Source organism: Panthera leo, chromosome D2 (genome assembly GCF_018350215.1).
Source record: "Panthera leo isolate Ple1 chromosome D2, P.leo_Ple1_pat1.1, whole genome shotgun sequence".
Taxonomy (NCBI): Eukaryota; Metazoa; Chordata; class Mammalia; order Carnivora; family Felidae; genus Panthera; species Panthera leo.
Window position 1 is genome coordinate 45,102,907 of NC_056689.1, and position 63,208 is coordinate 45,166,114.

Below are 63,208 nucleotides of genomic sequence, written 5' to 3' on the forward strand. Positions count from 1 at the left end.
TCCTAAAGCAGCAGAATATACATTCTTCTCCAGTGCACATAGAATGTTCTCCAGAATAGACCACATACTGGGATACAAATCAGCCCTAAGCAAGTACAAAAAGATTGAGGTCATACCGTGCATATTTTCAGATCACAACGCTATGAAACTCGAAATCAACCACAAGAAAAAATCTGGAAAAGTAACAAATACTTGGAGACGAAAGAAAATCCTACTAAATAATGAATGGGCTAACCAAGAAGTTAAAGGAGAAATTAAAAAGTTCATGGAAGCCAATGAAAATGATAACACCACAACCCAAAACCTCTGGGATGCAGCAAAGACAATCGTAAGAGGAAAGTATATAGCAATCCAGGCCTTCCTAAAGAAGGAAGAAAGATCTCAGATACACAACCTAACCTTATTCCTTAAAGAGCTGGAAAAAGAACAGCAAATAAAACCCCAAACCAGCAGAAGACAGGAAATAATAAAGATTAGAGCAGAAATTAATGCTATCAAACCAAGAAAACAGTAGAACAGATCAGTGAAACCAGAAGCTGGTTCTTTGAAAGAATTGACCAAATTGATACCCCCTAGCCAGTTTGATCAACAAGAAAAAGGAAAGGATCCAAATAAATAAAATCAAGAATGGAAGAGGAGAGATCACAACCAACACAGCAAAAATAAAAACAATAATAAGAGAAAATTATGAGCAATTTTAGGCCAATAAAATGGGCAGTGTGGGAGAAATAGATAAATTCCTAGAAACATATACACTCCCAAAACTGAAACAGGAAGAAATAGGAAATTTGAACAGACCCATAACCAGTAAGGAAATTGAATTAGTAGTCAAAAATCTGCCAAAAAACAAGAGTCCAGGGCCAGATGGTTTTCCAGGGGAATTATACCAAACATTTAAGAAAGTGTTAACACCTATTTTCTTGAAGCTGTTCCAAAAAATAAAAATGGAAGGAAAACTTCCAAACTCTTTCTATGAGGCCAGCATTACTGACCAGCATTATCTGACCTGCCAATTACCTTGATTCCAAAACCAGACACAGACCTCACTAAAAAGGAGAACTATAGACTAATTTCTATGATGAACATGGATGCAAAATCCTCAACAAGGTACTAGCCAACCAGATCCAACAATACATTAAAAAAATTATTCACCACGACCAAGTGGGATTTATACCTGGGATTCAGGGCTCGTTCAATACCCGAAAAACAATCAATGTGATTCTTCACATCAATAAAAGAAAGGACAAGAACAATACGATCCTCTCAATAGATGCAGAGAAAGCATTTGACAAAATTCAGCATCCTTTCTTGACAAAAACCCTCAAGAAAGTAGGGATAGAAGGAGCATACCTCAAGATCATAAAAGCCATATATGACCCAACGCTAATATCATCCTCAATGGGGAAAAACTGAGAACTTTCCCCCTGAGGTCAGGAATAAGACAGGGATGTCCACTCTTGCCACTGTTATTCAACATAGTATTGGAAGTCTTAGCCTCTGCAATCAGACAACGCAAGGAAATAAAAGGCATCCAAATCGGCCAGGAGGGAGTCAAACTTTCACTCTTCGTAGATGACATGATACTCTATATGGAAAATCCAAAAGGTTCCACAAAAAAACTGCTATGACTGATTCATGAGTTCAGCAAAGTGGCAGGATGTAAAATCAATGCACAGAAATCAGTTGCATTCCTATACACCAACAATGAAGCGACAGACAGAGAAATCAAGGAATTGATCCCATTTACAATTGCGCCCAAAACCATAAAATACCTAGGATTAAATCTAACCAAAGAGGTGAAAAATCTATACACTGAAAACTATAGAAAGCTTATGAAAGAAATTGAATAAGACGCAAAAAAAAAAAAAAATGGAAAAAGATTCCACGCTCCTGCATAGGAAGAACAAATATTGCTAAAATGTCGATACTACCCAAAGCAATCTACATATTCAATGAAATTCCTATCAAAATAACACCAGCATTCTTCAGAGAGCTAGAACAAATAATCCTAAAATTTGTATGGAACCAGAAAGGACCCCGAATAGCCAAAGCCGTCTTGAGAAAGAAAACCAAAGCAGGAGGCATCACAATCCCACACTTCAAGCTGTACTACAAAGCTGCAATCATCAAGACAATATGGCACAAAAACAGACACTCAGTTCAATGGAACAGAATAGAGAACCCAGAAATGGATCCACAAACGTATGGCCAACTAATCTTTGACAAAGCAGGAAAGAATATCCAATGGAATAAAGATAGTCTCTTCAACAAGTGGTGCTGGGAAATCTGTACAGCGACATGCAGAAAAATGAACCTGGGCCACTTTCTTACACCATACAAAAAAATAAACTCAAAATTGATGAAAGACCTAAATGTAAGACAGGAAGCCATCAAAATCCTCAAGGAGGAATCAGGCAAAAACCTCTTTGATCTTGGCTGCAGCAACTTCTTACTCAACATGTCTCCGGAGGCAAGGGAAACAAAAGCAAAAATGAACTACTGGGACCTCATCAAAATAAGAAGCTTTTGCACAGCGAAGGAAACAATCAGCAAAACTAAAAGGCAACCGACAGAATGGGAGAAGATATTTGCAAACGAAATATCAGATAAAGGGTTAGTATCCAAAATCTATAAAGACCTTATCAAACTCAACACCCAAAAAACAAATAATCCAGTAAAGAAATGAGAAAAAGAAGGACTAGTTACTTCTCCAAAGAAGACATCCAACTGGCCAGCCGACACATGAAAAAATGCTCAACATCACTCATCAACAGAGAAATACAAATCAAAACCACAATGAGATACCACCTCACACCTGTCAGAATGGATAAGATTAACAACTCAGGCAACCACAGATGTTGGCGAGGATGCAGAGAAAGAGGATCTCTTTTGCACTGCTGGTGGGAATGCAAACTGGTGCAACCACTCTGGAAAACACTATGGACGTTCCTCAAAAAATTAAAAATAGAACTACTCTATGACCCAGCAATTGCACTACTAGGTATTTATCCAAGGGATATAGGTATGCTGTTTTGAAGGGACACATGCACCCACATGTTTATAGCAGTACTATCAACAATAGCAACAATAGCCAAAGTATGGAAAGAGCTCAAATATCCATCGATGGATGAATGGATAAAGAAGAAGTGGTATATATATACAATGGAGTATTACTAGGCAATCAAAAAATGAAATCTTGCCATTTGCAACTATGTGGATGGAACTAGAGGGTATTATGCTAAGCGAAATAAGTCAGTCAGAGAAAGACAAATACCATATGACTTCACTCATATGAGGAATTTAAGATACAAAACAGATGAACATATGGGAAGGGAAGCAAAAATAATATAAAAACAGGGAGGGGGACAAAACATAAGAGACTCTTAAATATGGAGAACAAAGAGAAGGTTACTGGAGGTGTTGTGGGAGAGGGGATGGGCTAAATGGGTAGGGGGCATTAAGGAACCTACTCCTGAAATCATTGTTGCACTATATGCTAACTAAATTGGATGTAAATTAAAAAAATAAAATTAAAAAAAGGAAAGTATATCAATTTTTAAAAGAAACAAAAAGTGAATACTTCTAATATATCACTATTAAGAATAATATTTATGGAAGGCTTTTGGTAGAAATTCTTTATTAAATTATGGAATTTCCTTGCTCTTCTTGGTTTTCTACAAATTATGAATAAGGGATGAATTTTATCCAGATTGTTTTTCTGCATATTTTGTATGAATATATATTTTCACCAGTAATCTATTAATATTTAATTACATCAATGCATGTAAAACTAATTTTAACATTTTACAAATAAAACCTAACATGGCCATAGTAATTTTTTTAAAAAATGTTTATTTATTTTGAGAGAGAGAAAGAAAGTGTGAGTGGGGGAGAGGCAGAGAGAGAGGCAGTGAGAATCCCGAGCAGGCTCGCAGAGCCTCACATAGGGTTGATCACATGAACTGTGAGATCATACCTGAGCTCTAAATCAAAAGTTGGATTTACTTAGCTGACTGAGCTACCCAGGTGTCCTGGGAATGGCAATTTTTTAAAACATTGCTGAATTGAGTTTCCCACTAGTTTAAATCACAATCATGAGAGAAGTTGGCTTATAATCTCCTTTTTTTGTCCTGTCCTTATCTGGTTTTGATATTATGTAATATTAGCCTCATAAAATGCACTTGGGAGTGTTTTTATTTTCTTTTCTCCTGGAAAAACTTTGAATATGAAAGATACAATTTATTTAGTATGTGCTGAATATCATGGACTGAATTCTGCCCCTTCCTCTGTTTATACTTTGAAGTCCTAACTGTAATTTGACTGTACTTGGAGATAGGGTCTTTAAGAAGGTGATTAAGGTTAAATGAGATCCTAAGTGTAGTCACCTAATCCCACAGGAGAGGGGTCCTTACAAGAAAAGAAACACCAGAATCTTTTCCTATGCACACACAGATAAAGGGGCCATGTGAGGGCACACCAAGAAAGTGGCTATATATAATCCAGGAAGACAATCCACACCAGAAGCTTAACATTGATGGCGCTTTGATCTTGGACTTCCAGCCTCTAGAACTGTGAGAAAATAAATTTCTGTTGTTGAAGCCACTCGCCTATGGTACTTTGTTATGACAGACCAAGCAGACTAACACTGGATTATTTAGTGCTTGTATTTCTTTTATAAGTCATTTTAGGTATCACAATTTCCAGGAATTTGAACATTTATTTGCATATATTGGTATAAAGTTGTTTGATTTTTATATTTCTGCTCTATCTGCAGTTATATCTTCTTTATAATTCCTACTGTAATTTACTTATGTCTTTTCTGAACGCTATACATTGACAACAGGGAAGATACTGCCCTCAAGGAGATGAAAATTAGTCTTACCTTTTAAAAGTATGAAGCACAGCACATAAAGAGATATAGACTATATCTGTGGTATTCCATTATTATTGTTGTTGTTGTTATTAGTTTGACCTTCTTTTATATCATCCAATTTATGTTAAAAATTTTTTTGTAGAATTTCCCACATTTCAGATTTGGTTGATTGTTTTCTAATAGTCTAATTAACTTTTATCCTATTGTCAAATTTCCTGTAAGCCAGTAGTTAGAAGCTAGAAGCTTGCTGAATTTCAGGTTCATTTTTGTTGTTGTTGATGGTGTTATTTTTCCTGCATTACATCAGGAGACACATATTGTTTAACAGTTGCACTTCTAGTGATGCTAAATGGGTCAGTGGGATCAGGTTTGTGAGTCTGCTACCACCATTAAACATGAAACAACATTTCTACTTATGGTTATATCCCCTGACATTAAAAAATTTTTTTAATGTTTATTTATTTTTGAGAGAGAGAGAGGAAGACACAGCATGAGCAGGGGAGGGGCAAAGAGAGAGAGAGAGAGGGAGACACAGAATCTGAAGCAGGCTCCAGGTTCCGAGCTGTCAGCACAGAGCCCGATGCGGGGGTCAAACCCACGTGCCCACAAGATCATGACTTGAGCGGCGTTGGACGCTTAACCAACTATAGCACCCCTATATCCCCTGACATTTTATCTGATGGTTAAAACAGTTATTGGTAGATGTCTGAACCTATTATTTTAATAGATTCAATAGCTGTCTGAATCTATTATTTCAATTGCAAAAATGGTGATTTCTAATTTTCTTATTTCTTCTGCATTTATTAACCGAGATTCCCCTTTTCCCAGTCTTATTTAGATATAATTGACATATAGCACTGTGTAAGTTTAAAGTGTGCAGCAAAATAATTTGGCATATATTGTGAAATTAATACCACAATAAATTTAGTTAGCATCCATCATCTCATACAGATGCAGAAAAAATTTTTTTTTCCTGTGATGAGAGTTCTTAGAATCTCCTCTCCTGACAGTGTTCGAATATACCATAAAGCAGTGTTAACTATATTCATCATGTGCATTACACCTCTATTCCTTATTTATCTTATAACAGGAAGTTTGTACCTTTTGACCAGCTTCATCCAATTCCTCCTCCCACCCCTGCCTCTGGTAACCACAAATATGATTTCTTTTCCTATGTTTCTAAAATTTGATGTAGATTTCACATATTAAGAGATATCATACAGTATTTTTCTTTTCCTGATTTATTTCATTTACCACAATGCTCTCAAGTTCCATCCATGTTGTTGCAAATGGCAGGATATCCTTTATTTATGGCTGAATAATATTCTTATTGTTTATATATGTTACAACTTCTTTATTCATTCATCAGGTAATGGCCACTTAGGTTGCTTGCATATCTTGGTTATTGTAAATAATGGAGCACTAAACATGGGGATGCAGATATATTTTTGACATAGTATTTTTGTTTCCTTCACATGTATTCCTAGACGTGGGAGTGCTGGATCATATTGTAGTCCTACTTTAAAATTTTTGAAGAACCTCCATACTGTTTTACATATTGGCTATACAAATTTCCAATCCCACCAATAGTGCACAAGGATTACCCTTTTTCCACATCGTTGCCAGGATTTGTTACCTCTTATTTTTTTTGATGATAGTTATTCTAACAGGCATGAGGTGAAATATCATTGTGGTTTTGATTGAATTTCCCTTTTGATTAGAGATGTTGAGCACCTATCCTGTATCTGTTGTTAATTTATATATCTTCTTTGGAAAAATGTCCTTCAGGTTCTTTGCTTATTTTTTAATAGGATTATTAATTTCTTTGCTATTGAGTCATATGTGTTCTTTATATATTTTGGACATTTTAACAATATTAATTCTTTCAATCCATGAACATGGGATACCTTTCCATTTATTTGTATCTTCTTCAATTTCTTTCATTAATGTCTTTAAATTTTCAGTGTAGAGATCTTTTGCCTCTTAGTTAAATTTATTCCTAAGTACTTTGTTTTGATGCTATTGCAAATAGGATTGCTTTCTTTATTTCTTTTTGGACTATGTGTTGTTAACTGCTTCTTATCATATATATGATTTGCAAAATTTTTTCCCATTCTGTAAGTTTTTTTCATTTTGTTTATTGTTTCTTTTGTTGTGTGGAAGCCTATTAGTCTGGTGTACTCTGACTTGTTTATTTCTGCTTTTGTTGCTTGTGCTTTAGGTGTTATATCCAAAAAATCCTCACCAAGACTGATGTCAAGGAGACTTTTCCTATGTTTTCTTCTAGGAGTTTTATGGTTTAAGGTCTTATATTTAAGTTTTTAATCCATTTTGAGTTAATTCTTGTGTTATAAGATAGGGGTGTACTTTCATCCTTTTACATGTGAATATCCAATTTTCCCAGCACCATTTATTGAAGAGACTGTCATTTCTGCATTGAGTATGCTTAGCTCTCTTGTCAAATATTATTTGACCCTAAATGCGTGGGTTTATTTCTGGACTCTTGATTCTGTTCCATTGGTCTATGTGCCTGTTTTCATGATAGCAACATACTATTTTGAATACTATAGCTTTTATAGTATACCTTGAATTCAGGAAGTGTGATGCCTCTCACTTTGTTCTTCTTTCTCAGGATTGTTTTGGCTACTTGGAGTCTTTTTGTGGTTCTGTATAAATTTTAGGATTGTGTTCTGTATTCTTGTAAAACTGCAATTGGAATATTAATAGGGATTGCCTTGAACTTATAGATGACTTTGGGGAGTATGGATATTTTAGCAATATTAATATTTCCAACCCATGAACGTAATACCTTTCCATTTATTTGTGCCTTCCATTTCTTTCATTAATGTCTTTAAGTTTTTAGTGTAGAGACCTTTCATTTCCTTGGTTAAATTTATGCCTAAGTATTTTATTGCTTTGATGTTATTATAAATGGGATTGCTTTTTTATTCCTTTTTGGATAATTTGTTGTTAAATGCTTGCATTCGTATAGAAATGTTACTAATTTTTATATGTTAATTTTGTATTCTGCAACTTTACTGGATTCATTGATTAGGTATAACTTTTTTTTTAGTGGAGTCATTAGGATTTCCTACATATAAATTCATGTCAACTGAAATGGGGCCAATTTAACTTCTTTTCCAATTCTGATGCTTTCCCCCTCCCCCCTTAGCTTATTGCTTTGTCTAGGACTTCCTACTATGTTGAGTAGGGGTGGTGGGAGTGGATACCCTCATTTGCTTCTGATCTTAAAGGAAAATATTTCGACCTTTCTTTCCTATTGCATCTGGTAGCTATGGGCTTGTCATATGTAGCCTTTATTATGTTGAGGTAGGTTCCTTCTATACTTAATTTGTTAAGAATTTTTATAATGAATAGGTGTTGAATTTTGTCAAATGCTTTTTTTCTTCATCTGCTGAGATGATCAGATGATTTGTTTCATTAATATGATGTATCACATATATTTATTTGTGTGTGGTGAAGCCATCCTTGCATTCTGTGGATAAATCCAACCTGATCATGGTTAATGACCCTTTTAATGTACTGCTCAATTTGGTTTGCTAGTGTTTTACTGAGAATTTTGCATCTATATTCTGTATTTGCATCAAGGATATTGACTTGTAGTTTTATTTATTGGTAGTATCCTTTCTGGCTTTGGTATCAGGGTAATTCTGACCTCATAAAATGAGTTTGTGAGTATTTTCTAATCTTTGATTTTTTGGAACATTTGGAGAAATATTGGTATGAAATCCTTTTTAAATATTTGGTAAAATCCACCAGAGAATTCATCTGGTTCTGGGCTTTTCTTTGCTGGGAGATTTTTGGTTACTGATTCAATCTGCTTATTAGTAATTGGTCTGTTCAGCTTTTCTAACTTTTCTGATTTAATCTGGGTAGCTTGTATGTTTATAAAAATTTTTGCATTTCTTCTAGGTTGTACAGTTTGTTGGTATATATTTATTCATAGTAGACTCTTAGGATCCTTTGTATTTCTGTGGTATCAGTTGCAATGTCTATTTTTTCATTTATAATTTTATTGATTTGGGTCCTTTATCTTTTTTTCCTTAGTTAGTCTAGTTATATGTTTGTCAGTTCATCTTTTCAAAGAACCAACTCCTAGGTATGTTAATTTTTCTATTGTTTTCCTCTTCTCTATTTCATTTATTTCTGTTCCAGTCTTTATTTATTTATTTTTCTTCTGCTAATTTTGGGCTCAATTTGTTCTTCTTTTTCTAGTTCCTTGAACTGAAGAGTTATGTTGTTTATTTGAGATCTTTCTTGTTTCTTAATGTAGATATTTATTGCTATAAAGTTCTCGTTTAGAGCTGCTTTTGCTGCATCCTATAAGTTTTGGCTTGTCGTGTTTCCATTTTCACTTGTCTCAACATACTCTTAAATTCTCCTTTTTTAAAAAAAATTGTTTATTTATTTATTTTGAGAGAGAAACAGAGAGAGCAAGCAGGGGAGGGGTAGAAAGAGAGGGAGAGAGAGAATACCAGTCAGGTTCTGTGCTGTCAGCATGGAGCCTGATGTGGGGCTCAAATTCACGGACGATTCCTTCTATACTTAACCTGAGCTGAAACCAAGATTCAGACACTTAACTAACTGAGCCACCCCAGGTACCCATTAAATTCTCCTTTTAATGTCTTCCTTCATCTATTGGATTATTCAGGACAGTAGTTAGTTTCTATGTATTTGTGAGTTTTCTAGTTTTCCTCCTGCCATTCTTTTTTAGTTTCTCACCATTGTGGTGAGAGAAGACACTTGGTATGACTACAGTCTTCTTGAATTTGCTAAGATTTACTTTGTGGCCTAAAATATGGTCTATCCTAGAAAATGTTCCAAGGGCTCTTGAGAAGAATTGTATTCTGTTGTTTTCAGATAGAATGCTCTGTATATATCTGTTAGGTCCATTTGGTCTATAGTCTTGTTCACATCCACTGTCTCCATATTGATTCTCTGTCTGGAGGATCTAGCCAGTGTTGAGAGTGGGGTATTAAAGTTCCAAAATATTATTGCATTGATATTTATTTTTCCTTTTAGTTCTGTTAATTTTTGCTTTATATATTTAGGTGTTTCAAAGTTGGGTGCCTAAATATTTACAATTATTATATTTTCTTGATTTATGACCCCTTTATCATTATGTAATGACCTTCTCCGTCCCTTTTTACCATTTTTAGGTTGAAGATTCTTTAATCTGATATAAGTATAGCTACCTCTGGTTTTTTTTGTTGTTTGTTACAATTTGGTTGAAATATCTTTTACCATCCCCTTCCTCTATCTATATGTGTGTCTTAAAGGCTAAAGTGAGTCTCTTGTCGGTAGTATATCATTGGATCTTGGGTATTTTTTTAAATCAGTTCAGTGATTCTATGTGTTTTGATTGGAAAATTCAATCAATTTATGTTTAAAGTAATTATTGATAAGTAAGGACTTATTAATGTCATTGTGTCAATTGTTTTCTGTTTTGTAGATACACTTTTCCTTGCTTCTTATCCTGCTGTATTTTAAAAAAAAATGCTTTGAGGGGTGCCTGGGTGGCTTAATCGGTTAAGCATCGGACTTTGGCTCAGGTCATGATCTCGCTGTTCATGATTTCAAGCTCCATGTCAGGCTCTGTGTTGACACCTCAGAGCCTGGAGCCTGCTTTGGATTCTGTGTGTGTTTCTCTCTTTCTCTGCTCCATCCTTGCTCATGCTCTATCTCTTTCTCTCTCAAAAATAAATAAACATTAAAAAAATTTTAAAAATGTTTTGATGTATTTTGATATCAGTATACTTTGACTTCTTTATCACATTATTTTGTGTAATTATTATAGGTTTTTCCCTTGTGGTTACCATGAAGCTTATTAAAATTGTAGCATCCTATTTTAAACTGGTAGCAACTTAACATTGACAACATTCCTAAACTTCACACTTTTGCTTCTCTTTTTCCTCACATTTTAGGTTCATGTTACATATATATTTAAATTTAAATTTATATTTGTAATTTATAATGTTGTGTATCCAATAACAGACTATTGTAGTTATGGTTACTTTTACTATGTTTACTTTTTAACTTTTAAAGTAGGAAGTGAATTATGCACCATCATTACTATATTACAGAATCTAACTTTGATTATATATTTACCATTATAAGAAGGAGTTTTACACTACTTTCTTATGTTTTTATAATATTAATTAACATCTTTTTACTTCTCAAAGAACTCTCTTTTGTATTTCTTGTAAGTCAAGTCTGTTAATGATGAACTCTCTCAGTTTTTATTTGCTTGGGAAAGTATTTCTCTTTTATTTCTGAAGGACAGCTTTGCCAGATACAAAATTCTTGGTTGACAGGTTTTTTTCCCTTACAATATTTTGAATATGTCACTCCTTTCTCTTCTGGCTTGAAATGTTTCTGTTGAAAAATCTCCCAAAAGTCTTATTAAGTTTCTGTTATATGTAACTTCTTTCCCCTCTGTAGCTGCTTTCAAAGTTTTCATTGTCTTTGACTTCTACAATTTAATTATAATGTATCTCAGTGTAGCCCTGCTGTGATTTAACCTGTTTAGAAGTCTTTTGGATTTTATGGATCTTGATGTCAATTTTTCCAAGATTTGGGAATCTTTCAGCCATTATTCTTTTAAATATATGTTCTCTCCCTTTCTGTTTCTCTTCTCATGTTGGAATTACCATAGTGTGGATATTGTTTCTTTTAATTGTGTCCCATAAGTCCCATAGGCTTTCTTTACTCTTTTCCATTCTTTGTAATTTTTGCTCCACTGGCTGGATAATTTCAAATATCTTGTCTTCTAGGTCATCGATTCTTTCTTCTGCATGGCTGAGTTTTCTTTCAAAGGTCCCTATTGAATTCTTCATTTCAGTCATCATATCTTTCAGCTCTAGGGTTTTTATTTTATCTCTTTTGATGGTTGCTATTTCTAATTGAATTTCTTACCTTGTTCATGTATTGTTGCCTTAAGTTTATTTAGTTGTCTGTGTGTTCTTGTAGTTCACTTCTTTAACAAGATTATTCTGAATTCTTTGTCTGACATTCATAGTTCCCAATTTCTTTAGTATCAGTTATTGAAGTTTTGTTAGTTACCTTTGGTAACTTTGATTTTTTGTGATTCTTGATTTTTTTATGTTGGTATCTTCATGCTGGAGTAAGTGATCTCCTCTTCCAGACTTTACCGGTTCACTTTGGCAGAGACAGTTCTTCACCAGCCAGCTCAGTTTGGGTTTCTGGATATATCTGCTGGTCATATCCTTGGGCAGGTAAAGCTTGCCACCAGTCCATTTTAGGGCAAGGCCACTGACTGAGCTCTGAGTTCAGGGTGTCAGTGCTAGTGGCTGAGAACAGTTGGATAAGACTGTTGGCTTAGTTATTTCCCCAAGTGAGACTGTGGGATGGGTCTGCAATTGCCTGGGTTCTCTGGTCAGGCTTACTCTGGTTAGAGCTGATACTATATGCAGTAGTAGGTGGGGCTCTAAATTAGTTTCCCTGCCCTGGTATGGCAGCAGAATGGGCCTCAGGGCCAGCATGGCTCACTGTTTAGGGACCTGAATTGAGAAAGACTATGCACTAAATTCCCTGTCCAGACAGGGTCACTGGTTTTGCTACACAGATGGGGAAAGGCATGGGCTGTGTTCTCTGTTCAAGTGCCACTATAATGAGGGCTGGTAGATGGCATACGAAGTCTCCTGTGTGCTCTGGTTAGGTTCCCTGCTAGGGAAGGCTGAAAGTTATATTCAGCAATTTGTGGGGCTATGGATGAATTTCCTTGTCTGGGTAGAGCAGTGGAACCAGCCCCAAGACCTATAAGGCTTTATTTGTGCTTTTTATTTGTGCTCTTTATATGTGCTCGTGACTCAATCCAACTCAACCCTAAGTTCCCTGGCAAATCATGTCTGTAGCTTTGCTCTGCAGATGATCGGCTTTGCATGCCAGAATATTTGCTCAAGTGTTGCTGGGCTAGGACGTTTTCTGGTGTTCTAGCTAGGCTTTCTGGTTAGGTGGGCAAGGAGCTATGCTCAGCAGTGGGTGGGGCTATGAATTAACTCCCCTGCCTGGACAGAATAGGAGGGCCAGCTCCAAACCGTCTTCCAGGTGTTCCTGGTCAGGCTTTCCGGTCAGAGGGGCTGGGAGCTATGCTCAGCAGAGTGTGTTGGGTGGGACGTGGGGAGGGACTATGGATTAGTTCCTAAGAAGAGTATGGAAAGGATATAGCTCCAAGGCCAGAAGAGATCTTTGTGGTATTGAAACAAGCCAACTTGCTCTCCAAGTTTTCTGGTTGAATGGTGCCTCTGGCTTTGCTCTGCAGATGACCAGCTCTGCCTGTTTTACTCTCTGCTCAAGTGTTGTTGGGCTGTGCAGCTGCCAGGTGTTTTGGACAGGCTTTCTGGCCAAGTGAGTCTAGGAGCTACACTCAGCACTGTCCTGGGCTATGACTCAGCTCCCATGCCTGGGTAGGAGCAGACCTGGCTCCAGGGCCACCCAGAACATTTATTGAATGATTATAGAAGGAGCAGGGACTCAGGGCTGGTTTCCCTTTAAGTTCCTCCAGAATTTTCTCTTGCTTAATTCTCATCTGCTCTGCATCCCTGGCTCAGCTCAAACAATAACCCAATTGGTGCAATTGCACCAACAATTTCAGTTATGTGAGACTCTACTTCCATTTTCTTTTCATTCACTATAGGGGACAATTCTAGGTTTTTCAAGCCTGGCACAAAGGTTGCATACTCAGAAGCCATTCTGTTTAATCTCTAGGATCTCTATCTTTGCTAGTCGAACCCTCCATGGGGAGTTAAGTTCCCTGAAGTCTTTGAATTCTGTGAGGTCACAGACCTCATCAGTATCTGGAACAGTGCTGCCATTTCACAACTGAGGAGGCTTGGAAAAGGCATAGAGGCAGGACAGCTCTAGAGCCTTGTAATGGGTAATAAACAACGACGACAACAACAACAACAACAACAACAAACCACGTGCTTTTCATATCATGGGGTGTGTGATGGTTCATTCTTCACAATGAAGCACTTCCTAAGTTGGTTAGTAGAACCCTGGTTGGCAGCCCAAGAAGGGTGGGACCTGAGGGAGAAGTATCCCCTTTGATAGGGAAGGGTGGAAATGGTCAAAGGTCCTGTCAACATGGGGAGTTCAGTTTCAGAGTTTCAAAAATCATTACTTCATGATCCCATGCCCTAGGGCTCATAAAAGGTTGGACAGTCTGGGATTATTTTGTAGTTTATTTCATTGTAAAACATGGTGTAGTACTGAAATATGTCTGTGTGGCTCAGGGGGTTGTCTTGCCAAGCTCAGACTGAAAAGAACCAAAGACAAGAAAAGCCTTTTTCAGGACACATAACAGAGACACGAAGATGAGTAAATAGTGTCAGGGGGTGACAGTCCAGAATGAACTGAGGCTATTGAGGACAGTGGAGGGACAGCAAAGGGCCCCTTAAGATTGCATAGGAACAAGGAGAACAAGGGCTGCATACATCCACTGGAATGTCTGGCTGGGAACCGTCTCTAGTGGCAAAGGGCATGGGTAGGTCCACGTAGGAAGAAGGAGCAAGGCAGCACCAAGCTGCTGTGCCTGTGATCTCCTGACTCAGAACTCACTGGCCAGGGCATGATGTGATCCCAGAGGTGACATCATGCATCTGCACAGGTCACCTGAGTGCTGGATCACAGGTCATCTGAGTGCTGGATCACAGGGGAGGTGCATGGAGCCTGGAGCTGGATGAGACCCAGAGTCTGATGCTGACCCTGGGAAAGGGCCTGTGAGTCCTTCAACAAGAAGAGACGAGCATCAGGAGCTAGCACAGGCTCACTGGGGACAGGCCACGCCAGGCACATGTCATTTTCGGCTGTGAGAGGTTTCAATCTGTTAATGTCATAGACAGTGGACCAGTTAAAATTTTTTTAATGTTTATTTATTTTTGAGAGAGACTGAGACAGAATGAGAGTGGGTTAGGGGCAGAGAGAGAGGGAGACACAGAATCAGCACACTCCAGGCTCTGAGCTGTCAGCACAAAGCCCAACAAGGGGCTCAAACTCACGAGCTGTGGGATCATGACCTGACCTGAAGTCAGACGCTCAACCGACTGAGCTACCCGGGTGCCCCAAGAGTGGACCAGTAAGAGGGAGCCCCAGACAGAGTTTTGTAGGACATTGTTTGCACTTGCCTGAGTGACCTTACCTCAGCAGTGCTGATGCATGAGACAGAGGTGACCCTCCGGGAGCTTGGTCATGTCAAAGGTCTCCAGCCAGTTCAGTACTCTCCTCCTTTTCATCTTCTTCTTCCTCCTTGTTCTTCTATTTTCATATCTTTTTCCTCCTCCTCCTTGTATAATAGTTGTTGTTATTATTATTATTATTATTATTATTATAACATCATCTCATTTTCATCTCCCCCTTCTTATTATTGTTATTATATATTCATCATATGATTTCTTCCTCCTCCTCTTGTTCCCATTAGTAAGACTTGGGTGATACCATAGATGGAGCTAGAAGTATGGATATCTAACACTGCAATTGGCAGAATCTAGACACACAATGGTCTCAAGAATCTGGCAGGCTGTGTTTAAGAACATGGCATTTGGTGGGTTGGAGATGATGCACATGTGGCTTCCTATGTGTGGTTGTTAGGAAAATTACATGCAATAAAGAGAATTAAGCCTTCAGCATGTAGACACTTATGTAGTCAATAAATGGTGACTTCTGTAAAGGAGACACCATTATTTCCATCTTTTCAATGAGGAAATTAAAGCAGAGATAAGTAACAGCCAGTGAATGGAGAAACAGGTTGCATTCACATTTCAAAGATATTTTGGGCTTTTTACAAAGAACAAAATTTGACTCAGACCCCATGCATCCAAGCCCTTCATGACAGATGAAGACCAAGCTGTGGGGAGTGGGGCACATCCACGTCTGCATCCATACATACCAAGGTGCTTTATCCTGGCAGAAAGAGTATAGATACATTTCCTACAGTGGCACAATGCTCAAAAAGTAACAAAGCCTCTTGTTGATAAGCAACAATTTTAACTCCTTTAGACCGTAAACCAAGACTCAATTTCTATGTCCAATTTGGTACACAAAGAGCTCTTAACATTCTTGGGTCTTGGGGGTTTTAGAGGCTGGGCTATGGGGCTAGGAGTGGTAAAGTAGTTCTGGAGAGCACGTGGGCAGGGGAGGCAGCAGTGGCAGCATCCTGGAGGGTGGCCGGGAGCATATGGGAGAGGGGTGTTGGCACCATGAGCAGCAGTTATGGAGAGAGAAGCATTCCTGGCTGGCTGTAAGGCAGATGTTTGAGTCACAGGGCAACTGCCTGCAGAGGGGATTCACTAAGGTAAAGTTGAGGCATCGACCCTGCAGGGAAGAGAAGAGAGAAGTCACGGAGAATACATTGGAGCTAGAACCAGAAAGCTGTGGTGCCCTTGGCTCAAGAGGTTCAGGCTCATGACCCATCAGGGCCCACATGGTAGGACCTTCATGATGCCCTTCCTCTTCCTGGGTGCTGGCCTCCAGGCTGGGCTGTTATTTCAAGGCTCAGTTGGAGTCTGCCCTGCCTCCTTCAGGCAGCTCCAGTGTTCTGACCCTGGACTCCTTCTGTTCTGGTATTGAACTTGTCTGCTCCTCCCTGGACTGGGAGACTCAGGAACAAGAACAAAGCCTGACTGCCGCAGCAGCATGAGCCTTGCCCAGACTCCCCTCCCTCAGCAAATGTATGCTGAAGGGTTAAGTCCTCACTACAACTCTCAGGCCAGGCTCTGGGCTCCCAGGGCAAGGGCAGCTAGGGGCATCCTCGGACTGGAGATGGGCTGTGGAGGCAGCAGCAAACATGAACCCCTTGGTTTGGGAAAAGAACAACACAGATGCTTCGGGACAGTGAACTTTGCCCCTAGTTTACTGTCATCCCCTCCTTGTCCCTAGCTCTGAATCAGCTGAGAACTCCTGGGTGAAAGGCTCAGATAAGCCAAAGAGGGTGGCCTGGGCACACTGGCCATCTGGCAGTATCTCTGGCCACTCTAGACAGTGATAAGAAAGGGCCTGCATCTTCCATAGGCAGCACACCTGAGAGGAGGGAGACCATGTTGGCCTTTCCCAGACCTCCAGCTCCCTTCTAGCAAGTAGTTCCTCTAGGGCCACAGGGTCTGCTTTTAACTCAAACAAACCTACCAGCACACCAAGGTAGCCAGACCTTTAGGAACACTGACTGGGCAGTCTCTGGGCATGGCCCTTCCTTAGTGTGGTCTTTGCACACCCCCCTCCACAACAGGTACACTTGCACCTTCAGGCCTTATGACCCACTGCTCATTCTGTGCTGCACAAGGTGCAAAGTGCCAAATTGGACAGTCCCTGCTCTCAAAGGAGCTTCTAGTTCATTGGCTTGCTGTGGTCACTTGAACAATGGCCCTGACAGATACCCAGGTCCTGGTCCTTGGAACCTGTAGCTGTTTTGGGGTTACACTGGAAAAGGGCCTTTGAGGTGTGATTAAGTTAAGGATCTTGAGATGAGGAGGTTATCCCGGGTTATCTGGGTGGCCTGCAGGCGACCACAGGGTTCCTGTGAGAAGGTGATTTAACCACCGAAGAGGAGAAGGTGTTGGGAGGGGGAGGAAGAGAGATTTAAGGTGCTGCTCTGCTGACATATAAATGGAGAAAAGGGCCAGGAGCCAGGGAACCCTGGGAATGCAGCTCCAAAAGTAGAAAAGGCAGGAAGGGGATTATTCCCAGACCCTCCAAAACGAGAGCAGTTCTGGCGAGAACTGGATTTCTGCTCAGGAAAACCCATTTCACGCTGCCAGGCTCCAGGACTGTGAGAACTCTGGAACTGAAAACCTATTGCTTTCTGCTACTAAGTTGGTGACACTTTGTTAGAGCAGCACAGGAAAGTAGTGCACTTGCTCAACTCAGGACTCACAATGCGAGCAGTCATGCAAAGCGCTGGAGGAAAGAGCAGACTTAGCCTGGAGAGCACACCCCGTTTAGGATTCATGCTGAATCTTTGGAGTTGTGCACACCATTCCCCTGCCAGCTCCCACTTGTGTTGTGCATGTATTATGAGTGGCTCAGGCCACGAGTAGGGTTTCATCCACAGAGGAGGCGGGCAGACTCAGGAAGCAGGAGAGGGGGTACCTGTTCTGGCCCAGCTGTCTTTTGCCTGAGGGGGCCTGGGTAGGCTTTGACCCTCAGTGTTTTTCTCTGGAAAATACAGATCATGCTGCCAGGGATACAGCAGGGATGAGATTAAGGCAGCAGACGTAAAAGAGCTGTGTTAATGACACATGTGGTGACAGGCCAGTTAATAACAATACTGTACATACGGAGTGACCTAAGGATAGGGAGAGAGCTGTTGCTATGACACACAGGTGCTTCTGTGCCCCACCTGGGCTGGGCCCCTTGTCCTGGCTTCTGTAGCACCCCTGCCCCCCAATTCTGATGTCTGCTGTCATGGTCCTTACATGTCCCCATTTGTAGCCTGTCTCACTCTTCCCTATGGTCTTTTGCCTTGACTTCCAGTGGCCACAACCAGCTGTTAGGGCAGCCTGCACATGAAGACTCACAGGCTCCAGCACAAGGAGAAAAGGCTTTTCCTGGATGAGAGAATGCATGTCCTCTGGCACAAACTTGTGGCTGAGTGAGATGCTGTGTCTGAGCAGTTGTCAAGCCAATAATGTCACAGCCAGACTCACAGTGGAACTGAAGAGAAGCCAAAGAGAACAGAATGGGGAGGCTTCATGTCCATGCTATGTTCCTGATCTGGAGTCTCCTGGGAACGGAGGAGGATACAGGGGCCTTGGGAATGCCGGACGCTACAGCTCTTTGTCATTTTTAACACGGGTTTATTCAGGCCTCTATTCAGTGTGGATGCTGTAAGTGCTCATGGGCCATATACAAGAATGACTGCACTGCCATAGGATTTATTTTTCCCCAAATACCTGTTCTCCCTTTTGCCAGTGTGCTGATGCTAATCTGGTAGCAAGGGTGCTGTGTTCCACCCAGAACAGGCTGCACAGAAAAGACTTTACTTCAAAGAAAGCTGGTGGGGGAGGGGGCTGGCAGGTGTGAAGAAAGACAGGAAAAAAGTGGTTCCTGATGCACTGGATGCCTGTCTTCAGAGGTCCCCATCCCTCTCTGCTCTGGACAGCTTCAGGCCCATCCTGCCCATGGGCACACATCAACAAAGGCCATCCATACGTCACACAACAGCTGCAAGACACACAGGTTTCTCTCCAAGTTTCTCTGGGTTATTATGCCTTTCTGTGAAAAGTTGATTTGGAAAAGCACTAAATATTGCACACTCTATGTGAAGGGGAAGGAGCTGGTTCCTATTGTGTCTCTGACCACAGGCAAGTCACTTGGTATCTTGGTAACTATTTTCCCATCCTTAATATGGGGCTAAAATCTTTAATGTGGTGAGTGGGGAATGGCCATGTCCATTCTTCCTGTATTCCTTGGTAACAAAGACCTGATTTTGTTGGGGGAGCCAATGCACTCAGCTGTAAAATGACATTTCCAAGTCTCCCTTGCTGATCAAGATGGCCATATAAATCAACTCTGGCCAATGGAAGGAAGATGGGGTTGTTGGGCAGTGATTTGTAGAAAGCCCCTGTGCCTTTCCTCCATCTTTCTCCCTGGAATGTGGATGTGATAGCTGGAGCTCCAGAAGCAATCTTGTAAGCATGAAGGCAAATAGAGAGCCTGGACTATTAAAGATTAGGTAGGTTTCTTGGGGCGCCTGGGTGGCTCAGTCGGTTAGACGTCCGACTTTGGCTCAGGTCACGATCTCGCAGTCCGTGAGTTCGAGCCCCACGTCGGGCTCTGGGCTGATGGCTCAGAGCCTGGAGCCTGCTTCTGATTCTGTGTCTCCCTCTCTCTCTGCCCCTCCCCCGTTCGTGCTCTGTCTCTCTCTGTCCCAAAAATAAATAAACGTTAAAAAAAAATTTAAAAAAAAAGATTAGTTAGGTTTCTCATAAGGCTGTGCTCTGGAGCTTAGGATGCAAGCAATCTGATAAAAGTCTTTCTCAGAACCACTAAGTTCCCATTTATCAGTTTTTGCTCAGGTTGTTCTGTCTCTGTGGAGTGCCTTTTTTATCTGGCCTGCCTAGGGGATTCCTAACCACCTTTCAAGACTGACTTTTCAGCCTTTCCATGTTCCAAGACCCAAAGCCCTGAAGAATTGCTTGGCTCTTTTATCTTCTTGGAAGGACTTCTGATTTTCACTCTATGGACTTCTTATCAATTGGCTCTCAGCTTAAATGTACTGTCACTGAGATTCTGCTCTGGCAACCAGGCACTAGGCATACTCATGACTTTCAAGTCTCTAGACAGTGTTTTTCACCACCTGATACTCTTCAAAAGAAATGCATGACATGGCTCCTACCCCCTCTTCCTGACAGGAGATAGCTTTTTTCTGCCTAACTTCTGTCTCTCAGCACCTGACATGCAATAAATCTTTGTTGAATTAATGGATACAGTTCAATCTGTGAATACGAACTTTTGTGATTTCCTTCCTCTGGTTTAATACTTACCTAGACACCTAACCTTAAATAAATATTTGTTTGCATTTTATTCTATTACTACTACGAGTTAAAGCTTTTTAAATATTTAACTTTCAAAGCTACTTGGAATTTATGTTGGTATGTTGTTAAATGTGCTTTAATTTGTATTTTTCCCCAAGAGCTTGCCAAATTAAAAAAAAAATCATGTTACAGAAAAGACTCCAAATAGCAAAGCAATCTTGAAAAAGAAAACCAAAGCTGGAGGCATCACAATCCCTCACTTCAAGCTGTATTACAAAGCTATTGTCATCAAGACAGTATGGTACTGGCAGAAGAACAGAGATTCAGATCAATGGAACAGAATAGAGAGCCCAGAAATGGACCCACAAACATATGGCCAACTAATCTTTGAAAAAAACAGGAAAGAATAGCCAATGGAAAAAAGATTCTCTTCAGCAAATGGTGCTGGGAAAACTGGACAGCGACATTCAGAAGAATGAACCTGGACCACTTTCTTACACCATACACAAAAATAAACTCAAAATGGATGAAAGACCTAAATGTAAGACAGGAAGCCATCAAATTCCTACAGGAGAAAAAGGCAACAACCTCTTTGACCTTGGCCGCAGCAACTTCTTACCGGACATGTCTCTAGAGGTAAGGGAAACAGAAGCGAAAATGAACTATTGGGACCTCATCAAGGTAAAAAGCTTCTGCACAGAATAGGAAATAATCAGCAAAACTAAAAGGCGACTGACAGAATTGGAGAAGACATTTTCAAATGACATATCAGATAAAGGGTTAGTATCCAAAATCTATAAAGACCTTATCAAACTCAACACCCAAAAAACAAATAATCCAGTAAAGAAATGGGCAAAAGACATGAATAGACAATTTTCCAAAGAAGACATCCATATGGCTAACTGACACATGAAAAAATGCTCAACATCCCTCATCATCAGGGAAATACAATCAAAACCATAATGAGATACCACTTCACACATCACAGAATGGCTAGAGTTAACAATTTAGGAAACAACAGATGAACAGATATTGGCAAGGGTGTGGAGAAAGAGGAACCCTTTTGCACTGCTGGTGGAAATGCAAATGTGTGTAGCCACTCTGGAAAACAGTATGGAGGTTCCTCAAAAAATTAAAAATAGAACTACCCTATGACCCAGCAATTGCACTACTAGGTATTTATCCAAAGAATACAAAATTGCTGATTCAAAGTGGGTACACGCACCCCAATGTTTACAGCAGCACCATCAACAATAGCCAAATTATGGAAAAAGCCCACATGTCGTTCGACTGATGAATGGATAAAGATGTAGTATGTATATATATGTATACACACACACACACACACACACACACACACACACACACTGGACTATTACTTGGCAATCAAAAAGAATGAAACCTTATCATTTGCAAAAATGTGGATGGAACTAGAGTGTATTATGCTAAGGGAAATTCATCAGAGAAAGACAAAAATATGACTTCACTCATATGTGGAATGTAAGATACAAAACAGATGAACACAAGGGAAGGGAAGCAAAAATAAAAACAGGGAGACAAACCATAAGAGACTCTTAAATACAGAGACCAAACTGAGGGTTGTTGGAGGGGTTCTGGGTGGGGGGTTGGGCTAAATGGGCAAGAGGCAGTAAGAAGGACACCTTTTGGGATGAGCAGTGGGTGTTATATGTAAGTGATGAATCACTAAACTTTACTCCTGAGACCATTATTACACTATATGTTATATAACTTGTATATAAATGAAAAAACATAACAAAAAAAAGATAAAACCAAAAAAATATCATGTTAATAATTAAACATATGTGAGTACTCTCAAGTTCACATGCTCACACAGATGTGCAAACACACATACTCTCACCAACTGGGGCCATTCCTTATTTATACAATCGCTTCCAGTGTATAAGTGTTTAGTTGAATTGAGACCATTATTCTATAGGATCATTATATTTATTCTTTAAATTGCTGGAGCTTAATGTTTTAGTATAGGATAAGGTAAATCTTGCATTGCTTACTTTTTCAAAAATTCTTAAATGTCTATTTTTAGAGGAGAATTTTAAATGAGTTTGATCAAGTTCCCTAAGCATGTTCATTACAATTACACCAAAAGAGAGCTAAGACCATGAGCTCCTTTGGGAAAAGCTGACGATGTGGTCTAGGTTTTCACATATTCAAATCTTCTGTTATAGCAGTGAGTGAAGGTTTGTGGTTTCATTATAGGTCAGTACATTTGCGTTACACATGTGCATGGGTGTGCTGCTGCTAAGAACAGATTGGAATCTTTATCTTTATTTCAGGCTCCTTTATTTCTGCTTATTTACTCCTGAGCATAAACAGATTATCTAGACCTAGCAACCACTGTGGGATCTCTATGATTTCATCAAGGGATGACTGTGGGGCACCTGTGCGGAGGCCCGTCCTGTCTCCCACGCCTGAGTCCATCTCCGGGAGCTGCAGGCTGCATCTTCCCATGGACTGCTGGGAGAAAAGAGGGGCCCCACGTGGCAGGGGGAACGCGGAGGGCCAGAGAGACCCTGAGACTGTGTTGCAAGTGTCATGGGCTGAGTGGAGGGGTCTGGGGGTGGAGGCGAGTCTCCTTCCTCTCTGCCTTCCTACCATTTGATGACCTAAGGCAGTGACCAATTACTGTTTACATCAGTTCAGTGCTGCACAGTGAAGGGACTAACCTTGGATCCACTGGCAAATTGGTGACTGCTAGCCCGAATCTCCATGCTTTGGGGCATGGGCTCCATTACCTCGTTTCCTGCTACTTCATGGGGAATGTGTGCATGTGTCAGCATGTCCTTGCACATGCTTGGGTTGCCTGTGTGTGTGTGTGTGTGTGTGTGTGTGTGTGAGCGTGTGTGTGTCTTTGAGTTTTGGGTCAGGGGGAGGAGAGGGTTGCAGAGCCCAGGAAAGCCAGCTGCATCACAACCCCAAGGTTATGATCTGAGATCTTCTCAAAGTTCACTGGCTTGACAGACAGCTATCAAGTTCAGTCTTCCTGGAGAGGGGAAACTACGTCCCAGCTTTGTCACACCCCCCTCCCTGATGGAGCTCCCTCCGTGCCATGGGCAAGGACAGAGGACTCAGGAGCTCCTTGGCATGAATACATCATAAGGCCGATCTGTATCCAGGTTCTAATTGTTCCATGGAAGAACACTTTCCCAGCAAACATACATGAGCTCATATTTAGAAGGAGGTCTGTTATCAGCATACCATCAAAATAACATAGTGACATTCACAATTGTTTGCATATATAACACACTGTGCTGTGGACAGATGGACTCTGTGGACTCTGTGGACAGAGTCCAGATGTTTCCCTATGACCCTGGCAGCAGGATATGGGTGTTGGAGCCTAGACTTGTACGTGAACCTTCCGGGGGTCATCACCTGCCCTGCCGCACCTCTCCACAGCCCCGTCACATTGAGTCCATCACTAAAATTCAGGCGCTCAGTTTCCACAGCTGTGACATGCAGAGAAGTGACCACCTTGCTAGAAGAGAAGGAGCCAGGCTGGCAGTGAGGCGTCAGCTCCTGATGCGGGCCCTAGGGCTTCTGGGCAGGAGACTTAACTGTGTGGGGCCTCGGCTTTCTCCCCATGGATTTTTGGGGGGGATGAAAGAGTTAGTTGTATTAAACACTTAGAACAGTGTCTGGCCTCGGGAAGCTCTGTGTCACTGGCAGGTGTGGTCCCTGCGGGGTGGCTGTGAGGAGGAAAGGAGACGCTGTGCACAGGGCGTTGTGTGGGGGACACGCAGGGTATGTACACTGGGACACAGCTCTGTGACCGTGCACCATGTGCAGTGGGGGAGGGTAAGGTTGGCCACTGTTGGCCCAATTTCCTGGCGGACCTAGCAGTGGTCCTGTTGGTGAGTTAATGGGCTCCCCTGGGATAAAGCAACAAAGGAAGAGAATCAGGACCTCAGATGGGAGCCAGGGTTTGACTCAAAATTAAGAAAGTAGACTGAGTCTTGTTGGGTCATCCTGTATATGTGCGTAGGGAGAGATGGTCCTGAAGAAAACAGCTACACTCGGGTCTCCAGGAGGATGGTCAGAGGGACAAAGTCACATGGGAGGGACCCAGGAGTGGGAAGGGAGCCCACACCCAAAGGGCCTACTTATGGGCTCCCAGCTCTGCTCAGGATGAGGAGGGTTACTTTAGATGGCCCTGGGTGTTGCCACTTGCTCTCTGGGTGGCCTCTGTGACTTTGCTGGCCTCTCAGGACTGTTTTCCCATCAGCAAACAAACGGGGTCACTGCCATTCTCAGCTTGAAAGAATACTGGGCTGACTCCAGAGCTGGCATGGTAGGGGCCTGGCAGAGCGCTGGGCAGCTGCAAGTGCCCCACAATCCATGACACTCCCAGTAGGGGTTGGGAAAGGGACCATATCAGAAGGTGCCCAGTGCCCCTGCCCTCCCCTCGATGGGGTAGGATGGCCCTTTCTGGTATCTCTCCCTTGTCCTCCCTCTGGTCTTGGGCCTCCCTCCATGTCTTGCTCTGTCCCTCTGCCCGGAGTGGACGTGGCTGGGTGGGTTCAGGGCACAAGGCCGGTGTGGTGCTAGCGACCATAATGGGGCTGTGGCCCTGGAAGAGGCTCCAGGAGATCCAGATGCAGAATGGGCGTCTGTGCAAACATGGCTGGGACCGCGAGTTCTGTTCAGACCCAGAGCCAGGAGCCCAGTGGTCTCCTGAGGAGCCTTGAAACCTCTGACAGCAGACATGGCCCTGCTGGGTGTCAGCACACATCCATGAGTCTCCTCAGCAGGGTCCCCACCCCCAGGCGTGCCCAGGACTCCTAATGCTCACCTGACCACCAGGGACAGTCATGCTTGCCTGAACCAAGCAAATGACTAATGCAGCCCTCACTATAGATACTGGGGACACCACGTCCTCCAGGCACCTGGCCCAGTCTGAGGTTCTGATCATGGGGAAGCTTAGGCACATGAGTCCCAGGCAAGCCAGGAGCATGCTCTTCATGGGCCCTAATTCTGAGCCCTGCATTGGTTTTGGGGAAACCATTATGGTTTCATGAGTGCTGACCTGATGGGGGCAGGGCAGTGAGAAGGGTGGTGGCAGGCCCTGGGGTTCAAGTCCAGCTCTGCCACTCCCAGGTTCTGTGACCTGGGGCAAGTTGCTTGATTTCTGTGTGCCTTGGTCCCTCCTTGGTAAAACTGGCATATTAGTAGTACCTGCACGTACAGTTACTGGCAGGATTGAATGTGAAATTATGGAAAGTTCTTAGACTGGCAGCTGGCATAGGAGGAACTCTAACAATTAGCCGTCACAACTAATAAATTCCAAGGGGGACACCTGTAACATGCAGGCTTCTCCCCACTGTCACAGGCAGTGGCACGTGGAGGGACTCTACTAGCTGGCAAAAGCACGCAATGTTGGTCAACAACATGGGGGTGTCACCATGCCCTCCAGCATTCCTGGCACATGAGGGAGCCGCCCAGGAGAGTCTCAGAGGATGAGGGTGTGGATCCAGCAGACACAGGTTGGGGAGCTCGGTGGGGAGGGATGATGGCTGGGGGTCAGGAGAACTTGCTGGCCTGCCTCCTTCTCCAGCCTCTTTCACTTAAGCTTGGAGGCACCGGGTAACACTTTCCCCAAGAAAGTTTCTTGTCCTTCTGATGGGGACCAGCAAGGAAATGCAGGCGCCCCACCCAGAATCCACACGGGAGGCTCATGAGCACCGCGTCTCCTCGTCTGGGGCATCCTCCCGGCCGATGCCTGGACAGGGCTCTCTGACCCATAGTCCCTGAGCTCAGCTGCCAAGGGCAAAGAGAAAAGGGCGCCTGCTCAGGGAACATCCCTGTGCCCCTGCTTACCGCGTTCCTGGGCTGACACCACATCAATGGGATCTGGTTGCAGCTTTGCACAAAGTCACACAAGGTGTCCAGTTTGCCCTGAAAAGCAGATGTGGCTGTGAGGAAGCTCCAGGGCCTGGCCGTCACCTCCAGAGGGGTAGAGGCCCCTCTGCCTGAGATGGCTCCAGAGGGCTCTGTCCCCAGGAACACACCGAGGCCGCCCTGTAGTCTCTGCCTGGGGCAGGGGCCTGGTGGCCTTGTGTGTTTCAGGGCAGGCAGTGTCACTGTAGGTCACAGATTGTTTTGGAACCCGAAATGAGTTTGTATTTCTGGTGTAGGAGGAGAAGGCAGGGGCTGCTTTGAGAGGAAGGGTCTAAGGTGGGGGACATGCAGGGTCACAAGGAGAGGTTTTGCAGGGGAATGTGATGTGGGCATCAGGGAGCTGGGCAGGAGCTGGGAGAAGGGGACAAGCACCCGAAGTGGGTCACACCAGAGGCAGAAGGGGAAGAGGGCTGATCCCAGGGCTGCTGGGGAGACAGGAAGGGAGGACACCGGCAAGAGGCCCTGGACCTAGGGACAGGTGGCCTCAGGACTTCAGGTAGAATGGTTCCAACCGGTGCATCACCAGAGATGCAGGACGAGGAGGAGGGCACAGCCCATAAAGGAAGAATATGGGGTTCTTCCTTTCTCAGCCAGGGCCGCCTGGGGCCTCCCCACCCTGTCTTTATGCCCCCCTGCAGGCCCTGAGCTCCCACCCAGGTGCGGCCCTAGCACTTCCTGTGAGGATGTTTCCTCACAGCCTCCTCCTCCTTGAGGCCCTTGTCCCCATGTCAGTGCGTCCAAGGACAACGTAGTTAGCTTAGTCCCTCACTCTGCTGAGCTGACTCATGGAACAAACTTTGCTCAGAATTTTCCTTAAACGATTCTTTTTCTGACCTGTGGGAGACTGTTTGTGATTGAGCTTGTGTTTTACTCCTCTGCCTGCTGGCCAGGAAAATGGAAGCCATTGTTGGAGCCGCTGACAACCTCAGACAGCCTGGGACTGGTGGGCTGTGGCCAGCCACCAACATCTGCAAACCTGGGCCCCTTCCAAGCCTGGTGCCAGGCTCCAAGTGGTGTTGGTGACGGCAAGAGCCCTCACAGTCTTTGCCCTCTCCTGGTGCCCGGGATCAGGATGGCCTCTGCAGTTTTTCCCGTGCCCAGCGATCGATGTAGTGCCCACAAAGCTCATCTCCACCCAAGTCATGGTTCATGTGGGGCCATGGACTGGCTGCCCTCCCTTGTCCCTCAGCCCCACCTAAAAGCCCTTCTCACCTCTATCCGTCTTATAGTGTCTTCCTAGTACATACAAGAAAGGACAATCACCGGGGTACGTGTCTGTATACATGTCTCTGGCTTCTAGGAAGAGAAAGCACATTTTGCTGTTTTGTCTGGGAGCTTCTGGTGCAGACATATAACATCTGTTGCTCCCGCACCTCTTAGTGGCCACTCAGCAATGGTGCATTGGGAGATTTTAAGGACACATCAGTAGCTTCCTACACTATGGCAGTGTCCCATATGGTAAAAACCAGGAAATGCAATTTATTTATAAATATGACCTTTTCCCCAAAGGCTGACAAAGTCTCTCCCGTCCCTTTGGTCCCGGGGTCTGCCTTTGGTGGAAAACCCTGGTCTTAGGGCTGTGCAGTGGACAGGAGGGCTGTCAGGGTGGGAGCGTTTTCAGGGGCCCGGGCTGCATTCATTTGTCCCTGGCAGATGCAGCCTCCTCAGGCAACAGTGCCATCAGTCAGTACAGCGCTGGCCAGTGGGGTCTTTTTCCTACCCAAACCCAGGCCCGGTCCCCTTCCTCTGACATAGTGTCCTGCTATAACTACTTCCTCTGGATCTCTTTTAGGCTTCTACCCTGAGGATCCACAGACAGCTCACCGGCCCTGGCTCTTTGTGCTCATCTGGGCCGGGCCTGCCTCACAGCTCAATGCCAAGTAACACACTCTCCTCCAAGCTCCCCAGCCTGTAGTCACTAAAATATAATTGTGGCCAAACCTCTTGCCCTGGCGGGTGACAGGGATGGAGATCAACAAAATGCAGCCCAACATACATCAGAGCCTGGGCAGGGACCAAGTTCTGAAATCGAAGGCTCCTTTTCTGAAAGTTCACCTGTGTTTTGTAATAATCTTCCCTCAGCATCAGAGGCCTCTTCTGGTGCTTGGTCTCCCTGAGCCCTTCAGAAGCCTGGCTGCTGTGATGCCTCCCTTGTCACTAGGTACTGGGGTGACTTCTCCCCAGAGGACAGGGCAACTCATAGGCCACTTCTGGAAACAAGCATGAAGCAGGGGGTCCCTGAGATGCAAGCTGAGTCTCTGCCCAGGAATGGTAGACACAGTCTGTGCCTGTGTTTGCTCATGTGATGAACTGGGAGCTGCTGGGAACCTGCCCACTGGCAGGATCATGGGGTGAGTGGGGCTTGGTTACCTTGTGGCCTGGGGACAGTTTGTGTCATAGGGCCGTGTGGATCACTCACAGGGGTCACTCACTTTCCTGCAGCAGCAGAGACAGCAGATCACCACCACGATAATGATCAGGGTTGGGACAAACAATGGGAATAGGTAGTCAAGGGTAGGCTTTTCTGTGACAGCCATGGGTGCTGGTGCCTCCTGTGTGACAACTGTGGGCACTGTTGTCTTCTGTGTGCCAACTGTGGGGACTGAAGTCTCCTCCTTTGGGGCATCTGTGGGCTCCGATGTATTGGCCTGCAAAAAGCACAAAAGTCAGAGTCCTGGGTGGGTCTGGATGGTCCTCACTGGGTGCCTCCCCCCAGCACCTTACACTACACCTGCACATCGCCTGTTCCCACTCACCTCAGATTTCCCCACCTCCAGGGAGCACTGAAGGCCTGGAGGACAAGACTGCACTCAAAGAGCCGCTGCGGAGCCCTGGGCCACAGAGCCCACCACTGGCTTCGTTCCGAGGCTCTGGCCCAGAGCCCTGACAAGGACCGGAATCCCCATGTGTGACATGCCAGCCCTCACTGCACGCCTCAGCCGCACGCGGTGCAGTCCTGCCCTAAACCAAATGCTCGGCTTTCCCTGACGCAGGGGAGCTACAGGGGACAGAGTCTGTGCCCAGGAAGGGGAAGCAGGGTGGGGGCCCATGAACTCAGGCTCCTCCTGAGTTCTTTCCTAAATGTGCCTGCTGAGGGCGGCCTGTCAGTTAGGCTCCTGAGGGACAAATGGCTGAGTGTGGTCTGCTGGTCGGTGAGTGCCTGTCCTGGCACAAGTGAACACACAGTCGGAGGACTGTCTGTGCTGCTGGAACCCTCCCAGCTGGGACTGGACACTAGGCTGGTGGCAATCAGGCACGGGCGTCGCTCCTCCCAGGCAGCCCTCTTCCTGTGCCTAACGTGCTCTGTCGCCCATGTCATGCTGCCCCGCCCCAGGTGCCCGGGTGACGTGGAGCTCCGAGAAGTGGGCACCTGGGAGCAGCACCCTCTTTCCCATGTGCCCGTCCCTGAGCTGAGTCCCAGGCCCTCCCCACAGCCCTGGCAGCTTCCCACCAAGTGCCGGAGAGCAAGGTCCAGCAGAGGTCAGAGAGTTAGCAGAGATGGATGGCTGAGGAGCAGGAGAAAGCAGCAGAGGCAGAGGGGAGGCTGATGCCCTCTGCAAAATGACAGGGGTGTTCCCCAAGTGGGCTTGGGCTCGCGAGCAGTGATGGGCGTGTGTGGGTTCAGCTGTGTCAGCAGCTACTGAAACACCCTGACTGCACAGGGCCACAGTGGGTCCCGCCCTCCAGATCCCCTGTGTCTGGGGCCTGGGTTTGGAGCACCCCGCTGCCCCAGAGGTCCTGGACTCGGGCTCCTAACACTTGCCTCCAAGCCTCTCCCACTTGCCCAGCTGGAATGCAGGATGGAGCCCTGAGCTCCCCACCACTATTCTTGGGCCAGCAGAGGTGGCAAGGGGCGAGGCGGGGTGGCAGAGCCCCAGCACCATTTCTGGACTCTGCTTCGAGCTCTAACCATTCCCTTTCCTTTGCCTTCAGGGACACCTGGTTCCCAGAGAGAGACAGCAGAGGTTCTGCAGCACCTGCTGGACAGGAAGCTACATGGCAGGTGCTCTTGTGGAAGCGCTCCCAGGGCACCTCACAAACCCGATGTGTGGACAGCTTTCCGATGAAGGGCTGAGGGCCCCAAGCTGGCTGTGAGAAGTTGTCCCAGCTGCCTGTCTGCACAAAGTAGTTGCTCGGACTGGCTGGGACATTTCCCCTTCTTTTGCCTCCCTTGGTGTCTGCTCCTCCCGTTCAGTGGTCCTGGACAGTCCAGGAGGGAGGCCGCAGCCCCACCCTGGCCCTCACACAGTCGGTGCCATCGAAAATCATGTTGCCTCTGAATGTTTTGCCATTTTCCAGGCTGTATTGCACGACGAGGGTCCTAAAGCATACAAAAGGAATATGGTAACCACCAATCTAGATAGGTATAGTTCTTGCAGTTGGCTCAGCTGTAGCCAGCAGCTTTCTATATTGCAATGATTTTGATCATCAGGCATTGGGTCCATCAGTGGGCACATGGCATGAGTAAGGAGGACTCACCCCAACTCCTACAAGATCAACCTCTGCACTGAAGTGTGTCCAGGCACAAGGAGCCCTGCATGGAGACAGATGCCTTTCCAGGGAGGGTGGCTTGGTATCACCAACACTGACTCTTTTCTATTTACAGTGCATGTCACCTTGGCTCTTGAATGGCTGTCTGGAGCACAGTTACCATCCCCAGGGACATCATCCTCTCAATCCTACCTTTCCCAGCAGAGCCTGGGCTGAGAGAATTCTTGAGTGCCTCTGGGGACCACCACCAGGGCAGGTGGCCAGGATGCCTTGAGTCCTCCCTAAGTTAGGCACGTACTGCCCATGACATGGCATCCCACACTCTGTACACCTCATGGTGGCAAAAATGCCCATCTGACCCCCAACCTGGGGTACTTACTCTCCATCTGTCTTAAATTCATGGCCATGGCAAAGTACTGAGTCTCCTTTTGGAGGGTAAGGTTTATTAGCTAAGAGAAAACCACAAGAGAATAATGTCAATGAGCATGTCCATCCATCCATCTCCCCTCAGCTGGTCCCTGACAAGCAGACTAACAACATTCTGGTAGACGTGAACTTCCCTTTGCTGCCTTCCTCTGAGCCCCTGCTATGCACCAGGCCCTGTGCAATGCCTGGTTGGAATGGAAAAGGCAGGCTGAGTTCCTGCCCTCAAGGGCCCTATGTTTGAGGGATGGGAGGGAGACAGACAATGAAATAACTAACAAAGAACAAAATAAATGCAGAGAGTGACAAGTCATGAGACAATCATAAGCCACAGAAGGCATAGAGAACAGAAGGGAAGGGACAGCTACTTAGGAATGAAGGGCCTGTCCTGTCCTTTAGAGAAACCGTTTCCCTTAGGGGAACTGAAACATTTATCCCACAATGATGCGATGGTTGGGATTTGCTTCAAAGTAATTCACGATGAAGGCATCAACAAAAACAGACTAGCCAGTGTTGATTATTGAAAGTAGGTGAAGCTGTGTCAAGTTCATTATACCATTTTTGCTACTTTTGTATATTGTTGAAAATTTCCATTAAAAATAAAGTATCTTTGAGGAGGAGATCCAGGAGGTGAAACCAGGTGAGGGGAAATCTGAGGAAATATTCAAGGGAAGAGTGTCCAACCTGTTGAGCAGCATGTGCCAAGGGCCTGGGGCAGAACTAGCTGAGCTTACTGAGGTAAGACGTGAGTGAGGAGAGGTGTGCAGGGCATTGTGGGCCCTCAGAAGGGGTTTGGGTTTTATTCTAAGAATGATGGCTCTGACAAGGGGCTGGCCAGATCCAGGTATGTTTTGGACACTGGGGCAGCAGGACTTGCTGGTGGACTAGATATGGAGTGAGAGCAAAGAGGAACTACAGTTGATGGGCAGGGTTTGGCTGGAACAACTGGGATGATGGTACCATTTAATGAGATAGCAAAGCCTGAGGAAGTGAGAGGGGCTTTGTTTTGTTTTGTGCTTAAGCGGGAGCTGGGAGGTGGCACTCAAGAGGCCCAAAACAATTGTGTCTCTTGTAGCTGTGGCACCCTCTCTCTCCTGAGACCTAACTCTTTTCACACCCCGAACTTTGGTCACAAGTTATGTATATTCCCTCAGAATGGTTCATTTTCTTGTGGGTGAGCTTTGGCCCTAACTCACCCATCAGATTAGGTATAAGCTCCTGAACTGTTTGACCCTTTCACTGGGATGATAACAAAAGTTAATCGCCACGTATGGTTATGGGAAAAGAGTTGTATCGGCGAGGTAGGATGGTTGGGGTTAGTGGGGAAAAAAATCCCTAAGAAATGCAGTTTACTTGCCAGTAGGGTGTTCCCAGCAGAGAATAGCTGATGGCAGGCAGCCAGCATACTGAGGCTCAGAAGCTTGCCAGAGTGTAAAGTTTTCAAACCACTATTAACTGATTAAATTGAATACTTAATTTGCCATGTTACAGAATTGCTTAAAACATAAAAACATTATACACTAAAGACAGAAAAGATAAAACACAAAGAAATGTTAATTTTAACACTTTCTATAAGCTTCTCTATATTTTCTAAAATGTTTTCTCAGATGTGTAAATCTCAGAAAAATGTAATTAGAAAAAAAAATCAAATCACTCCTCATCAGTGCATCAGGGGTCTTGGCAATAAAAAAAAAATCTTGCTGGGCCACTTCCGACCAGCCTCTGAATGGATTCAGACTGGCCATCAGCTGAGATGCACAGGAATTTATGTTGGATTCTCCCACGTGAGGCCCTGGCACAGGTCCACACTGAAGAGAAACACTGGTGATCTCCATAGTGGGAACCAGTACGGTCACAGACCACAGGGGAAGTATCTGTGCACATTTCCTAGGAGATAGGTTGTGTCTAATGTTCCCCAAGAACTATCAGCTCAGCAAGGCAAAGGCCCAGACTAGGCAATCAGATCACCTGTCTACTTTCTGGCTCTTCCTACACTGGCTCCTGGCCTTGGGCAAAATCATTAATTGCCCCTGTGCCTCATTCCACAGCTCTACTGAGAAATGACAGTAGGTCTATTTGAGAATTTTGGGGATAGCATATGCAAGGTACTTAGCACATTACCTGATGTAGTGAGTGCACTATCAACATTAGTTCTCCATGTAAGTCATACTCAGTCCCTAAGCCACTCCCAAGGAAGTACAGAACAAAGAAAACTCATTTCCTGAGGACATCTACACACTGCAAGTGTGGAAATGTGGCAACAACAGTTCCCTGCCCCGTTCTGTGTACCCACGGAAAGGAGAGGGGCTAGAGATGCTCTGGGGGAGAGGATTTGCTATGAGTTTACCAGATGGCCTTGCAGTAAGACTTCACTGCATATAATCTCATTAGGTCCACTGGATGCACTGGGGGCTCAGTGGGAGATAGTCCTACTGTATCACCCCGCTCTCTGGGGAGAATCACACCCACCTCAGTGCTGAGGGCACATCTGTCTGCCCAACTGTGTGCTTCCTCTGACCGCTCACCCACCATGGAAGAACACCTGATGCCTGAGCATTTCCCAATTATAGGCCTACATACGTGATATGACTTAGTCAGCCCAGCTACCATATTGGCTTCATTTTACAGTAGAGGAAAAAGAGGTTGAGAACAGAACCCTTGTTTGGTCAAGGTCACACATGTGATGTGTGCCTGTGCCAGGATTCCAGGGTCCTGTTCTGGCAACTGGCATCCTCTCTCAATCCCAGATGCACACATTCTCCTGGGAGGCTACCAGTGAACCTGGCCCAGACTCGAAGCCCTAGGGCTGCCTGTGTTTCTCTTCAGCAGACTCAATGGATTTGGGTCCTTGTCTCTCAAGGTGAGTAAGAGCTGAGCCAAGGGAGGGGGAATACAGCTCTGGGGCAAACCCAGCACAGCACAGCCATTCTTGGCAGGGGTTAAAGCCCTGCTCTGAGAGGCTCTTGTGGTGTTGGGGGTTGATGACTTCCCAGCTTTGAGGTGTAGGTGACCAGGCTTCCCAGTCAGGTCCCTCCTTCTATGTGTCCATGCTGATCTATCTTCACAGTGCCCACAGTGAATGGCCAGCAAGGGCATTGAAGGCCCAGGTGGCTGAAGGGAAGGCAGCCTTTTGTAGGGCATTTGTCACTTGGAGACACCAAGGGGTATACTTACTAAATACAGTGATGTTGTTCTTAACATATTTGCAAAGAAGTTGTTTATTATTGGTTAGATCCACGCCAATTACGAAAAATTGTGCATATGTGGTTCTGCAAAGAAAACATCCAAAGATCTTGTGAGGTAGCACTGAGGGCTGCCTTCCCTCTGATTCTTCCCAGTGACTCCTGTGAGAAAGCAAACATGTCGAAACCTAGATGCGGGACTCCCTGGGGCCCGATCGTCACCCAGTCTCACTCTGAGGGTCCATTCTGAGTGAAAAAGGGCCTTGAGTATTCAGGGCCACTCTCCACTCCTGACAGTGGGACAGCATTAAAGGCATTCAGCCTCAGTCTTGCATAGGGGCAATTCCAGCCATAAGTTTCTGACCCTGAAATGCCCAAGTACACACTGAAGGGTGCAGACAGTCCTCTCCATGGGGTCTCCCACATTAATGAGAGAAGACCGAGGACAATGAAGCTGGAGACCCCAGGAGCAGGGCTGGAACTCAGATGAGGCAGACAAAGAGCCCAGGACCCTGCACACAAGTAAAGATAAGTTAAAGTAAAGATAAAGTAAAGGTAAGTTCTGTCTTAGCTGTGGTTCTGGAAGTCTCACATGATTGCTCTTCCCCTGCCTTTGCCTGAGGCTTCATGGACTACACACAACCCACCCGGGATTCAACAAGCACTTCCTCTTTCAGTGTGGAGACACTAATATGTGAGGTGCAGGTCTAGACCCTAGACCTTCACCAGGCTGCTGAGCCTCCCCTGAAGCAAACACCAGGGGATACAGAAGACAGCTGGTAGACTGGATCCCTAAGGATTTAGCCAGGATAACATGTGGGTCTTTAACTGCAAGCCCAAGGTCATTAGCCTCCATCACTGACTCCTGTCCCAGACTGGGTCATTCCAATCCTGGAAGCTTGGTTTGCCCTAGCTCAATTTATTTATTTACACAACCTTTATTATAGCACAACCTTGGTCCTGGCTGTCCTTATTTCTCCTGCTTCAGGTCTCCCTGCAGCTCCCATTGATCAGGGCAGTGTTTGCAAATTCTCTGCTTTGAAGAAAATAGATTCTGGGCCTGCGGCCCAATGCTGGCTGCTGTTGTGGTTTGTTAGGCATTCAAGTGTCTTCCAAAAATGGGTATCAACACTTAAAGCCTTCACATTTTCCCTAATAACCCAGATCACTAGCATTCTTCAACAATGGGAACACCTGGAAATGGTGGGTTCATATTTCTGCATGTCAACCATTGTCTGGGCCCTGTTCACATCAGGGGAGCTCCTCAGGGGCCAGTGCCTGCCTTACTGCACTACACCTCACATGCAATCAACCATCCTTGGCTTGGCCTGACACATGCCTCCTGCTCACGGCACCAGCCTGGCCCCTGAAGGCACTGATGGCAGTGGTCCACCCAGTGGAGGCTTGATGTCTGTAAGTGACACGTCCTCTCCCACACACAGTAACCAACAGTACAATGCTGCTTTGAACTCAGTTGTGCCAGGCTGCCTGCTCAAGGCTCACACTTCATAAGGACCCTTCCCACCATGACACGGGGCTCTATGATTGGCCTGTAAGGAGCAGTTGGGCTTATCTCCTGCGCACCCTTTCGCCAGCCTGGCTAGGGCCACCCTGAGCAGAGCTTTGGCTCTCAGTCTCAAGGAAGTGTCATCTGCAATTTATATTCCAGGATTTTTTATTGCAAAGAAGCATTTCCTTGCAAGACAGAACTGTAAATTGACAGCCCACACTGTAATTAGATACAGGCAGAGAAGGGAACAGTCAGCTGGTTGCATGTGGACAGATCAGGCTCCAGAGAAGGCAAAAATAGTGAGTAGAGCCTTCCTGCCACAAGCACACAGGCAGAAGGAACCAGAAGTGGGCAAATCTGTGCCAGGCCAAGCCATGTAACACCAGTGTTCATCCAAAATGACACTCCTCACTAACTGAGCGTATACTATGGGCCGATCTACACTTTCCTTAACCTCTAATACCCATGAGCTAGGTATTCCTACCCAAGCTTACAGAGAGGGAACCTGAGGCTAAGAGAGGGCAGGTGGCCTCCTCCAGACCTCTGGCAGGTACAGGGCCAGGATCTGACTTCAAGTACCCATTCCAGGACCCACTTCTGCCCCCTTTGCTCTTGTCTTAGTTCTGAGCAGCTATCATGAGGCTGCTTCAGAGGAATGGCCCCGCAGCGCCTGCACTTCTCGGGAAGAGCACATGCTGTCCATATGCCTGTGACCCCCTTCCCACTGTGCACTCCCTGCAGCCTTCAGGCCCTGCTCAGTCACCACTTCTCCTCCACAGCAGCACCCCCTGTGTCCCCAGGCACTGCTGCTCTCAGAGGGTCTTTCACTCTGGCAAGTGTCGGTACATGGAAGCAGGGTGATGGTGTCAGACTTTCGAGCAAAAGACATGTGGAGTTAAAGGATTTTGCTTTGTCTAGTAGCTTCTCCTTCTGCTCCAACACTCCTCGCCCAATTCCTCCAACAGTAACACACACAGGAGGAGAATGAAGCCAAGGATGGATGAACATTGGCTTTCAGGGAGCTGTGTCTCCTAGGTAGACTCCCACTGTGTACCCGCTCTCAGGTGGCACAGGGACCATCCAGTCCCTGGCAGGGAAACCGATCCTTCTTTATGAGAGCTTTCTTTCTGGAGGAAGAGTTCTACATCAGGCCTCCTGGGCTCCAGAGAGAGGAGCTGGGAAGGCAGGCAGCCCACTGACAAGGTCAGGAGGAAGCCAAGCAGTGAGGAAGGACAACCAACCAACCATGAGACTGACAAGGGCACCGGGTGGAAGTGACCTGTCCTGGGAGGGTTGGGCTCTGGGAACACCATCTGTTGCCCAGCATAGGCTTTGGGAGAAATTCGACTCTACTGACCAACGTTTAAGCTGTGTGTCCTCTTAATACCACAATTCTACTTCTGGAATTGATCCGGGGAATCCTGACCCATGCCCACAGAGAGGTGAGCCTCAGGATGTGCACAGCCTGCTGTAGCCACATATTAGGAACCACCACAATATCGACCAGGGGAGACTAATGAAAGAAGTTTCCTCCATCCATGTAATGGAGTATGTGCAGACGGGTGGAAAATGTTATGAACTGCATGATCCCATTAATGTAAAAATACCTTGAAAATCACATTTAGATAGCTATGTCCATCTATACTATCAACTATATATGGTAGTTATCTCTGGGAGGCAGTAGTAGTAGAAAAAGGGGAACTTTATCATCATAGAGGGACAGTAGCTATCCACGTTGGTGAAAATTGTCTTTGCGCTGCATAGTGGGTCCTGCCTTCGCCCTTTGGGTCCTACTGGCCCACAGTCCACTCTACCCTCTGCACACAGTGAGTCTCTTGGCCACCCTGTGGGACCTGTCCACCAGATCTCAGAAGAAAGTCTTCTTCTGCCCTGTGTCCTACTATGTGCCCCCACTGATGTGCCCTGGATATTGGGGTTCTTTGCAGACAGGACACATCAATGATGGCACATATTAGGGCCATCTCTCTGGGCCACCACGTGGAGGAAAAAGAATGACAACGTGCCAGCTACAACCTGCCACAGTGGGTGAAAAAGCCTCGAGTATACCCAGCAAACACACAGGAGGGATAAATCTCCAAATCACCATGCTAAGTGCATCAACAAAACACAGTGTTGATACCACATGGACCCATTAAAGAGAAGTTTTTATAGAGCAGCCAATGGATGGACAATCAGAACATTAAGTGCCTTTAGGTTTCAGGAGGAAGTTTTGCCAAACAAGGGTATAGGGTGAATTTTCTAGAAGCAAGTGTAATGGTCTGTGTTTTCATGGGGGTGTAGTCACACATCGGTTGTGCACATTTGTCAGAACTCATCAAATGATACACTTACGTTTGTCCTATTTCATAAAAATAACTCTTAACAAATATAGGTCCCTAGTTCAAGATATGCATATGAAGGGTTTGGTAGCAGAGTAGGCTGATACATGTAATTTACCTTAAAATGTGACAAAAATTAATATGAATTGATGGAGAGAGAGAGAGAGAGAGAGAGAGAGAGCGAGAGAGCAAGATACTAGACAGTGGCTTGTCTTATGCCATGTTAGACTCCAAGGGCCAGACCCTGACCTTGGCCAGCAGCCCACCATTAAGGAAGGAAAAGCCCTTACACCTGCACATGGGTGTGGAGTGGCTACCAGCTGCCCAGACACTAGGGGTGGGTTAGAGAAGCATCCTCTGGTTACCTATTCAGAATTACCTGGTTTCTGTCATATTCATCGAATGCCACAAAGTAAACTAGGGACTGCTTTCTCATAGCTTTTCTAACCTAAGAGAAATAAGGCTTTCAGTACAAAATACCCAAATATATGCAACAAAATACTGGTAGTGATTGGCGGGACTCACTTGGATCTTAGTCTTCTGAAGTGATGTTGTTGATAGTGGTGTGGTGGTCGTAGCGATAATCAGCCTAGGCATGGGGCTGCAGAGGAGGCAGAGAGTGGTCTGGTCAGTAAAGGCACCCAAGTGACACTCTGCAGGCTTCTGGGTCCACAGCACTTCTCCTCACACCTCATCCTCCAGAGGACAGGCACCCGACCCGAGCACCCACTATCAGAAGGGCCTAGAGGACTAGAAGCCCAGTCCTGGAGGGAGGAGGGGCCTTAGACAGGAACCATGTTATAGATGGCACTGAGCCCTGCTCCTACTACTGAACTGTCCTTCCTGAACGGCCCTTCCTACTGAACTGTCACTACGACCAGACGCACAATCTTTGCCCTGAAAGGCAACTCTATTGACTTCACTGGACAAGCGTCAGCGTTTTAGATGAGCAAAGGGAGTGACAGCCAGACTTGATTGTACAAGGTGTCCTGCAGCTCGGTGGAAGGTGGGGCTCTGGCTCAGGCAAGCACGTACAGAAAGACCTGCTGTATCTGTAGGCCCAGGGATCCAGAAGGTGAGGTCAGAGTCTCTCGGGCTGAGGATGCCGTGCCCAGCTCAGCGCCTTTCCCCACCAGGCCCATGCTTCTTTCCTGGCAAGGTCTGGGGCCCTAACCTAGATGAACATGATTCCGGGCAGAGCACAGCCATTTCCAGTGTTGGAGGCACAGTCACAGGACGACATCAACCAAAGGGAAGGAACCACAGGGAAAAGGCACCAGGGCCAGAGATGTGATGGAGACAAAGTGTGGGCAAAGGGGAAATCCAGCTCTTTTTTTCTGAAAACAGAATCCTGTCTGCTCCTGGTTCCCTTGGCTTTTCTTGTTCTGGCAGCCCAAGTGTTGGTCAAGCACCTCACAGTTACCAAGAGCCTAGATGGTACACACATGATCCCATGTGGTTCTGAGACTCATCACTGGGGGTGGTTTTCATCCTCACTGCACAGAGGAGGAACCTGTGGCACAGAGAAGCCAAGCACTATGCTCCAAGAGTCAGCGCTAGGAAGGGGCTGAGGAGGGTCTGCACCTTGCTGAGGCCCAGGCCTGGCTCTGTCCCCACACCTGCCCGTAATGAAGTCACCAGGAAGCTTACCTTTGTGCCACTGATTATTAATCTGCTCATTTGACTGCTAGGAAATGAAGGAGTGTTGGCGGGGCCAGTGGGAGGACCCAGGATACTCTAAGAACTCCAGAAAGCAGAGATCCTCAGAGCTCTAGATTCGGTACCTCCATAAATGCATACTTTATGTTTGTCTCTCCTGAAGGCTCTAGATTCTTAAGGTCTTTAAGAATGTTTCCTACTTTCCCCCTTAAAAAAATTAGAAAAGAGTTTGAGGTATAATTTGGGGTTGAATTTACAAGCAGCCCAAGCCGTCCTGGAGCCACTGTGCACTGTGCAGACTTGCCTAGTCAGGACAGGGCACCAGTCAAGTAGCCTGGTCGTGACCTTATGCTCTGTGTCCTTGATATGGACAGGTCTTGCTCAGGCCTTCTCTGTCCCCCATCTGGTGAGTATGGCGTGGGGGGAGGCTGCTTTGTTACTCCCATGGGTATGGCCTGGCTTTCTCTGCACTCACCACTGTCTCAGGCACACTACCTGGGGGACCCTCAAGAGCCCTGCCTTGATCATCCATGGTGAATGTGGGGCACACCCATGGATGTGCCACTGTGAATCTGTACTCACAGTGTAACTGGAAGGGCTTCTAGCACCTACTGGCCCTTTGGGAAGGCACACTCTTCCTTCAGCAGGTAAGGCTGAGTTTGGAAAAGGTCATCCAGATGATAGCCCTATCCTGTCCCATCTTCCCCTGTCACAGAATCCTGAGATTGACTTGCACCTGCCCCAAGCCTCTTCCCCTTATGGATTGGCACCAAAGGAAGGAGAAAGCTCCTTAATGAGAGAACTAGGGCTCCTGGGTTCACATACTCCTGAAGGAAAAGGCCAAAAGCTGGGGAAGTGCCTTGAGGGCTACCCATGGAGGGGCAGTGCTCCCTTGTATGCCAAGGATATGTGGCCAGGTGGCTGCTGTTAAGGGGGATTTCACGGGTGGGACTGGGGCCCTAGATTCAGGCTAATCCCATGTGACAGGCCGAGTTGGCACAGCAAGGCTAGGAGAACTGGGACCCTGAGAGGGGTTCTCACTGTGGAGAGTGGAGGTGTTTCTGTGGGGTGAGACCTGAGAGCCTTGATTAGAGCTGGGATCAGCCTGGGATTGGCTTTCCTAAACATGCCCCACTGCCTAGGATTTGAGGAGGCCTGTGGTGGGGTTCCTGGGAGGGACCTCATGCAGAGAGAATCCAGGAGGGGACACTAGTGCCTAATACAGGTGTGATCTAGCCCTGCCAAGCCCAGGAGGTGAGGCCTGGCACCCATGGCCAGTGGAGGCCAAACCAGGTGCTCTTCCACTCAGCAGAAGCCCTCTCCCTCCCTCACCACATACCAGAAGATTTTCTTCCACCCCTTCTCAGTGTCTGGCCCAGGAGCCCCCAGGCTTTTTCTTGCCCAAGCAGGCTCTCCCCAGGGAGTGTTGCCCCTCTAACCCTGCTCCCAGCTATGTCCACGGAGGGGACACCAGCTCCTTGTCCCCTAGCAGTCCTTCTTACTCTTTAACACCTGTCTCAACCCCTTGGATCCCCTCCATCTCTTTCCTGTCGTCACCCTCCTCGCCATCAACCCTGGGGGCTTCCTAGCCTCTGGGCCCCTGGCTTTTCTAGTACCCAGAACAAGCCCCCTTTCAACTCTGTCTCCTCAGCCTACTCTCTCTTAGCAGAAAGGGCTCAGAAAGCATTAAGCAGGGTCCCATCCCTGCTCCCACATTCTCTGCAGACCCTCAAGAGTCACACCTATATCAGGCTCTAGTGTCCCCTCCTGGATTCTCTCTGCATGAGGTCCTTCCCAGGCTCTCTGCCACAAGCCTCCTCAACTCCTAGGCAGTGGGGCATGTTTAGGAAGGCCAATCCCAGACTGAGCCCAGTTCCAGTCAAGGTCCTATGGGGGTTGGGAGCTGGCAGCTTTAGGGCCCTGATCTGAGTGTGAGCTGTCTTCCCAGCTGCACATCTTGCCCCCTTACCCTTATTTCACCTCATTTCCACTCCCCTAGGCCTCGCTCCCACTCCTGAACCCTGGCTTGGGGGAGATGTTACTTTGTTCACTCTCCAGAGACGACCATGGAGACCCTACCTGGGCCCTCCCACAGCTTCTCACATCTGGGCTCTGAGTCCCCTACCACGGAGGAGGCAGAGGTCTTACCCTCCCCAGCGGGCAGCAACTTCTCCAGAGCCCCCCTGCCCAGCAGCCCTGTATCTCTCTGCCACCTGCCAGCGTCTCTCCCAATGGACTTGCTTCCTTCCACTTTGAACCTATTCAGGTCTCTCTGTTCTAAATGCAAAACCCCACCTATGCACAAATTTATGCCTCCCTTAGTGCTTGGGACAGCCAGCCCTTTCTCCCTGCTTGTCCTGGAGTCAGGCAGGAGAGTGCCACCTCCATGCATTGACATCACCACTCTGCTATTCCTGGCTTCTCTCCATGGTCCTGAATGGTGGCTCTGTGCCACAAATACAGGGGCCCATTCAGTTCTAAGGGTGCTCAACTTCTCTTTGGTCCTTCACTGTCTCTAAATTGGGTTCCAGTCATTTGTGTCCATGAGAATCAACCTCTCAACTACTCAGAAGCTCAATTATTTCCTATTTCCAGGTTTTTGGGCAAACTGTTTGCCCCACCATGTTTCACTTCAAGCACCTTATCCTAGCTTTGTGTTCAGGACCCCACTCATGGGCTCCCCTGCCTCAGGCACACCAAAGGGCAAAGATATGTTTCCTTGTGATGAATCAACACTTCAATGCTGCCTATCCCTCCTCACCAATGGCCCAGGGCAGAGAGTGACACACAACAGGTGCCCAACATTGGCCAGTGTTCATAAATAAGCTGCACATCTGACTTATCCCATTCTGGAAGTCCTCACAGCTGGTCTCTTCTAAAGACAGGGAAAAGCATAGGCAGAAGGATTCAGGACACATGAGGTCTGGCACCCATGGCCAGTGGAGACCAAACTGGGTGCTGCCCAGCCCAGCAGTAGCACCCTTAGAGGCCTTAGAGGGGTGAGGGTGGTCTAGAAGTACATGGTTGGCCATTGTCAGAGCAGCCAAGGATCAGAGGAATCAGGAGAGTTGGAGCTTGGGGTCACGGTGCACAATGAGGGAATGCCAGCCCAGCCCATGTTGCACATCAGTGGGTGCCCACTGTGTCTCAGGGAACCTCTTAGCTCCTTGGCTTTTTCTGGGGTCTTGCCCACTAGGACTGCCTTAGGGTCAATGTGACACTTACCTGTCTTTGTTGAGTCATAAATGGTGAAGCCATATAAGGCATAGGTGATTATGGAGATCCGCAGGTTTATGCTGGGGAGAAGCACATGCTTATGAGAAGTCATTAATGCAGTCTCAAAATGAAGCCAGAGACCAGGCCACACTGCTGGGGACACAGCTCCCACCTCAACTTTTCTATTTTTGGACCCACTTTTCAACCCCCAGAACTTCCTGTAACTTCAGTAAAGAATTCTGAGGACTGTGGCCTGGGCAGATTTCCTGGAAGAGTGTGCCAGAATGGCATCCTGATCCATCCTTATACTTACAGCATTCCAACACACACACACACACACACACACACACACACACACACACACACACACGATCATGAGTACAGTGCATCACAAAGAGATAGACACCTTCTCACTTCTGAATGAGGACCTCCCAAATGGCCTCTTCTCTTCTGCAACCTATTTTGGACCTTCCTCCCCCCCTTCCCTCCTTCTAACTCCTCCTCTACCTCCCTTTCTCCTCAAAAAGTTATTCTCCCTTTTGGTAGCCATTCATATATATCCCTCCCTTTCTTCCCCTTGGTTACTGTTTTCTGGTCTGCTGACTCTCATTATCTTTTATCTAAACTATTTTGGTTCTTTTACAACTCATTTTACCACTACTATCCGACTTTTCTTCTTGGAGCACAACTTTGATATTATCACACCCCTGAACAAGAATCATCTGTGGCTTCCTATAGCTCACAGCAGGAAATTCAAGCCCCATGGCCTGGCTTGAGTGACTATGTTTTGGCTCCAAGCTGACCCATCTGGCTTAATCTCCCAACCTCTCCCTGAGTTAACTCTATTCTGTACCCAAACAGACTACTCAGTCCATAAGAAGTCTTCTTGTTCCTGTTACCCTGTCTTTTCCATACTTCAAGAAATAGATCAAATTTCCACACCCCCTGGGAAGACATTCTTGATTTTTTTCTGTGAATTCTTAATTTTTCCTTAAGGTTGCCACGTAAGTCCTGTGCTTTTTCTTTTGACCCCTGATACCTTTTAACCAGGTGCTTAATTACTGTGTTACTGGTTTGTCTGTTTCCTAACCTGTTAGGTCCTCAAGGGCAGCCTGTGTCCCCAGCAGTGTGGCCTGAATCTCAGGCAGAAGCCAGTTAAAGCTGTCACGACCTAATGGAATGACTCTAGTCTGTCCTTTTTTCCTGTGTCACAGCACTGCCCTGGGCTCTGTGCTCCTGACCTAAGGGACACTCATGCCCACTAAGCTAAAGAGCTGTGTACTCTGCCTGGCAGAGGAAAACACACACCTACTTTGTGAACCTCTTCACCACTTCCTCCACAAATTTGTGAATGTCCTTCCAGGACTTCTTTGTACTTCCTGACCTGAAAAACCAAGAAGACATTGAACAGAGGGATTGCATGCCTCCACTGGGTGGGCAGTGTTTCTACCTCCCATAGTCCCTTGAGCACTCCCTCCACAGCCCACATAGCTGATGTCTGCTACACCCCGTCAGTGGCCTTCGTGGGTCACCTTGGTGGTGATTCTCATCAGTGTAAGTGGTGGGGAGGATGTCCATGTAGACCTGTGCTTGAATATGGGGGACTTCTGGTGCAAACTTGGATGGGTGGTCATGAAAATGGCTTTGTTAGACAAGAAGGAAGGAGGATGGAAGAGCCCCCAGTGATTCTGATATGTTGTTCTTTTGGCTCCCCCACTTACCAACACATCAGTAGGAGCCCTGGCCTCAGCCAGGAAGGATGTAATACTCAGAATATTTTATTTCCCTCTTTCCTGTCAGCCTACAAAGCTGAACCACTCTGGACACAGTATGCCTTTTCCAGCCTCACTGCCATGGAAAGTGTTGGAACAGGCCCAGGACAGTGCTGTTCTAGTGTCATCATGATCCAACCATCAGGGAAAGCCACAGGTACCTCCTATCCCTACTTTCAGTTTCTTACTCCCATTGGCTCCCACTTTACTCCCTGGATGGAGAGTAGGAGTATAAAGAATGTTTGTGTCATGATGACCCCTCTGCCTAGGTGGGAAGTACTTAACTGCGCCCTAGGTGCCAAGGGTTCAAAAAGTCTTTGCAATGCTACATCTCTCTATGTCTGTACAAGTACAAATTGTGGAGGCTTATTAAATGTTTTGGTCAGGGTTCTGTAGATGGTGAGAGCAAAACATACTGATGCCAATACCCAGACTCTTTCCTTGGATCTGTGATGTTTTGTGTCTTTCCCATATCATAGGAGTCAGAGAAACCCACAAGGAGGCTCTTCCTTTCGCCTCCAATTATCCCTATATTCATTAACATCCTGAATGTCATGTTTACATGTGTGATTCCCACACATCCAAAAGCATCCTTATCCTCTCTGCCATTCCTTCTGCCTCCTCTAAGATGCTTATAAAACTGTTGATAGATGGTGAGGGAACTAAGAATAGATGATTCTAACCATGTCAGGATGATCATCATGAAGCACATATATATGAAGCACTTTACATGCATGCTTTCCAATTCCAGAACAACTCTGTGATGTCAAAATTATTCCCACTTTACAGATGAGAAAACTGAGGTTCTCATAGGTCAAAGAATTTGGCACAATAGATATGAACTCAGATATAGCTGTAAAAGCCTTATTCTTGCCATTGGACTTGGGAGACTGGGGTGACACTGCTGTGCCAATAATTGCTGGGAGCATAGCAGTGGACTCCAACAACTTACCCATAATATAGACTTTCTCATGGAAGCTCCATGCTAAAGTACAAGGAAGGCAATTCCTTTTCTAAGTAATTATAACTCTTCCCACTTTTCTTCTCATTATTACTCTCCCCTGTTTTTCCCAAGAATGAGGAAGATCTTCCAAAGAAGATTCACAGGATGAGTCTTCAACCCATCTACCAGCCCTGGGAAAGTTTGTGGTGGTTTTGAAGGAAGGTCTAGCATCTAGAACATGGAAGAATGTGAGTGCTCTTATGCAGTGGGAAAAACCACAAGGATATAAGTGCCTAGGAGAGAGGCAGTATGGAACAGAGCAACCACATAGAGTTCCAGCACACAGAGCTCCAATCATATTTTAGCACCCCATACCGAAATGAGAATGGAGAGATGGGGATCACCAGACATTTGGGGGCATCTCTACTGTTGAAGCTTGAGTCCAAAATATCTTAGTGATGTAACTACTCTGGGTGAATGGAAAGGGTGGGCAAGGTCCATGTAGGAGAGCCTACATGAACTATAAGAAAACTAAATTCTCTTCATTCCTAGGCAGAAGTCAATAGAGAATGAGTAAACATCAAACAACAAGAAACAGTATCAGTACTAGCATGTTCTTAGAAACAAAGTTATAATACCAGAAAAAATACCAGAAAAAATCTGGAAGATTTGTAAGTGCCTGTCCCTGGGGAATGAGATGAGAGGAAATGAGAAGTGGTACAGGAGCCCCAAGTTCTTTATTGTCAAGTTTGTAATGTGTTTAAATTTAAATTTATGGTCAAGCATTTCTTCCTAAATGTAAAAAAAGGAATTAGAGGGGTGCCTGGTGCCTCGGTTGAGTGTCCAGCTTCAGCTCAGGTCATGATCTTGCAGTTCGTGAGTTCGAGACTTGTGTTGGGTTCTGTGCTGACAGCTCAGAGCCTGGAGCCTGCTTAGAATTCCATGTCTCTCTCTCTCTCTGTCCCTCCCCTACTCACTCTCTGTTTCTGTCTCTCTCAAAAATAAACATTAAAAAAAAGACGATTTCTGCATTAGCTTTGTAGGAGCTTCAGAAAACAATGAAAAGTTTATCACAGTAAAGCAAATGTGCAATCCAGAAACAGCCATCTTCAAAAATAGAGAGGTTAAGATGGTGGTGAATTAGGGGGACCCTGGGCTTTCCTTGTCCCTCAAACACAGCTGTATTGAGGTCAGATCACTCGGAACACCTAGGAAATCAATCTGTGGACTGGCAGGAGGACATCCATGGTTGGAAGGAGACAATGAGGCAGGTGTGAGGTGCATGGAAGTGAACTGGGGGAGAGAAAATTGTGGTGCTGTGGAGGGGAGGGAACACTTTCTGCAGGGAGACAAAAGGAAGAGAAAGGGAGAGGGGTTGAGAAAGTGCGGCATCAGGTATGCAGAAGAGGAAAACATCTCCCAACCACGGACTGGGGAAGGAGAAGTACCGAGTGTTGCACGTTTTTGCAAACAGCATGTGGAGCTCAAACTCTGAGGTTTTGGAAGTGTTTGACTTTCCCCAGAGTGGAGCTGTGGTATGCACTCCTGGGGATAAGGAAGGAGCTGGCCTCAGAGTGCATAGCATGGTATAGGGATTGTCAGGGCACATTGGGAGAGAATAGTCCCCTTCCTGGAGTACTTTTGGAAGAGCGAATATTGCCTCTCCAAAGACAAAAGACCCTATAGGTGCCAGCAAAAGGTCTTTCATCAGCAGGGGACAAAGGTGTGCCCAGAGGGAATATAACCTTTGCTACTTTTAGTGGTGTTACACCATAGGTTCTGCACACTGTGCAGACTTGAGATTGTTTTTCTAGAATAAAGGACATCAGACAAAGTGTAGAGAGGCTCCATTCTGGAGGAGGGGGCAGGTATACGTGGTGCCGGGTCCTGTAAGATTTTCAGTTTTGAATCCCAGGCACATGCCAAAGAAAAAATGCAGGAGAGCTGTGTCGCAGGGCAAGCCACAGTGTCCTCACTGCACCCTCACTATTCTGTGAAGGCTGCCTGAACAGCAGGGCTCTGAGATCCCCTGTCTGGGGATGAGATATTGGGGTGGCACCATATTCTTCATATTCCTTCTTATGCCAAGCACTGTCCCCCTTTGCCTGGGAACTGATTATTTACTGGGGCAAGACTGACTTTGAACGAATGGAATGGGCCTCTCCTCCAGGAGACCAGCACAGCCAGGTCCCTGCCCACACCAAGCGTACTGAAAATCAAGTGCTTCAAAATGACACCTGCAATTCTGGTGGAAATAGAACCAGGCCTACTTTTTTTTCTTTCTTTTTTTTTTTTTCTTTTGAAATCAGGCTCAAAGTTTTTTGTTTCTTTGTTTTCATTTCCTTCTCTCTCTCTCTCTCTCTCTCTCTCTTTCTGATCAGAATTCTTCTGTTATTTTCTTTTTCTTTCTTTTTCTTTGGGATCAGGCTTATAGTTTTTTGATTGTCCGTTTTTTTTTCATTCCTTTTCATTTTCTCTTTTTTGGAATCATGATTTTCCCCCTTTTTTCCAGGTTTATTTTAACAAACTAATCTAAGCATATCTAGACAAAGGTCCAGACACTCCACCACTGCAAGCAAGGAGGAGATCTGCAGAGGACTGACTAGTGGAAAGAGCAGCCAAAATGCAATAGCAGAGTGCACACAGCCTATACCAGAAACACTTCCTGAAGTGTCAGGCTCTGAACAGTGTGTGACCCCTTTTTAATAGAGCAGTACTCTCGGGTACAGGAAACATAACAAGCTTTCAAAACATGCAAAAGACAGAAACTTAGCCAAAATGACAAGATGGAAGTATTTTCCCCAAAAGAAAGGTCAAGAAGAAATCACAGCCAGGGATTTGCTCAAAACAGATATAACCAATATATCTGAGTAAGAAGTTTGAACAACAGTCATAAGACTACTAACTGGGCTTGAAAAAGCATAGAAGACACCAGAGAAACCCTTGCTATAGAGATCAAAGACCTAAGAACTAGTCAGGATGAAATAAAAAAGGCTATAACTGAGATGCAAAACCAACTGGATATAGTCAAAACAAGGACTGAAGAAGCAGAGGAGAGAATAGGTGATATAGAAGATAAAATTATGGAAAATAATAAAGCTGAAAGGAAGAGGGAAAGAAAACTATTAGATCATGAGAGGAGACTTAGGGAATTTAGTGATTCCATAAAATGAAACAACATTCATATCATAGGAGTCCCAGAAGAAGAGAAGCAGGAAAAAAGGGCAGAAGGTTTATTTGAACAAATTTTGGCTGAGAACTTCCCTAATCTGGGGAAGGAAACAGGCATCAAAGATCAAGAGGCACAGGGAACTCCCATTAAAATGAATAAGAACAGATAAACACCATGACATTTCAAATTTAAACTTGCAAACTACAAAGATAAAGAGAGAATTTTTTTTAAAAAGCTTTTATTTATCTATTTTGAAAGAGAGAGAGAGTAGGGTAGGGGCAGAGAGAGAGGGAGGGGAGAATCCCAAGCAGGCTCCATGCTGTCAGTGCAGAACCCAAAGCAGGGCTTGAATTCACAAACCATGAGATCATGACCTGAGCTGAAATCAAGAGTCAGATGCTTAACCAGCTGAATCGCCCAAGTGCCCCAAGAGAGAATTCTGAAAGCAGCTAGGACACATGACCTTAACCCACAAAGGTAGTCACATAAGGTTAGCAGCAGACCTGTCCACTAAAACTTGGCTGGCCAGAAGGGAGTGGCAGGAAATATTCAATGTGTTGAATTGGAAAAATACACAGCCAAGAATTCTTTATCCAGCAAGGCTGTCATGCAGAATAGAAGGAAAGATAAAGCATTTCCCAAACAAAAACTGAAGGAGTTTGTGACCACTAAACCAACCCTGCAAGAAATTTTAAGGGGGACTCTTTGAGTGGAGACAAACAAACAAAAGAACCCAAAGTGACAAAGACTAGAAAGGACCAAAGAACATCACCAGAAACACCAACTCTACAGGTAACACAATGGCACTAAATTCATATCTTTCAATAATCATTCTAAATGTAAATGGACTAAATGCTCCAATCAAAACATAGGATATCATCAGGGAAATACAAGTCAAAACCACACTGAGATAACACCTCACACTGGTAAGAGTGGCTAAAATTAAGAACTCAGGAAACAACAGATACTGGCTTGGATGTGGAGAAATGGGAACCCTCTTGCACTGTTTGTTGGTGGGAACGCAACCTGGTGCAGCTGCTCTAGACAACAGTGTGGAGGTCCCTCAAAACATTAAAAATAGAACTGCCCTATGATCCAGAAATAGAACTACTAGGAATTTATTCAAAGGATACAGGGGTGCTGATGCATAGGGGCACATGTACCCTAATGTTTATAGCAGTGCTTTCAACAATAGCCAAATTATGGAAAGAGCCTAAATGTCCATCAACTGATAAATGGATAAAGAAGATATGGTTTATATATACAATGGAATACTACTTGGAAATGAGAAAGGATGAAATCATGCCATTTGCAGCAACATGGATGGAATTGGAAGGTATTATGCTAAGTGAAATAAGTCAGTCAGAGAAAGACAGATATCATATATTTTCACTCATGTGTGGATCTTGAGAAACTTAACAGAACACCATGGGGGAAGGGAAGGGGGAAAATATAGTTACAAACAGAGAGGGAGGGATGCAAACCATAAGAGACTCAAATATAGAGAACAAACTGAGGGTTGATGGGGCGGGGAGAGGGGAAAATGGGTGATGGGCATTGAGGAGTGCACCTGTTGGGATGAGCACTGGGTGTTGTATGTAAGTGATGAACCATGAGAATCTACCCCCAAAACCAAGAGCACACTTTATACGCTGTATGTTAGCCAATTTGACAATAAATTCTATTAAAAAGTAGGGTATCAGAATGGATAAAAAACAAGATCCATCTACGTGCTACCTAAAAGAAACTCATTTTAGACCTACCTAAAGAAACCTTCAGATTGAAAGTGAGGGGATGGAGAACCATCTATCATGCTAATGGACATCAAAAGAAAGCCAGAGTAGCCATACTTAGACAAACTAGATTTTAAAATAAAGACTGTAACAAGAGATGAGGAAGGGCATTATATCATAATTAGGGGGTCTATCCATCAGGAAGATCTAACATTTTTAAACATTTATGCTTCCAACTTGAAAGACCCAAATATATAAATGAATTAAAAACAAACATAAAGAAATTCATCAATAATAATACAATAATAGTAGGGGACTTTAATAACCCAGTTATAGCAATGGACAGATCATCTATGGACCAGATAAACTTAACAAATATATTCAGAACATTTCATCCTAAAGCAGGAAAACACATTCTTCTCATGAAGAATGCACATGGAACATTCTCCAGAATAGATCACTACTGGGTCATAAATCATCCCTCAAGAGGCACAAAAAGATCGAGATCATACTATGCATATTTTCAGATCACAATGCTATGAAACTTGAAGAAAAAATCTGGAAAGCCCTCAAATACATGGAGGTTAAAGAATATCCTATTAAAGAATGAAGGGTTAACCAGAAAATTAAAAATTAACTTAAAATACATGGAAGAAAATGAAAATGAAAACCTGATAGTCCAAACCATTTGGATTGCAGGAAAGGAAGTCCTAAAAGGAAACTACATTGCAATTTAGGCCTATCTCAAGAAGCAATACAGGTACCAAATACACAATTTACCTTATGCCTAAAGGAGCTAGAAAAGGAACAGCAAATAAAGTCAAAAGCCAGCCAGAAGAAGATTAGAGTAGAGATAAATAATACAGAAACAAACAAACAAACAAACAAACAAACAAACAAACAAACAGTAGAACAGATCAATGAAAGTAAAAGCTGGCTTTTTGAAAGAATAAACAAAATTGATAACCCCCCAGCCAGACTTTCAAAAAGAAAAAAGACACAAATAGATAAGATCACAAATGAAAGAGGAGAGGTAACAACCAACACCACAGAAATACAAACAATTATAAGAGAATAGTATGAAAAATTATATTCCAACAAACTGGACAATCTGGAAGAAATGGACAAATTCCTAGGAACTCACAAACTACCAACACTGAAACCATAAGAAATAGAAAATTAGAACAGACCCATAACCAGCAAAGAAACACAATTAGTAATAAAAAATCTCCCAAGAAACAGGAGTCTTGGGCCAGATCATTTCCTAGGGGAGTTCTACCAGACATTTAAAGAGCAGTTAATACCTATTCATCTCAAACTCTTTCAAAAAATAGAAACGGAAGGAAAGCTTCTACACTCATACTATGAAGCTAGCATTACTTTGTTTCTAAAACCAGACAAAGACCCCATTAAAAAGGAGAATTACAGGTCAATATCCCTGATGAATCAGGATGAAAAAATTCTCAAAAAGATACTAGCAAATCGAATTAAACATAACAGTAAAAGAATTATTCACCATGGTCAAGTGGGATTTATTCCTGGGCTGCAGGGCTGGTTCAATATTTGCAAATCAAGCAACACAATACACCACATTAATATAAAAAGGATAAGAACCATATGATCCTGTCAGTAGATGCAGAAAGAGCATTTGACAAAATATAGCATCCATTCTTGATAAAAACCGTCAACAAACTAGGGATAGATGGAACATACCTCAACATAAAAAAATTCCATATTTGAAAGACTCACAGCTAAAATCATCTTCAGTGGGGAAAACCTGAGAGCCTTTCCCCTGTGGTCAGGAACATGACAAGAATGCCCACTCTCATTATTACTATTTAACATAATACTGGAAGCCTTAGCCTCCGCAATCAGACAACAAAAAGAAATAAAGGTCAGACAAATAAGCAAGGGAGATATCAAACTTTCACTATTTGCAGGTGACATGATACTGTATGTAGACAACCCAAAAGACTCCACCAAAAAACTAATGTATGAATTCTAGAACTAATATACGAATTTAGCAGAGTCACAGGATATAAAATCAACATGCAGAAATTGGTTGCATTTCACACATCAATAACAAAGCAACAGAAAAAGAAATCAATCCCATTTATAACTGCACCAAAACCAATAACATACCTAGCAATACACCTAACTAAAGAGGTAAAAGATCTGTACTCTGAAAACTATAGAATACTTATGAAAGATTTTGAAGAGGACACAAAGAAATGGAAAGACATCCCATGCTCATGGATCAGAAGATCATTGTTAAAATGTCTATACTACCCAAAGCAATCTACACATTTAATACAATCCCTATCAAAATACCACCAGCATTTTTCACAGAGATAGATCAAACAATCCTAAAATTTGCATGGAACCACAAAAGACCCCAAATAACCAAAGCAATCCTGAAAAAGTAAAACAAAACTAGAGGTATCACAATCCTAGGTTTCAAGCTGTATTACAAAGATGTAGTTATCAAGACACTATGGTACTGGCACAAAAACAGACACATAGATCAATAGAACATAATAGAAAACCCAGGAACGGACCTATAACTATATGGTCAGCTCATCTTTGACAAAGCAGGAAAGAGTATCCAATGGAAAAAAAGACAGTCTCTTCAGAGAATGGTGCTGGGAGAACTGGACAGTGACATGCAGAAGAATGAAACTGGACCACTTTATTACATCATACACAAAAATAAATTCAAAATATATGAAAGACCTAAATGTGAGAGAGGAAACCATAAGAATCCTAGAGAATACAGGCAGAAACATCTTTGACTTTGCTGTAGCAACTTTTTTTACTGGTTGTGTCTCTGAAGGCAAGAGGAACAAAAGCAAAAATGAACTATTGGGACTTCCTCAAAAAGCTTCTGCACAGTGAAGATAACAATCAACAAAACTAAAACACCACCTAAGGAATGGGAGAAGATATTTGTAAACAACATATAAGATAAAGTTGTAGTATCCAAAATCTGTAAATTACTTATCAAAGTCAACACTCAAAAAAAACCCCTCAAAAAACAAAAAAACAAACAATCCAGAGAAGAAGTGGATAGAAGTCATGAATAGATACTTTTCTAAAGAAGACATCCAGATGGCTAACAGACACATGAAAAGATGCTCAACATCACTCATCATCGGGGAAATCCAAATCAAACCCATGATGAGATGCCATCTCACACCTGTCAGAATGTCTAAACTTAATAATGCAAGAAACAACAGATGTTGGTGAGGATGTAGAAAAGGGGAACCCTCTTGCATTGCTGGTGGGAATGCAAACTGGTGCAGCCACTCTGGAGAACAGTATGGAGTTTCCTCAAAAAACTAAAAATAGAACTACACTATGAACCAGCAATTGCACTATTCACTATTTACCCAAAGGATACAAAAATACAGATTCAAAGGGGCACATGTATCCCAATGTTTATAGCAGCATTATTAACAATAGCCAAACTATGGAGGGAGCCCAAATGTCCATTGACTAATGAATGAATAAATAATATAATAATATGTGGGAGATATATGTATATATATGGGAATATTGCTCAGCTATCAAAAAGAATGAGATCTTGCCATTTGCAATGACATGGATGGAGCTAGAATATATTATGCCAAGTGAAGTAAGTCAATCAGAGAAAGACAAATATCATGATTTCACTCATATGTGGAATTTAAGAAACAAAACAGATGAGCATATGGGAAGAGGAGGAAAAGAGAAGAAAGGGAAACAAACCACAAGAGACTCTTAATGATAGAGAAAAAACTGAGGGCTGACGGAGGGAGGTGGATAGAGGCTGGGCTAGATGGGTGATGGGTATTAAGGAGGGCATTTGTGATGAGCACTGGGTGTTGTATGTAAGTGATGAAATCTACTTCTGAATTAGTTTCTACTTCTGAAACTAATATTGCACTGTATATTAACTTAAATTTAAAGTAAAAAAACCCAAAATGGTAGTTTGGTGGCATTTTTAATCACCCTTCTCCCACTCTCTTTCTAGCTGGTGGCAGTTTTGGTCTTGATTGGTAGTCTAGTTCCAAGTTCTCCTTGAATCAGAGGGAGTAGTAAGAACCTTACTTACAAATTATTGTGTACATCTGTTAGAATGGCTATCATAAGAAAGAGCAGACATAACAAATGCAGGTGAAAATGTGGAGAAAATCTTCCCCCTTATATAAAGAAGCAAATTGAAGATAGTGTATTAGAGGGTGGATCAGTCCCTTGATATCATTCAGACTGCAATCCAGTTCTTTGAGTAATAAAAACAACTGCACTCATCTTACAAATTGAGTCTTTATAAGAACAGAAAGGATCTATAGAAGTGATTCAAAGCCCACCTATCCTTTTTACCAGTCCCAAGAGAGTACAGTACCAAAGGAACACTTCTGATCAGTGCATCATGGTATTGGAGTCACCAACGAAATCACAGTGGTTGAGCACTGGATGGAACAATGCTTTACTGACATAAAGTGACAGAACAAAATCAACTTCACTAGTGGGCATTGGTCCCCAGGCCCAGTGGGTGTATTCTGGTGGCTGAGTCATGGCAATTGGCCTAAGCACACCTCTCCTGCCACAGTGGAAGGAACCTTGTCCCTTTCCACATAAGACAGGTGTAACAGTGGATTGGTCAGGTACCATGTGATGCATATCCTTTAAGCAGAGACAAAAGAACATTCAGAAAGTTAAACAAGGAGCAATATATCCAAAGTGATAAGCCTGACACAGGCTATATAGGCTCTTTCTCTTTGTATCAGGAAGCACTCCATACCCAAGGTCTATTCTCATGTGGCTGAATGGGGGGTCAAAAGCCTGCATGCATGAGACTGTCTTTATAAACAATTTCCAAATAAGGTATAAAATACTGAAACAATTTGTTAACAGGTTTATCTAATTTTGGCTTATTATAGAGGAACTAAAAATATTTGGGCTTGTTAATAAATATGTGCCACACTGAAAAAATTCCTATGAGGAAGAATATACTAGCAGAAATTATGAAATGCATTAAAAAATTTGCCAATCTACAGATTGCTGGGATAACAGTCTATACATGCTTACTTCTTGGTTTTTGCAAGAATTTAAGGTTTCTAAAAGTTAATAATTCTAATCAATATATGTAATTAAAACCACTAGAACTAATAAAGAAAATGAGTTCATACAGGGAGAATAGGATGTGTTTCTGGTAAGATAAGGTATAAGGCATGGAAATGTGCTTTTGTTAAGGGGAAAAGCAAAATTGTTTAAAGGAGAATAGTCATTTCAGAATGAAAAAAGGAGGGATAATGGCTAAAAATTAAATAAATGGAACTAAAAAAAGGAAGAGAGAAAAAAATCTTATGTGGTCCAAGTGGTTAAAATGGAATTAATTCATTATAAGAATTTAAAAAATAAGCTTTGATACCAATACTATGCCTATCAAAATTAAAACATAATTCTCTTTCATTTGTTGAACAAAGTTTTCTTGGACTATTGGTGTGCTCTTAATAAGAGATTATGAAAAGTTGTTCTTTACCCTTTTTGTAATCTATCTTCAAAGAAATATTTTGTGTCTTACCAAAATATTTTCCTGCATCTCATGTTGTCATTAGCAAGTCTTTGATTACTTGGAAGAATTGAGTCATCTCTATTCAAAGATCTAAGCCTTTTTACAAGAGCTACGGTTTTTCACGACTAGGTAACTTCCTGTGTTTGCCTTAGAAATCTCTTGTCACTTTGCTTAAATAGATAACCCAGAATGTATTTAATCAAGTGTTGATACCTTTTGATTTTTTCTTTTTAGAAACTTCTCTTTGTCAATTTTGAAATGAAGTCTTTTTGACCTCAAGATAACTTTGGGATATTTAAGAGAGTCCCTGGAACATCTCAAAATATTTTTCGTCTCTCCTTATAAAAGAGACATGTTATACTAATTAGGCTAGTTTGACATGTTGAATTACAATGGAAGCATTGTCAAATAAGAAAAGATGTTAAACCCTTTTTAGGTTATATTTGTTTGGATATATGTTAATATGTGTTCCAGAAATTGTATGGAATTCCTAGAAATCAATATGTCTTGGTATTACGTTATTAGTCATAATCCTCAGCCCAACAGACAAGTTGTAAATGGAACCAAGGCAATGTCTCCAAACTCTCCAAGCATGAAGATCCGACCCCCTTTGTGGGCCACAAGCTGCCTAATGCACAGCTCACCTTCCCAAGACAACACTCAGTCAGATTTAACTGTTCTGAAAGTGCACACAAACTGTAATGTGGTCTCCAAATGACTGAAGAAAGAACCAAAACACTTAGCAGCAGGAGGTCAAAGGACGTTGTAAGTAGTGACACTATGAGAATGTCCAACAGAAGCAACACAGCAATCTCTCTGGGGCCCAGTAAAAATAGAATCCACTTGGACAAAAAACAACACAAACAAAAAACCTCACAGATGGAAACTGAAACACATCAAGCTTCTAATAATTGCTGAGAAGGAGCTCCTAGCAATCACCTGCCTCTCCACCTGTAAACGGATATGCAGATCACAGATCTAGGCCTTGTCAGAGGAGGGACTGAGAGCCACCCAGAAACCCAATGGTGGCTTTTTTTTTACCTTCCCAAAAGCTCCAGGGGACAAATTCTTCGTGCATTCCTTCTGCCTCAGGATCAAGGGGGACACAGAATAAGGGGCTCTTATCTTGGGTGTTGGTAAGACTATCCCCACCTCCCTTTTCCCAAGGCTGGGGTCCCCTTGAACCCCTTTATGACCTGAGGTCAGAGGTGCCTTGAGGGACACCCAGGGCCAGCATGGGAGGGCTGCTCACATGTCCAGGAGAAGTAGACATTAAAATAACCCTTACAGGTTTTTGGCTTCTCTATCTTGCTCCTGTAGTGCCTGGTGCCCTGGTGGAAGGGTCTCCAGGCTGGGAGGCGGTGCAGGAAGCTCCCTGTGCTCAGCAATGGAGGTGGCAGCAGCAGGAAAAGGAGCAGGAGCAGGGAGAGTGCAGGGCCTGGCACCCAGATGCTGCTGCTCCCCATTTTCTTAGTTGTCCCTGAGGCCCCACTCTCTCCTGGAGCAGGGGGATCAGCGCTGGCCATGCCCGGCCACCACAGGCTTCTGCCTCATCTGCTGTCTCCCCTTCAACCCTGTGTCCTGGAGCCTTGTTCTCTCAAGCTCTTTCTCCAAGGTGCTCTTAGAGCCTCCACCTGGTACCTGCCCTTTGGGCGGAAGAGGCAAACAGCTGGATCTGGGGCAGTAGTCCCACTACCTGAGTGGCCCTTCCCTGCCCCACAGAGACAGAATTCCCTGTGATGTCCCTTATGATGGACAGGAAGGTTGGCATGGTGACTTTGTGACCTGCAGCTCTGCTCGGTGTCCTGCCTGTTGACAACCCCAGGCAGGAGTCATGGGATCTTTGGATGGGGGATAAGATGAGGCCTCCATTTGTCTCTTACCCTAAACCCTCACAGGTGGCCACTAAAATCCTCAAGACTGTGACTTTTTGTATATCAAAGAAGGCAGCTGAGGTGGTTTAGATGAGGACATCCCTGTGAGTGTCCAGGAGGTTGAGGAACTGGGAGACTAGAGTACAATAATAAATGGTCATTGGTGTGAACACTGAAGTCACCCATGGACATGGAAGAATCTAAAAGGCCTAGAAGGTTTGTGTAAACATTCAAAATTCTTTGTGAATAAGGGACATTCTTGTTATCTACTCCTGTGTAACAAACCACCCAAACGTAGTGACATACACGAGAACCATTTTATATGTGCACAGGTTCTATGGATCAGACATGCAGAGAGGGCTGAGTGGGGATGGCTTCTCTGTGCCCCATGGAAAATCATGGGCATAGACACCTCTGAGTCTGATTCCGTTACTTAGACTGTGATGTAAAAAAGTATTTATAAATTCATCAATCAACTTATTCTGTTTTGTTTTCTTTATTTTGTATGCACAAAGGAAGAGTGATACACCATAAAAATCATTCTAAGCCTAAAATAGATCTTTCAATACACATTACATAAAAATTGCAAGTGATGAAAAGCATGGTGTAGGTGTGATTTTTTTGAATGGTATTTAAAAACGTAGGATATCTTAAATAAATGATATTTTGGAATTAATGGAATTAGTATACATCTCTCATTAGCATATTAGCTTTTCTTTGCTTCACATCCTTTGTAAGACTTGGTATTATCACATTTTTATATTTATCTATTGATTAGACATCTCATTGTGGGCTTAACTGGCATTTTCATAATTTCTGGTAGGATTGGTTTTTTGTTCAAGAGATTTTGGGTCACTCATTTTTCTTCATTTGTGAAGCACTGTTTCCTACCTGTACCCATTTCATGATTTGGGTGTTTAGCTTTTTCATACCAATTCCTCAGCATTTCTTACATAATCTGCATACTAATCTTTTATCAATTGTTGTGAATAACTTTTCCAAGAATGTAGCTGTTCACTCTATTTATTGCCTTTTAATAAACCAGAAGTTCTTGATTTTAATGGAGTTGATGTCATTTTTAAAAACTTTTAAGATTTGAACTGTTTTTGTATCTTATTTAAAAAATTCTTCCTCGTTGGGGTGCCTGGGTGGTTCAGTCAGTTAAGTGTCCGACTTTGGCTCAAGTTATGATCTCACGGTTTGTGGGTTCCAGCCCTGTGTTGGGCTCTGTGCTGAAGAGCTCAGAGCCTGGAGCCTGCTTTGGATTCTGTGTCTCCCTCTTCCTGTCCTTCCCCTGCTCGTGCCCTGCCTCTTGCTGTCTCTCAAAAAGAAATAAACATTAAATTTTTTTTTTTGAAAAACAAATTCTTCCTTGTTAAAGTGGGACACATTTTATATTAAAGTTTTAAAGATTTGATTTCACATTGAAGTATTTAATCAACCCATAATTAAATAATAAGTGTGATTTGTGTCAGGAATTTAACTTCATGTTTTATCATATAGAGCAATGTGTCTCAGCACTATCCTTTTTGATTTGTTGACTATTCCATCTTCTAAATGATTTGCTTGTCACATCTGATGTGCTCCAAGTCCCATGTAGGTGTTGATGTACTCTCTTATCCATTCCATTTATCCATCTATTGGCTTACGTTTGTAGTGTCAGTACTACACTATCTTAATTATTATAGTCTGGATGAGTTCATAATTTTCCTTGCTGTCCCTTCGTCTGGTAGGGAAGGATTGTGCTTCCCTGCCACATTCATAGCAGGCTTGGACTTGATCCCACCAATGAAATGTTAACAGAAGTACATGTGCCACTTCTGGACAGAAACTTTAAGAATCTAGGTATGATAAAGGTAGACCCAACAGCCTGGTACCTGAGCAACTGTGTTGTGCAATGCCCTCCTGGGAACCTGAGGCAGATATGTATATGCAGGAAAGTGAGAAATATGAGTGGAAAATAAAGTTTGTGTTTTCAAGCCTATCAGATTTGAGTGTTGTTAACAGAAGATAATCCAGCCAAATCAGATACACACAGAGCATCGGTTATGTAATCTAACATACAGAGCTCAACGCAAGCCTTAGCAGGGTAAGGTAAATCATCCACCTTATTTTTCTTATGGTAATTGTTCACTATTTGCTTTTTGATGTACATTTTAGAATCAGTTCATTAATTCTCCACTTCCCCAAACCCTCCTTTTTTAATGATCGCTTTTTTTTATTTTGAGAGAGAGAGGTGGGGAGGAGCAGAAAGAGAGTTAGAGAGAAAGAATCCCAAGCAGGCTCTGCGTTGTTAGTGCAGAGCTGGATGAGGGGCTCGGATCCACCAACTGTGAGATCATGACCTAGACCCAAATCATGAGTTGGATGCTTAGCTGACAAGAGTCACACAGGCATCTCCTCCCAAAACCCTCTTAATATTTGATGACAACATTAAATATATAGATATACTTGGGGAGATTTGAATCTGCCATCTGGACTCCCCATATCAGTGAACCTGGGCTTTTCTCGAGTAACATTTATTTAGGTCTTTTCAATGCCTTTAATATAAAATTCCCTATGAAGACCTTGATCTCTTTTGCCATTTTTAAACTGTTTATTGGTGGTGTGGAGAAATATATTAATTTATTAATTATTCCCCAAGTTTCTGGCTCAACTTATTCTAAAACATATCTGTAGAATCATTTGGGTTTTCCCACCATATTACAGTACTTCTCCAGTTAAATGCTATCTAGTAGCTGTGATGGAGGAATTTTTGATCTTAAAGAGAATGCTTCTTACACATTAGCATTAGGAATTATCTATATTGAAGGCTTTTGATAGAAATCCTTTATGAGATTAGGGCATTTTCCTACTACTCTTTGTTTGTTACAAATCATGAATAGTGTTGCATTTTATCTAAATTATTTTTCTGCATATTTTGTGAGGAATATATATTTTATTCAGTGATCTATGAATATTAATACCTGTAAAACCAATTTTAACATTTTATTTAAAAAAACTATGAGCACCTGGGTGGCTTAGTTGGTTGGGTGGCCGACTACAACTCAGGTCATGATTTCATGCATGGTCTGTGAGGTTGAGCCCCACGTCAGGCTCTGTCCTGAGCACTCAGAGCCTAGAGCCTGCTTCCGATTCTGTGTCTCCCTCTCTCTCTGCCACTTCCCTGCTTGCTCTCAGTCTCTCTCTCAAAAATAATAAACAATAAAAAAATAAAAAAAAAACAGCTTGGCCGTGAAAATATGGTTAAAACACTGCTGGATTAAATTTACCATTAGTTTATAATTTACCTATGATTATGAGAGAAGCCGGCCTATAATTTTCTATTTTAGTGCTGTCTTTATCTGGTTTTGATATTATGTAATACTAGCCTCATAAAATGCACTTGGGAGTGTTTTTACTTTCTTTCCTCTTGGAAAGACTTTGAATATGATCACAATAATCTGCTTCTTGAATATTTGGTATGATATCATCTGTGCCTGTTTTCTCTGTGGGAAGTCTTGAAGCTACCGATACAATTTATTTAATATTTACTGAATGTTATGGACTGAATTGTAGCCTCCATCCCCCAATTCATATTTTGAACCCTAACCTGCAATGTGACTGCTTTTGGAGATGATAGAGCCTTTAAGGGGGTGATTAAGGTTAAATGAGGTCATGAAGGTGGGCTCTAATCCTACCGTCTGATGTCCTTCCAAGAAGAGGAAGAAACACCAGAGCTCTCCTTCCATGCAACACAGAGAAAAGGCCAAGTGAGCACAGAGCAAGAAGGCAGCTGTCTGCAATTCAGGAAGAGAGGTCTTTTCAGAGACCAACCATACTGGCACCTTGGACTTGCAGCCTTCAGAACTGTGAGAAAATACATTTCTGTTGTTTAAGCTACCCAGCTGGGGTACTGTGTTATGCCAGCCAGAGCCAACTAACACGCTGGATTACTTAGTGCTTCTATTTCTTTTGTAAGTCATTTAGCTATTATATTTTTCTAAGAATTTGAACACCTATTCACATATATTCGTATAAAGTTGTTCAGAATATGTTTGACTTTATATTTCTGCTCTACCTACAGTTATATTTTCTTTGTAATTCCTACTGTAAGTTAATTATGTCTTTTCTTACTCTATGTATTCACAACAGAGAGGATATTGCTCCCCAAGGGGGTGGAAATTCATCTGTTTTTAATTATAAGGCACAGTACATTAGGGAATAGAGTAAATCTGCAGTATTAACATTTCATGGGAGGTTATAAGGAAAAAATTTGTTTAAAAAAGCTCTTGGCAGGGGCGCCTGGGTGGCTCAGTCGGTTAAGTGTCCGACTTCGGCTCAGGTCACGATCTCGTGGTTCACGAGTTGAGCCCCGCGTCAGGCTCTGTGCTGACAGCTCGGAGCCTGGAGCCTGCTTCTGATTCTGTGTCTCCCTCTCTCTCTGACCCTCCCCCCATTCATGCTCTGTCTCTCTCTGTCTCAAAAATAAATAAACGTTAAAAAAAATTTAAAAAAAGCTCTTGGCAGAGTTTACAATGAAAACATAGTCTGGGTACTCACTGTTATCTGCTACAATCATCCCATTTCAAAACTGAGGAGGGTCATCAAAGGCAGAGAGGAAGACGATGTGGTAACTTTATTCTCTAATCTGTTCTGCACTCCATCTGTTGCCATTGCACCAACAATTCAGTTACCTGAGTCGCTTCTTCCATCTCCTCTCAGCTGTCACGTCACTACAGGGCAAAGCTCTAGGTTGTTCAAGCCTTGGCACAATGGACACCTACTCAGAAGCCATTCCCATCAGTCCCCACCTTCTTAGCCCTTGCCTATTCCACCCTCAATAGGTAGTTAGGTTCCCAGGTACATTTGCATTCCATCAGGTCATAGAACTCACTGTTACCTGGTACAATCATCCCATTTCACAACTCAGGAGGATCACCAAAGGCAGAAAGGGAGAGGGACAGCATAGATTACTATCATTTGTAGATCCACATGAATTTTAGAGGTTTTATTCCTATTTATATAAAAAATGCCATTGG

The 63,208-nt window shown here is 44.0% G+C and overlaps 1 long non-coding RNA gene across 3 annotated transcripts; it reads right to left on the bottom strand.

Moving 5' to 3' along the window:
- Positions 1-16,064: 16,064 nt before the first annotated feature.
- Positions 16,065-57,754, bottom strand: LOC122201991. Of its 3 annotated transcripts, none has more exons than XR_006194413.1 (10): positions 57,602-57,754; positions 44,449-44,520; positions 43,146-43,216; positions 38,787-38,862; positions 34,405-34,574; positions 31,187-31,256; positions 28,749-28,964; positions 27,529-27,612; positions 26,236-26,313; positions 16,065-16,225 (listed from the first exon to the last, which is right to left on the bottom strand). It is a non-coding gene; the product is annotated as an uncharacterized LOC122201991 (long non-coding RNA). The 3 variants fall into 3 exon arrangements; XR_006194411.1 differs by having other exon boundaries at positions 44,445-44,520; XR_006194412.1 differs by lacking the exon at positions 31,187-31,256 and having other exon boundaries at positions 44,445-44,520.
- Between the last annotated feature and the right edge of the window lie 5,454 nt (positions 57,755-63,208).